Source organism: Tauraco erythrolophus, chromosome 2 (assembly GCF_009769465.1).
Source record: "Tauraco erythrolophus isolate bTauEry1 chromosome 2, bTauEry1.pri, whole genome shotgun sequence".
Taxonomy (NCBI): domain Eukaryota; kingdom Metazoa; phylum Chordata; class Aves; order Musophagiformes; family Musophagidae; genus Tauraco; species Tauraco erythrolophus.
The window spans coordinates 101,604,649-101,667,961 of record NC_141466.1 but is presented as its reverse complement, the minus strand read 5'-3'; the positions used below and the strand labels follow the sequence as shown (position 1 = coordinate 101,667,961).

General features: G+C 43.0%; 1 protein-coding gene across 2 annotated transcripts; it reads right to left on the bottom strand.

Moving 5' to 3' along the window:
- Positions 1-28,235: 28,235 nt before the first annotated feature.
- CALM2 (calmodulin 2) lies at positions 28,236-41,870 on the bottom strand. 2 transcript variants are annotated; one of them, XM_086631682.1, is made up of 6 exons: positions 41,738-41,870; positions 37,143-37,173; positions 31,773-31,916; positions 31,592-31,698; positions 30,585-30,720; positions 28,236-29,146 (listed from the first exon to the last, which is right to left on the bottom strand). In XM_086631682.1, exons 1-6 carry the CDS (start codon positions 41,738-41,740, stop codon positions 29,118-29,120), a joined length of 450 nt encoding a protein of 149 aa, XP_086487808.1. In that variant the 5' UTR covers positions 41,741-41,870; the 3' UTR covers positions 28,236-29,117. The 2 variants fall into 2 exon arrangements, with proteins under 2 accessions (XP_086487808.1, XP_009986082.2); XM_009987780.2 differs by lacking the exons at positions 37,143-37,173; positions 41,738-41,870.
- Positions 41,871-63,313: the final 21,443 nt, after the last annotated feature.

Sequence of the window (63,313 nt, the reverse complement as noted above, 5' to 3'; positions counted from 1 at the left end):
TGCAGATAAATATTTGAAAGCAACTATAAAGAAAACTCAGCCGTGCATCCCCAGCTACCGACCAGGAGCTACATCAGTACCATGGGAGCCACGTTCAGACAAACAGCAACACAAGGAGGTTGCAGGTACCGAGTTCACCAACACCGGTCTCTACCAATTTCTGCTGAGATTTTACACAGATGCCTGTTTATTTTAAACCCATCAGAGGATGTATTCTCACTACACAGTGGGAACACCAGTATCACAGAGCATGGGGTTTGTTTTTAAAGGGGAGACGAGGGAACAGCAGAACCACTTCACCTACTCGAAGGGGAGCCCCAGGGCTGCACCAGCAGAAACATAATTGGTGACAAAAAAACCCTACAGCTCAGGTTGCAGGTTTAAGTTATTCATCAGTCTTTTCCTTCCGTTTAGGGAAGGAGAGGACAGTGTAAGCGCTGCGCACAGAGACTCATTAAATCAGGCACCGCAGATCCGTTCACAGCAAAGGTAACGTGAGAGCAAAGGGCAGCCCTTCACCGGACACAAGTCAAGAGCTGACTTCGGTGGACCATAGCTGAAGTGCTGGTGGTAAGGCACAAGTACATGAGCTACTGACTTCTCTGCACGGGGGCAAGTTGAGGGGCGGGAGGACTTCATAACTGGGATCTTACTTCAGATCTTTCTTAGAAAACTAAAAGTCAAGCCCAAGGACACTTAGCAGGAAGGACAGCAGCTCACTGGGCTCTTGGATGTCCCACCAAGCAGCAGGCAGTGAGCGTGTGCTTGGGGCTCCTCTCCACTCCCACCAGCCCTGCAGTGGTGATGCTCTGCTGACCACAGCGAAGCCACATCTAATTAACACCACTGCAAGCAAGGAAAGGATCAGGCTGGCTACAGCATTCAAACTTAATTCCTTTTCCTGGACCAGCATTTCCCAAAGCTCTCACGAGTCTTCTATGTGTCAGAGGAACAAAGGGTTTCCTGGACAGACCTGTCCTACCAGCAACTTGGCTGACAGATCTGACATGGTGCAGTACGGCACATCAAGAAATCGTCGTGCTTCCCAACACTAAGGAGCAACATATAATTTGTCTGCCCAGAAGGCCACATAGGTATAATCAGGCTCTTCTACCTACACTTTGTCCCAGTCATTTAGGCGGAGCACAAAGCAATCTACTACTTACAGGATTTGACAAAAAAATCTGGTGTTGGGCAACCTGCATGTTACGAGCGCTCACCGCACAGAGGCTGATGGCTCCCTAAGCTCTTCCCTTCCTTCGGTGCAAGTTTCTCCCAGCCTTCACAGGAGCAGCGACCTTTAGAGTTATTCAAATGTCAAAGAAGTCCAAAGTCCGACCCAAGATCGGATTCCCTCCGAGCTTGGTTCTGTAAAGCTGCAGGGGCCTTTCTCCCAGCGTTTACAGCCTAAGCAGACAATGCCTGGGCTTGCTAACAGAGATTGGGAATGCCCTTTGTCCATGGATAAGCACCAGGGCACAGAGCCGGGGGGCTGCAGTACACATTGCGTTTTCTTCACACCTGCGCAGAATGGCAGACAAGCCAGGAAGGACGCCGGCGCCAGCAGCAAGGCTCTTCCCGAGCCCCTTTAGGAACACCGTGCTGCAAAAATGGCAAGCAGGGCACAGGCAGAATTGGCTGATACACACTGGCCTACGCTACTTCCAGTATCTAAAATGTGCTTAAGGGCAATAAACCACTCTGTTTTATCTCGTATCCTTAGCTAGTTACTGATTACCAGAGCCAATAACAGCACTACAAATAGTTCACAGGCTGCAAAGACATCGTTCATCCCGGGGACAGGAACATTTTCCAGTCCCACCTGATACAGGGGACAAGTCTCCTCTGGGTTGCCCCAACTCTTCTGAAGTCTTCCTGTAGCAAGAAATACCAGAAGGTATTACAGCTTTCTGCTTTGATGTGTCTCAATCAAAGAGATTTACGATGCCTGAGAAGGGTGGCTCTCCCATCCCTACATTTGTTTCTCCATTTGTCCTCACTCTCCTTTGAGGCTGCACCCATCTGCTCCACCCTGCATTTGCCAGTGTCTTTCCATAAGGAGCAGAAAAGACACACGACAACATTTGTTTCCTTTGGGTGTATCGGGGCGGAGAGGTGAGGGTGGAGGGTTAAGGACACACATGACACCTACCTCCACTCCTGACTGGGAGGAAAGTACCGCACTAGCCAAGCGGAGCTTCATAGGGAAGGAAATTTAGGAAAGATATGAGAAACAAATGAAATGGGGCCACAGGGCTTCTCTTGGTGAGGCAGCAAGCACTGGCCACTCTAACCTTTCTTCTCCCAGTGGCAGCTCACCACCCTCCAGACGGTGACCCAAGGACATGGCACTCCGCAGCCCCCAAGTTTCTTCTCTTTCCGTTTCACCTGAAGACCCTTTTCACCACTGCTAAGGAAACTGTACCGTCAGGGGAGGACGAGACAAGAAGGGATTTTCCCTCTCTCAGCGGCCTGACACCTTCCTGGCATAGTACATCGATGCAAGTACATCAGTACAGGCACGTGCATTGCTACCGCCCATCAGCAGATGAGACAGTCGCACACAGGACACCAAAGCCACCACACAAATTTGACCGCCAAATGAAAAGCAGATTTTTTCACTGCCTTTCAAAAGCAGTTCAGTGTTTCCCAAGTGAGTCTCAGCCACAGCACTCTAGGGAAAGCTTCTCCTGCCCGAGGATCACCAGGAACCACGTAAATAAAACACCTCCAGGAAGGTCTTGCTGTCTTATCCTCAGCAAAGGCATACCCTGTCCTACAAATCCCTCTCCATTAATGCAAGATTTTCCAAGACTTTGCTCAGCCTTGCAAAGGGAAGAATTACATAGATGTAACATTTTTCAATTTCAGCAAGAGCAACAGTGATGAATTTAATACAGTGAGTTTATCTATTCCATTTTAGGAAGCTTATTCTACGGTTTCCCTTGGCCGTGTCCCACTTTGCTTGCAGTATTAAAACCCAGTTATTTATTTCGCTCATCTAAGCAGAAACATAAAACTTCACCCACTCTGGGAACACAGCACACTGTATCATCTTATGAACAAGCCGCTAGGTATTTTTAGGACTACTTCAAGGAAATGACTAAAAGCGAAAAAGGTGAAACAAAAAAGGTAAACTTTACATCCCTATGAAGTCCAGCCTTAGAAGTTTCAGGAGAAAGAGAGTCCTTGCACCTTACAAGGCTGACCACTAATTGAAAACAACTGTATGGGTTAAAATTAATTTCTGAAATATTTAAAGCCAGCACATGGAAATAAAGGCCATTCCTGATTTAAAATGGCTGAACTGGTTTCCCTCAAGCCCACATGCATGAAACCAGTTTCAAAAGGAAACCATCTGGAAGAGTTCAGCTCAGTACGTGATGTTTCAGAAAGTTATAAGCAATTGTAAGCAGCAGAGAAGAAGCAAAAATAACATTAAAAGCATTTTAGCAACCTTAACCAGCACAGAGAGCACCATCCGGCCAGAGCCCCTGGCTCTGACAGATGTGTAACACACACACAGCTCTCAGAGCACAAGTATTCCCACAGAAGGCAATACTTCAAATTATACATTGACCTAAGCACAACCCTAAAATCGAGCCAGAAAATAAAACTTTCAGAGATTGCACCTTCTTTCATTATTATCAATAAGGACATTCCCTTATGTTTAGAGCCTTCTTTTCTGATTCCTATTTACCTAATCATGGTTTTATTGTCATTATGTTGATTTCTACTTGTCCTGCCAAAGGGTTTTTCAGGTTTTTTAGAAAAATTTTTCAATCATCTTCCCTCCCGGTCTCCTGAATATTGTTCCTTCCCTGGAGCCTCATGGCCTTGTTACTCCCTCTTCATTTGCAGTTACGCCAAACCACCCCCCAGGTTCTTCCAGGTGAGAAATCCTGTCTGGAGCGAGGGATGTTGCCTTTCCCCTTGTATTCCTGACACTAGTTTGCAAGTTGAAGCAGCAGCTGTGCTCCTGACCCAAGCCAGCCATGGTTCACGGATGCTTGGGAAACCACCTCGTGATTGTATAACTTCCAGGCCCTGGTATTGCCTGCAGAATTGGAAAACAAGAAATATCGGATAAAGGAGGGAGGAACGAGCAGTGAACTGCCAGGGCTGTTAGACAGGGACTTCCTTTAGGAATATTGTCTTGCGAAAGGGTATGAAAGCGACGAAATGACTTGCCCATACTCACCATACTTCTTCAGTCCTCCCTGACTGCACCACTGAGCCACGCTGCCCCCAGGAACAGAAAGCCCAAAAAAACATCCAGGAAGAGCCCTGGATTTTACTCATTTACATGCATATACAATCCAATTTTCAGTTCATTGACTCAAGCACTTAGAGGGAAGTACAGGCACCAGGCTCTGCAAAATCAAGGGCCAAGTGTGAGACACAGGACAAGAGTGTACTAATTTAAAAACTGAGCACCTGTTTGTTACCTCCTTTGCAGAGCTGGTGACCAGATGACGGCACGTCGTGCGCTGAGGGCACGCAGCAAGTCACTGGTGGTACGTCAGTCATGTGCCAGTTTGGGATGCACGAGCTCTTGGCTAACTCAGTAAGGCCAAACTCTTATTGTAGTTAGTTACTTACATTTTTAAACTTATTTTCTTTTACCCATTCCTCACTCCTGGCACTCAGTGGGTCTGGAATTTAATTCTTTGGCATCGCGAGGATCTCCAAGCCAGACCAGGGGTTTGCCAAGACCTCTATTACAGAACCACGGCTGACGTGTTAATGAGTCTGTGATAAAGCCCAAGATCGATCCGCAGGTAGCAGCAATTTAAACAAATTCAAAAAGAAATTCTATCTCCCAACAAAGAGTAAACTTTCTCCCCACAGGATTTGCGACCACTCAACCACTGAAGAGCTATACTGGTGCAGAAGGAGCCTGGAGTGAAATTCAACGTGAAACAATCATAAACCGTCTAATTGTTATTATCCAAGCTGAAAAGTAATGCAAGTAAAGCAAGCACAAAGAAATTACACTGGATTTCTTTTTAAACTGTTTGGCTTTAAAAGTGCAAAGTCTCACATATAACACTTCTACATCTATATAGGTATATAAGGATTTTTCATGTTATTTTGAATTTTATAGGATTGTAAACCAGAATGTAATTGGAATAGGACATTGAAATAAGATAATGATCTCCTGCAGCTTCAGAAATTAAGATGAAAACAGAGCTGGGTATATATTTCCTTCTCCAAGGAAGAAATAAATGTACTGTGATGATTCTTGTCTCCGGAGAAAGAATCACTGTGTTGCATTTTGTGGTTTTCTAAATAACATTCGTCAAACTAAGGGCTATTCAGAGGTGCTAATTGGCCCCAGGGCTAGCTGGAATATCCAGATACCTGTGAGAATTTAAATCATAGCTGATAAGGAAGTCTTCATTATGCTTATACTTAGGCAAACTGAAAACAGTCTCGTCCTTGTTCATGTTTCCTTCTCCCAAGTGGCTAAGTAGACCTAAGCCCACCGTCACCGAATTTTATCATCTCTGGATGTACATCCCTATGGTCGCCCCGTTAATCAAGTTGCTTGCTGTTCAGATACTTTGCGTAGAAGTTACACAGGCAAGTGATGATGAGTAGAAAGTAGAGAAGATCAAGATCTTTTTTCTCCACATCCAGGCAGATGGGAGTGACAGATTACAGGACTTGCAAGTGCCAACCGGGTCACATACTGCTCTGGAACTGAAATTCCATCATCCTAGTGGGGGATTCTTCATCCATCAAACGCACTAAATGCTTTCCTGGCAGACAGAAATTTCAAGGTACCATTTCAAGATGTTGCGATATTTATAAACCTAACCAGTGAGGATCTGCCCACAAGGAACAAAGGTTGATGCCCTCTTGGCCTTCTCAGCTTAGATGGGTGTCATTTGACATTTTGTCTCTCATGACAGCATGCCGTATGTTTGAATTTTATCACTTCTCCAGCACCCTCGCTGTGTGTCTTTCCCAATTTAGTGATAGACCTGGAAGATGAATGATTGTTTCTTCTGACTAATACATTGTCAGATTAAAACCAAACCAGATGGAAGAGTTCTCAGCTCCATTTTAGAGAGCTATTATTCCCGTTCAGGAGGTGACAAAACTGAAGCACATAGATGTTAAGCAATATGCTCACCTTTATGCTTTTTGCCAAGAGGAAGAACACAACCCATCACTCAAATTCATGAGCATATTTACTGCCCTCTGTATTCTGGTGTCAACTGACCTTGGCGATATGGAACAACATCTTCTCACACGTGATTTTGCTCTTCACTTTTTTCTTTTTTTTGCTTACTACCATAATCATTTACTTGAAGTGTTTGGTCTTAATTACAGTAAACATTTTTCCATTTCTGTACAGATGGGAAATGCACTGGGATAGAACTGGATGGTCTAAGTTCATCATCTGTTCATCTCTTGACAGAGATCAATATAGATTAGAGGTAAGTCTGTTTATCATGTTTATATTCATTTTCAAAAACCAAAATGATATGCAACAGATTTATAATTAAGCAGAAGTGATGATGTTTTTGTACAGCTTAGTTAAATGGATTTGCCACCATGCATTAGAGTAGAAGCTATAAAAACAGACCAGATGTTGCATTTTTCACCCTCCCTCTCTGCTGCAATTTGCATGAGCGTCCTACATCCTAAATAAAACTTCAGGTCAAAGTTTTCTAACCTGGGGATCTACTATTAGTCTTCTAAAACCATACTGGCTACCCAAATAAAGTGGCTTCATTTACAGAGGGGATGAACAACCCCAGCTAGGAGTAAAATCTGAGTTAAATTTACTCAGTGACATAGGTGCCCAAACACAGAGGCAGTTTCAGGTTCCTAAGCCTGCTGAACTCAAGGCTTCTCCTGTAGCTCCTGTCTTGTAGCCCAGACATTTACATTTCTGCCACAAATCAAACCGGCTGAGTCACAAAACGGCGAGGCCTATCTTACAAGTGAGCTGCAGCCAGAATCCTGCACCAGGTGTTGCTCTGCCAAGTTGATGTAAGCCCTCACAAGAGCCCCAAGCATATGCAGCCTCCCGTACTATACAGGGGAAAGTCAGCTGGGCAAAACTTGGCACTTCTGCACACCTCGGTGCAGCGGTTGCAAGATTTGCTTTCATAACCCCATCCTGCCGGATTTGAAGTGGGGATTGGAGCTCCCACTGATTTTGTGGAAATACTTAGTTGAAAGCAGGATTCAGTCTGAGGTATAAAAAAAAGACAGGTTGTGTAAGCCGACACAAAACACCTGAGACTCAAAGACATAGAGAAGTACGTCTGCCTTCAAGACTGGTAGCAGCTTGTCTGGCAAGTGTTCCGCCCTGTTCACTTAGTGAGGACATGAGAGGACACTGGCCCCATGATCCTCGTCTCTCAGTTGCCAGAGCTGGGCAGAGTGAGACCTTGCAGGTGAGATCTTGTCCTTGCCACACACAATGCGTGTTTTACCACTGTCTTTGGTGGAGCTGGGCTTTCACAATACCCCATGTTTCATTCACAATGAAATCACCAGGGTTATTCATGAGGCAGAGATACTAGGAGATAGCCCTCACATTGTGGAAAAGGGTAGGCTTGGGCAAGGACCTAATAAAATCAACATTACACAACAGCTTCCATGGGGAGCTCCTTTTCTCCAATTACTAGCCACAGTGATGAGGTGTGCTGGGTGACTCACGGACCTTACGTTGCTCATCAACAGCAAAAACCATTTGGAGTTAGATTCATGCCCTTAAAATGTATTCTTTAACATACATAACTCACGATATTTAAAGCATCATTAGCTGTGATGTGAATCATCTCGATGCACTCAAAGTTTGTTTGTCATTTCTTCATTTTTTTTAAACCAACAGCATGCCTAATGGCTCTTAGAAACTACAAGGTCGCCCGAATCAAGCCATAAAGAATGAGCACTGATGCTGATTAAGAGTTTTTGCTTCACATGTTCAGTTTCTAGCAGCCTGGCTTTACAGCGTGCTATACATCCGGCACGTCCTCAGCGCAGCTCGTAGAAATGAGCTCGTAACTGAGGAAAAGCATCCCGCAGTACATGTGCCAAATTATCATTTCCAGAAGAAAAGGAGAGAGTTATTTCTCAGTTCAGGGGTCTCTAATTTCCAACTAGCTCTTTAAAAGAATATCTTAATTTTTGAGCCCTCCATACTACTTATAGTTCTTTTATTGATGCAAGTGCTTTTAAAGAAACCAATGCACAAGGAAGAAACTACTTACCAGTGCTGGTTTCAGAATAAGCAGGTGTTTTGAAGAAATGTAGTTGCTTGCTGTATGCCAGGATTTTAAAACAATGCCTGAGAACATCATTGGCATCTCTAGGCAGCTAAATATTGTCTTATAAAACACCTGTCCCTTAGTGTCTTGGATTGATTAATGGAACATTTCTTGTTGTGAATAATTCAATGCCTTGGAACAGTATTCCAATCCCAGTTGATTATAAATTAACACTCATTTTAACTGATGCAGATAATCATGCCAATGTCATGCAAATACATTATCAAGCATTACATATGGATGCTGTAATGTAAACAAGAAGCTGAGAACTCCATTATCTACCAGTGCATCACTAGCAAGTAATTTTGCAATATTTCATCATTGTTTCAACTGTGTTCAGATTGCACAGAATAGCTTGCTACTAATAAACAGTAGATGCAATTGTTTTAAGTATAATTAGCAACAAAAAGAAGGAAGATTTCCTTTGTTATGAGTTGAAAGGCTTGCTCGGGATATGGGAAAAGAAAATATCTTCCCTCAACTCCCATGATAGGCCATACTTCCCTCCTAACAAGTAAAGAAGTTTGATCGAGGGGAAAGAGCTAACAAAAGACTGATAAATAAGCTCATGTTTTCATATAGGATCAAAGGAAAACATGGCTTCTCACAGCACCGCGGACAATAACCTTTTGCCTCAGTTTCCCTGGTGTTGTGAACGGCAGGGATATAGACCTTTTTATATTACTTCCTTGCTTTTCCCTCTCCAGGGAGTCATACTCACATTTTGTGAGTTAACACAGTCTCAGAGTAAGGAAACGCGCGCTGGCACGTTCTTTTCCAGTCCTAAGAGCAAAAGGCTGCCTGTCATCTTTTTTTACCATAATCATCCTGCCTTTGTTCCTTGGACAGCCAGAGCTGCTGCGGAGCTCAGAGAGGTTCTTCTGCTCCATTCGTTAGAGGTTTTTAACCCATGGGCTTCTAATGCACAAATGAGGTCTGTACTTCCCAGAGCAGAGCTACAAATGGATATTTCATTCCTGAAATGCTCTGATCCCTGCTCTTCATTCACAGAAATAAATGCAAGGTATAAAATAAATGTAGACTCATCCTGTTGAGCTAAAGTACTTTTGTATATATAACAGATTCTGGCCTCACTTTTTTTTTGGTCCGTGTCACATTAAAGGCTTATTTCTGGTTAAACTTCATAGACACTGGTATAGAACTCTGACTTCATTTCAGCATCTCCTGTTATTTTGGGGTGGGAGGAGAACTAACTAACAGAAGTATTTAGGAAAGTTCCTCCTGATACGAAACTGAAGTCCTATCTGTATCACTTGTTTGTAGACAAAGAAAATAAACTGCTCTGAAACTCAAGCTTTCCTCTACACATTCCCACATCATTTGAAGCTCAAACTTGGGATTTCTGCAATTGAAGCAATCAAAAGCAATCCAGAAAAGGCATTTCTAGTTATATTTGGAAGTTGATCTCAGCCATTATGAAAATATATAGCAACTCCGTGGAGAGGAAAAACACTGATGTTAAAATAGATCAAGCATATTATGTAATACATTTTCTTTGTATTTATATGTTTCTTTCTAATAGCCATGTTGTTTTTTACTGGGAAATGAGCTGGAGCCTACATTTTTGAACAGATTGTTCAATCCTCAATCCTGTCCCAAAACCAAATAATAATTTTATAGCCATAGCAGCTGTAGGTAATGTTAATCAATTATAACAGTTGTGCCTGCTTCTCCAGAAATTTCAGGTTATGAGTCCCATCTTGAATAAAAACAAACATTTTGCTGTACAGATTTTGGAATACTCAATTAAAAAAAAACCAACTTCTTCCGCTAGCCAATGTTGAGTTATAATCTTCCATAAAAGGCTTTCATATGTGTCTCTAGGAAAAAACACCCACCACAACAACTCAGTCTTTAACAGCTGTGGTCCAGCCTAAGCCTGTTCATCACCATTAGGTAGGGTAATGTATATTTATTAATTCTCCCCACTCCCCTCCCTTATTTTTGATTGTCAGGTTTAGTCAGGCATAAAAATGAAGCTTTTGTGCAGTCAGAACATCTCATGATTTTTCATGTAGCACTTCATTTTGTTTGTCTACGGAAAACGATTGTGAAGTTGGGGGTTTGTTCAGATAACAGGACATTTCACTCAGTCATCACATTTTGACATTTGATAAGCAATTAACTAAAGAAAAGAACAGCTGTTAAGAAAATGTTTAGTGACAGCATGTAGATTATTTAAGGCCAATTCATGAACCACATAAGCCCCATTGAAATTTAAAATGTCACGAGATGCACAGTAAAAAAAATTGCATGATGTCTTTCCTTCGCAGTCTAACAGTTAGCCTTCATCAGCTTGAATAACTGCATGTGGCATCAACTACTTTCATGATCTAGGATGGGAAGCTTAGACTCCCATATCCTAAAGACCAACCTTATGATAAATAGTAAATACAAAATACTATAAATAATTACAAAAGAAGGGAGCTTAGTGGATTTCTTTCTTAAACTTCAGCAGTATTTTCCCTAGCTTTGTGTCATAATTTTTCTCCCCTAGCATTTGTGTCATAATTTTTCTCATGTCCATCATTCAGAATAAAAGATCAGATAGCTCAAAGTTGGTATGTTTGAAATAAAAACGAGTAGTAAGCTAAGTACAATACTAAGGACAAGACAGAGAAGAGGAAAAAAGAATAAGCAATATGGGAAAAGCATGACAGAGGTGGCAAATAATGAAGAAAAGCAGGTTTATGCACGAAAAACGTTCTGAAAAGTCAGCTCTCCAAAGCAGATCAGAGTTTTGGCAGATCTCTCATACACGGTCATTGCTACTTGCAGAGCAGATAAACCACGCCGATACTGACTCTGACTGTTCAAGGCCTACCCATAAAAGCAGATTATTAGTTTTCATAATATAGATGGGAAAGAAGCAATTTTGCTTCCCTACAAATACCTTCTTGAGGCTCTCCTTACCTACATCTGAGCCACAGTACTTAGAATGATATTAATAGATTTCTCCTGGCTCTTGAAGCGTTTTGACCTCTAATGCCTGTGGTAGTAGGTAGAGTATGTGCCAACCTACAAGCTCGCCAGGCCAGCGTGTGCCGCACCCTGTCCTTACAAGTACTGTCGTTCTCATTCTACAACTGCTTCATTGACGGGCTGTTATTCCAGGACAATGATTCAATTGCTGCTGGTTAATAATAGCTATTATGTATACTTCCAAAGAGAAATAAGAAAGAAGGTACAAGCACCGTAATGCCATTCCCAATAGCCACCGATTGAAACAGGCTTGCAGCAGCCTCCTGGAGAAGTGGCAAGGCTTGGCACAGCTCTCCTATGCTTGTAGAGACATTCCTGTGTACATCTGGCAGATTTGAACATCCTGGTCAGAGGGAGATACGAACAAATCCATTTGGCTGGATGGTGTTATACCATGTGGGAATAGCTCTTAAATTATTTCTGTTTTCTTCCTCATCAAAGAAAAGACCAGTTGGTCACGCAAGGCTGGGGGGGAATGAAATTACTTTCTGCTTTTGTAGAAAATGAGGAAGAGTAGGAAGGTTTTCCTGCTAAACTTAAGTTTCTGGTGCACTGGGAAAAGCAAGCAGCAGAGCTGCTGAGGAAAGACAGCCGTGGACACAATCCAGAGCAAGCCAGCATACCTCCCAAGAGGTAAAAAGAACACTGCAGGGACGGAGCACCACAAAAACAAGCTTCAAAGCTTTACAGAAGTGGACTAGAGTGTTTGAGGCAGAAGCCTCACAAGCATGACAGCCATAACTGGACTAGGGAGAAAGGAAGAGGGTGCTGAACGCAGGAGATCAAGAGAGCTTTGGGGCAGCGCCAGTTCTGACCCTGACCAGCAACTGTCCTGAAAAGTGTAAGGCAGCTTCAGAGACCTGGTTAGGCTTTCAGCAATTAGCAGTAGGGAATGGGAAAAGCATAATCAATTTGGTTTTGGAGGCCTGTGATCCATCTCACTAAGCTAAACCAAAAAGTGCTGTGACTTCCTTGAGAAAACAGCTAACAAAGAATTGGGCCCTTAGTTTATAACCTCAGCAAATTCGACTTGGGGATGGTTAGTTAAGCAAAGGTGATTAATAGGAAAGGCATTTCCTGCCATGGTGAGGACCCCAGAAAAAAAACAAAACAAAACAAAAAACAACCAAACACAAAACAGGAGCCCTTAATCATGACAGTAACAGACTCTCTGGACCATGACTGTTAAAAGACTGAGGTTCTTTAAAATAAAATGAATGTTGGAAATATAAAATGTGGACATGACAAAAAAAATACTCGTATACGTGGAGAAGCTGACATTTAGTAATAGACATGAGGCTGTTAATAGCATAGAGCTTTCTCCCAACAGTTAATACTAGGATAAAAAAAAACATCCGGAAAGTAGGACTTGTATATATTCTGCTATGTTTATAATTCAGAATTGATATAGAACACAGAGACACTGCTTTTACAAAATCCTTTTCCTGTATTTTAAGCCATTCGCAGGATATTGCTACGCATTTATGAAATTGAAAAGCTAGCCCCCACAGATAGTGTCACTGCACTAGCGCATCAGTTTGCGTCCTTACATTACGATGGGATTTAGAAGGGGAGCAGTTGCTTGTGAGATTACTTAGGGTATATGATCAGAAACCTCAGCAAGGATGCCATTTATAACTACTTGCTAGCTCGAGGTCAAACGAGAAGGTTTCTGGCACAGAAGGACTGCACAGCAAAATAAACAGAAGGTGTAAAGCTGTTCTCCAAATCGGCAGCCGAGCAGATCTAGTCTGTCAACAAAGCAAACCAGGTTTGGGCTGGAATTCCGAGGCTGGAAGTGCAATTGTAAAGGGTGTTACAGATCATCTGTTGCACATTATTGTATAATAGCAGTATCTATAACTTACTTAAGAAGTTGCTGTTTACTCAGAACGGCTCTCCTGCCACAAGAGGCCACCTGGCACGGACCAGTTAACGAGATCCTAAAGGATTTTCAAATGAAAGGTTAGCATTTACTTAACTGAGAAAGTCTGTCCCATGATAATTTGTATTAATACAACCCTTTGCTAGACTTTCAAATAAACACTGAGAAACTGTACTGATGTTTATTTTATTTCTTAAAGATATTATTCTTTCCAGAACTAGAAATGTGACAGGGCATAGATAATGTGTTTTGCAGGATAAAAAAAAACCTCTTCTCATTTCCATCAAGTATCTAGAAATTACCGGTACCTTGAGATTGTTGATCAGCAAACAGATTCAGCCTCAAAAGGGAAAAAGGCCCATCTACTTTAAGAAACACAGCCAAGACCGTGGCTGAGTCAGGCGTGATTTCCTGAGAGGCAAAGGGCAAAACACGCACAAGCATTATCGCTGCTGATTCTGGTTTTAAAAAAGTGAATTAACAGCTGCAATAAATTGTCTTTTCCAGTAGAAGCTTCTGTACTTACACTTGCATATGTATTTTTCCAGTTATTCCCAAGTATACGTCAAAGGCTCTCAGGAGGCATGTGTTAATAACTATTCTGTGTATAAACGATGGGAGGGGCATCATCAGCTATAGCTGGAGTTCATCCCACCTCCAGCTACTGCAAACTTCTCCTCATCCAAGATGACAGATCCTTGGACCTCATGAAAAGCCTGAGAAGGAGCATGTTGTCCTTCAGATGCACCTGGTTATGCCAAGCTTGAGGGGGTCCCCAAAGTGCAGACGTGTTGAGGGAAGCAACACCCACATTTTCGTATTTCAGCTGACATCCAGCTGAGTGCTCTCAGCAGCGCTGTTTTCATTTGTGCTGGGGGAAGAGTGATCTGCCAGGGCTCAGCCTACTCACTGCCTTCTTTCTGCCAGGTCTGTTCCACAAGGAATACGTGGGCAGCAGCCCCTTGGCTCTCCAGAGAAGCAGAGCTGCAGTTCAGCCGTCCCTTCTGTGCCCCTGTCCTCAACAAGGGGCTGTATACAGGACACTGATACCGTAGTCAAATCATTAATAAATATCACTGATTAGTTCTCATCAGACCATACTGGTTTTTGAAGCACAGTAAGTCTTTGCAGTTGAAGAGCAAAGACTGCCAATTCGGGCTGCCCAATTATGAAGTTAATCACAAGACGACGTCCAGTAAGTTTTGGCGTTTCACCAGCTCTGTGAATTATCACCTTCCTTTATTTCAAGCAGCCAGCCGGAATCACTTGCTGTTAGACTGATGGTTTTCCTTTTATGGTTTACAGATTTTGTGGCTAATTGTGAAGAAAGCCATTTTTGGAGTGCCTGGGCAGTATACGCGTGAATCACAGCAGCGAGCCATTGCTTCTGTCTCCCAACATGTATCATGGAACTATTTTCTTCCATCCCTTTTGTAGTACAGTACATTCTACATTGTGAATCATTTTCATGCAAAAATAGAAACCAGCGATGACTCTATGCTCACTTCACAACAGAGAACCAAGAACTGGCATCCCATAATTACAGTGCCAGGTTTAGTGGCGTTGTAACAAATTGCTGCACAGATGGCCTTGAGTGTCAGCTGTAGAGAGATTAATAAACTCCTAAACACATGTTTCCTAATAAAATATGATTTTTTTTAAAAAAAAAAGATCAAATTCTAGTCCTCAGGGAAGATCCAAAATAACAACACATAGATATTTAGCGTTATGTCCAAAAAGGGGCTTGGATGTTGCAATGCTTAATAATGTCCTACCTAAAAGCAAAATGAAACACTGCCATTCACAATGCTGAGTTAGGTGCCTGTCATCCCTACGACATTAATGAGGGGAATTAAGCACCTGGAAATCAGATTTACAGTCTACAGCGTGCTGGGGTGCAGGAGGTGATATGCTTAGGTCAGGCAATATTTTGGCCATCTCTTCCGTGGATCCTACCCGTATCATACACGCTCTGCTGAGCAGTGTCTCCTGAACATAAGGCACTCTGAGCCAGGAGCGAAGTCCTCATCAGCAGAGTGCCAAACCTGATCTGGTAATCCTGCTGGGAGGCTAGGAATATTATTAACTCACTTATTGCCACCCTAATATGGATGCTCAGCTTCTCTTCAGCCTGGAGTCTGCACCTGCTTGGGATGTGGGCAGAGAAAGCCTAAGCCTTCCTGCAGAAGATCATGCAGAGATTCCCTTAGCTGCCTAACTCGGTCCACAACAGATATTCATTTTGTGAAGCGTGGCACTGATTGGAGACTTCACCCTTTTCCAGCTGCTCAGCATGGCCCATCCTTTAGTTCTGCTGGAAGAAAAAACTGCAGTAACACTTCCACTTCCAATTTAGCAAATTAAGTCAGGTAAACTTAAGCCACCAGCTTTTTAATCTCGGTGACTCTGAAGCAATTGCTCCTTCTGTGATACTCCAGTGGTAGCGTAACTTGAACATTCTCCAGTGAGAATACACCAAGATAGTTTTTTTTCTTTTTTAAGTGGAAGTTCTGTGGCAAGAGGGCTATTCAGTGGGGTACAGAATCCACAGATTGGAAGCCCAGCTAGCTCAGTGTGACACAGGTTGGTACTGCCTGTGCCCGGATAGATGGCAATTTAATAAACAGCATGCAGGATATTTTGAGTGAAGTAGTGAAATGAAGCTGCAGTAGCCTCGAGTTTCATCTCTTGCAGTAAATCAGGAATTGTATTACAGAGGCCAGAGAAGTCATGTTACTGCTGAAGCGATTCGGATCAGCCTCAACACTGAAAGGGCCGAGGGCATTTTAAATTTTATGGAATTGTAATTTAAGCAAGAAAGCAATTTTACAAACCATTTTTCTGCCATATAGGCATGATATGCATCCAATCTACTCACTCCTGTTTTCATCTGCAGAAACATTAATACTTTAGCTCATCTACAATCTGAACTCGTCTTAGGCACACTGCCAAAATACACCTGCTTCTGAATCTGGCAGATGCTTTTAGTTCTTTCAAATCCTTACAAGGGAAGAAAAAAAAATATTGTTTATCTCATCTATTTTTTAGAGGATGGTTAACGATAGCAATAACATATATTACTTTTCACTGTGCACACCGTAAAGAGCCTTCAAGATTGAATAGTCACAAAGAGAAATCTGCAGCATTTTAGTAGCCTTCTGAAGGCATTTTGGCCAAAATCCTGTAACCATGAGCTGATGCGTCAACTTTCTTCCAGCAGCAGTCTCATTGCTGAGACAATTCCTGCAATAAAGTTCTTCACGAGCTGTGCTTAAAAGATCGATGCCCTAGTGTGCCACAAAGGCTACAGGCACAGGACTAAATGGTCATGAGGGTAACGGGATCCATTGCACCAGCTGAGATGAAGATGCTGTTGATGGTTAGGATGTTAATAGATGAGCTTATGCTTTTCTGCAATGATTTAAGGAGTTACTATACCCATATTTGTAGTTGTCATGCCCATGGTGAAGTCAAAAGAAGAGAAGACAGTGCTTCAACAGCTTCAGAGTGAAGCCTGTTGATTCAGCTTAAACTTCCCTTCACCTGCAGCTTAAGGAGCAGACTGCAGCGATAAAGCAGCGGAGGCGCAGGCACACGTTCTGTTCTGCGAGTTTTGCTGTGGAAAGGGGCAGCCCCCAAGACAGGACTACAGTCGATAACTGGGGAGGAAACTTCTTAGGCCACCACAGAGAGATTCACTGGAGCTGATCTATCAGTATCTCTAGTCTCTGGCAAGTGTGAGTTTATTCAAATACAGCAGCCCCCCATAGCACTAGGTGGGCTGATCTGAATTGCTTCACCTGCGCCCAGGCCACACAGAGCTCCTACACTTCAGCCGACACATGGCAGTTTATGTACGTGTTTTGCATTTCAGATGTCCATGCGTATTTTCTTAGTGGAAATATGAATTTGCATCACACTTACTGAAGTGAAGTAAATTTTTGAGGACCTCTGGACAGCAGAATGAAACATAAACTGCCTGGATTTTGAAAAGGAAGCAATTATGGGGAGTAGAGGCACTGTTGTCACTGTTTCTTTATGTAACTGGTTTTCATTAGGAATGCCCTCAGGCAGAGTAACTGAATTTACTATAAAATCATAGAATGGTTTGGGTTGGAAGGGACCTCAAAGATCATCTAGTATCCAACCCCCCTGCCATGGGCAGGGACACCCTCCACTACACCAGGTTGCCCAAAGCCTCATTCAACCTGGCCTTCAACACTTCCAGGGATGGGGCATCCACAACATCTCTGGGCAACCTGTGCCAGTGCCTCACCACCCTCAGAAGGAAAAATTTCTTCCTTATATCTAATCTAAAACTGCCCTTTTTCAGTTTAAATCCATTGCCCCTTGTCCTGTCACTACATGCCCTTGGAAAAACTCCCTCTCCATCTTTCCTATAGGCCCCCTTTAAGTACTGGAAGGCTGCAATAAGATCACCCCAGAGCCTTCTCTTCTCCATGCTGAACAGCCCCAACTCTCTCAGCCTGTCTTCATAGCAGAGGTGCTCCAGCCCTCGAATCATCTTCGTGGCCCTCCTCTGGACTCACTCCAGCAGCTACATGTCCTTCTTGTGTTGCAGACTCCAGAGCTGAATGCAGCTGAGACCAGGTGAGGTCTCATAAGAGCAGAGGGGCAGAATCACCTCCCTTGACCTGCTGGCCACACTTCTTTTGATGCAGCCCAGGATATGGCTGGCTTTCTGGGCTGCCAGTGCACATTGCCGGCTCATGTTGAGCTTCTCATCCACCAGCACTCCCAAGTCCTTTTCCTCAGGGCTGCTCTTAATCCATTCTCTGCCCAGCCTGTACTTATGCTTGGGATTGCCATGACTCACATGCAGGACCTTGCGTTTGGCCTTGTTGAACTTCATTAGGTTCTTACAGGCCCACCTCTCCAGCCTGTCAAGGTCCCTCTGGATGGCATCACTTCCCTCTAGTGTGTCCACAACACCACACAACTTGGTGTCATCTGCAAACTTGCTGAGGGTGCACTCAATCCCACTGTCCATGTCACCAAGATGTTAAACAGCACCGGCTCCAGTACTGACCCCTGAGGAACACCACTCGTCACTGGCCTCCACTTGGACATTGAACCATTGACCACAACTCTTTGAGTGCGACCATCCAGCCAATTCCTTATCCACCAAGTGGTCCATCCATCAAAACCATGTGTCTCCAGTTTAGAGACAAGACTGTCATGTGGGGCAGTATCAAATGCTTTGGACAAGCCCAGGTAGACGATGTCAGTTGCTCTTCCCCTATCCATCAATGCTGATGGATCATAGAAGGCTGCCAAATTAGTCAGGCAGGATTTGCCCTTAGTGAAGCCATGTTGACTGTCACCAATCACCTCCTTATTTTCCATGTGCCTTAGCAGTCACCAGGATCTGCTCCATGACCTTGCCAGGCACAGAGGGGAGACTGACAAGCCTGTAGTTCCCTGGGTATTCTTTTTTCCCCTTTTTTAAGGATGGAGGCTATGTTTCCCCTTTTCCAGTCGGTGGGAACTTCACCAGACTGCCATGACTTCTCAAATATGATGGATAGTGGCTTAGCAACTTCATCTGCCAGTTTCCTCAGGACCCATGGATGCACCTCATTAGGTCCCACCTTCAGGTTCTTTAGATGGTCTCAAATCTGATCTTCTCCTACAGAGGGCAGTTCTTCATTCTCCAAGTTCCTGCCTTTGCCTTCTGTGACTTGGGCTGTGCAGCTGGAGCTCTTGCCAGTGAAGACTGAGGCAAAGAAGTCATTGAGAACCTCAGCCTTCTCCATATCCCAGGTAGCCATGTCCCCCGTTTCCTTCTGGAGAGAGCCTATGTTTTCCCTAGATATTTTTATAACTGACATATCTATAGAAGTTTTGTCTTGTTACCCTTGATGTCCCTGGCCAGATTTAACTCTATCAGGGTTTTAGCTTTCCTAACCTGATCCCTGGTTGCTTGGACAATTTCTTTGTATTCTTCCCAGGCTACCTGTCCTTGCTTCCACCCTCTGTAAGCCGCATTCTGTTCAGCCTACTGAAACTTTGAATAAGGACCTGTGTGCATGACCAGGCACAAACAAGACAGAGTGGTGGGGTTTTTTTTGATTCAAAATGGTTGGATTTTTAGACAGGTCTGGTCTGAAAGATCTGTAACCACAGAGATATCTACCAGGGCTGTGTGTCTGCAGAAGCCCTATTTTTCAGATAGCCTCTAATGTAAATTACTATTGAAGTCTCAGTTCAGCAAAGTTCATGCTTGACTTTCAGCACAGGCTTCAACCTCTTACTCAAGTTAACCACACACTTAACTGCTTTATTAAATGGAGATTGAACTGAGCATATCCCCAAAACTATGCTGTATCAGGACCTACCCCAGAGATGGTCAAGGTACCAATGAAGGTCTTGATCCAGATACCACTGAAATTAACAGGAGACTTCAGTGGCCTTTGGTTGAAGCATATAAATGGGAATCAGAGGTGTGCTTCAATGTAGGAATACATAAATCAGTTTTCCTATCAGTAATTTTAATCTAATTTACTTACTTGCATGCAAACCTAGGGGCTGGAGGAAAGCTAAGGGCTTAATGTCCTGGTGTTGTGTTAATATCCTGGAAGAAAAAGTCAGCACAGATGACAGGACTTTCACACTACCGATTCTTCTCAGAATTCCATACAACAGAGAATATGGTGGAGCTGAAGGTAGAACCTGACTCCCAAGCATGGCCCATTGTTTTGCATAGGTATCTTTTAAGGTTCTGATCTTGCTTAAGCACAGCTCCCCATAAAGCTGAGGCTCCAACACTTTTCTGAAGTGTTAGTCAATTGAATAATCTTAAAAACTGCTCTGAATAGCAGGAAAATATTTGTTTTACAATCATCCTTTATTGGATGTTTGGGGGAAAAAGCTTTGGATAAAAATTAAGTGCTTCTGTCTTCAAACAAAAATGGAAAAATTATAAACAGCAAAATCCAAAAACCTCTTCAGTAGGTTGATTTGAGCTGAGACTATGTCAGACTCATTGCTGCAGGTTAGCTTGACCCAATGGCTCAAAATTCATTGCCACTTTTGTTTTCATCCCCACGTTATTAAGATTGCTGTGCTGCACCAAAGAACAATTAAGTCTGGAAAAGGATTTCCTGGCCAGGATCTGCCTAGGGGCTGCAAGTTAGCAGGGAAGACAGGCCCTCCACATGACGAGTGAATTAGAAGATGGTGTGTCATGAGTAGTATTAAGAATCTGAACTGAGGCTGTTTCCTGCCTGGCAACAGGTTTACTTAGGCTGTATTCAACCGTCCTCTGTAAGTGTCCTGAACAGCCTTCTAAGCTTCACTGAAGAGGCAAGAACTCTGTTCAAGAGGTGGAGAGCTTCGTTGCTGGGTACTTATCATATGACACAGCATGGGGAACAAGAAACTTCTCTCAAGCAGAGAGATGCAGGACAAAAGTACTGCCCAAGAGGATAGAGGGAATTTCGAGCAGTGGAGTTGAGAGCAGCTCTGTTTGTTGGCAAGATGAAGTTCTCATAAGAACTGTGGACCAGAGAAGTTCAGAATGGCTGGAGTTCAAATAATTAAACCCACCTGCTCTATATTTTGAACAGAAAAATATGAGTACAGATGAGGAAGGAGCAGCAGCTGCGCTTTTCACAGAAAGAAACTCAGAAGCTGAATACATAGATTTATTTTGGGATTGCTTGCATCCACAAACAGGAGACTGGTGGTAAGAACTGAGGAAATAGGACAAGTACGCAAAAATGTGGACCTGTGGTTACACCACTCAAATCTCTACCTTTGGGAAATAAAAAATACTTCTTGCACATGAAAATTTTGAAAACATGAAAGCAAAATATTCTGAGGAACATATTAGCTCAGGTGAAGCAGATAATACAGGTCATATATTATCTACAGTATTGTGATCCCCAGAGCCTTCACCCACTTACACTCTGAAAGTGAGCCACAGCTATCATCTCTCTCTCTCTCATATGCATGTATCTACGCAAACGCTTACCTTGTCTTTAAAACACAAGGTGCTGGGATTTCTTCGTGGTGTTTTAAAGTGAGTATGTTGCTAACATTTTCCTCGTCAAATCTACAAAAGTAGGAAGAAAGTACTCAGTAGCACTTGGCAGACAGTAGCTTTTGTTTTACATAGATAAATACTCTGCCTTCTCCTTTAAAACTGCATGTGGGCTTCACTCAGTCGAGCTGGGGTTCTTGAAAATCTCATACTGTGTGACTACCTGGTATTGGCATGGGCTGATTAAGCAGCTAAGTTGAGTTTCTTGTGCAGCTTATTCTCTGAAGGCATGTTGAAAATATAAACTCTTATTTCAGTTTGTCTTTTTTAAATTAAAAGTTAGTCAAAGACTGATGAAAGCACAAACCAATATTGGATCCTAATTGTTTCATCAGTAAATTAAAAATGGAGGCGAGTGGATTCTTATGAAAATTATTGAAATCAGTCTAGAGCTATGGACGTCTTTACAGGCTAGGAGAAGCCTCTTGTCTGGAAAGGCTCAAGAATGCTCCCCAGAATTACGCTAGGTCAGCAGTGACATTTTGCCCTTCAGCATGATTGGCAAGCTTAGGGTTTGCCTCTCCCCTTCAAGGAAAGAAAGGGCAACCCAAGTGGGAGACACCATTTACATGGCTCCTTTCATCCTACTATGCCAATAGTGAATTGACATAACTATCAGCATTTTCGGTGAAAACATCCTACTTCAGCTAGGTGCAGGAGAGAAGGTGGATGAGGGCTGAAGAAACAAACACACATGCATTTGAATATTGGATGCATTTTCCCCACGCTTCTGAAGTAACATGTAATTGCGTCAGATGTTCCCTGAAAACCGCCAGTTTGCTGAAGATGATTCAGCAAATGACTTCAATAGCTGCTTGCCTACACTTCAGAGATTGCAAGGAGGTACTTTTCTCTCAGATGCAGATGAGGAATAGTCTTGGAATTAACGATGCTTCCTATCTGCTTCACTAGCAAATGACTGATTTTTAACTAACATGGCAGGTAGAATCATCTTTAGAGGCAGCCAAGAAAGTAAGGACCATGGATATATCACCTTTCCCACCACCATTTCTCCCAATTTCACTGCTTTTATAATAACAGCAAAACATTTATACCTCTCTTCAGTAGCCAAAGAGAATTTATCAGAAACTTGCCAATAAAACTCATCCTCAAGTGTAATTTATGCCAGATAAATGATGATCTACAGCATGGCAATCTGGGCCATTCTGTGAGGGACCTCCAGCTTAGATCACATGGAGATTTCTTCAGGGTATGCAGAGATATGTCTCCTTAGCTAATGCTTCCTTAAGGAAGGATAGAACATGGGAAAATTCAAGGGAAAGAAAAAGCTGCCAGAAGTAAAGGAGATTTTTTTTGGTAGCATTTCTTCCAAAGCCCAGTAAAGAACCACAAGAGGATTTTGAAAGGTTTTAGGAGAAGCCACTGCCTGCAGAAATCCCCACAGCATCAATCCTGTTAGGATGCTACAGCATGAGGGTGGAAGAGGATGGAAAAGCTGAGAAGCATAAATTCCCTGAGTGTTTAGCCTGGGCATCACAGCTCAGTTCAAAAACAAAGAAAACTTGTCCTACAGGTAGAATAATGAATGATTAAAACAACAGGAAGAATTGCTGAAAGTGCTCAGCTGCTCCTGCTTTCAGATGATCTTGCAAACTCACCTGTAATTTGGCTGGTAGAGATGGCATCCTCACAGTGAAAGTCAACAGAAGACAATCCTCCAATACTTTTTATCTTGGCAGCCTTTTTAAGCGTATCATGTATAAATAAATGCCAATATTAATTCTGTGGAAATACACCTACTTCTCAGAGTTGAAAGTGCAAATAAATTATGCAGTCTGTTTTAATTCTACCATCTTAAAAAAAGGAAAAATGCTGATGACATATTGCACTGCTTCATGAACCAATTCCAAATTACTGGAAGTTTTCACACATCCTAATCCATTGAGCAGCTTTATTTTTAAGCATATTCAAGACCTCTTGAATCAATGTGAAGATTAGACTGACCACAGAGCTTTACAGTAGACCTTGAATTATGATTTTTCCGATCGTGTGAATGATTCAGCAGCAACAGAAGACTGCATTTCCACCTCAGACACAGGGAGGTCTCTTTCAAAGGCTTAAATAGAAAAATAGTGACTATTTAAAAGAAAAAAATACTTACAGTAGTCAGGACTTAGACACCTTAGAAATAGAGGGAACTGAGACTTCCACAGCCTTCCTGTGATTCCTTCACAATTAATAACAGATTGGGAGGGGGGGGGAAGATCTGAACCTTTTTTCCCCCATTTCAATAGCAGTGTACTGTAGCTGTGTAGAAAAACCCCTCTCCTTTAAGTTAAAAAAAATAGCTTTCACTTCAGAAACAGAGAACTCTTATTCAATCCTGCCGACACAAAGCCAGCAGAAATTCTTTCCCTCAAGCGCCATTAGTTGCATTTTTCTGGCTGCCAAAAAGCATGTGCCTATTAAGAAGGTGCCTCAGGACCAGGCACATATTGCTGTAATGCATCTGAACTGGGAGCTTGTCAGACCTGGAAGGTAGGGGAACACCTGTCTGACCTGACCTCTGCGAGGTTGCCTTCTCACAAAAGGAACTAGCCAGCAGCACAAGACAGCTACACAACTAAAGGAGGGATGCTGAACAAACAGCTGGTATCATTTTCTGATCAAGGTGTCCATTACTACTGATAAAAGTACTGGTTTACTAACAGGGAGCAGGTACACGCTTACCCCCAAAGGTCTTATCTGTAATATGAGGATTATGCAATTGGAACAATCTAAACACTGTTCCAGCTGTGGGGGGCCACTAAAAAACCTCCACATTTATCAATAAACTCTACTACCCTTGCCATTTGAGAACAACTTGCAGGAGCAAGCCAGGGGCTCCAGCCTCAGGGTCAGGGTATTATTCAGAGAACAGTGCTGGACTTGGTCTCACACCAATTATTAGATGCTTGCATCACACTTATTTTCTTTTCCTCCCACATCATTCTAATATTATATTCTTTCATCCTCTCTCTTTTCCCTGTACTTTTCTTTCACTCTTATTTCCAGTTCAGCTCCTCCTGAAAAAATAAAAATGAGGCCAACCTGCAGTGTGCCATCATTACACAACACTGCACGATACCCTGTTTGCATGGCAAGAGCTCAGAGCAGGAACCATCTGCGACTCCACATACATAAAACATTCAGTAAAATGGAGACCCATTCTTCAACAGCCTACTGAAACTTTGAATAATGTTATTAAGAATTACTGTATCATGTCATCCAACCAGAGTTTCACAGAGAATATGCCTCATCTTTAGGCTATTACTCTTCTAAGTCACCTTTACCAAATCTTCTGAAAATCTCATCTTAAGGTATTCCAGTTGGACTAGATTTTTGTGCAATTTCTTGAACCTGTCTGGACTCTGAAGTTTAAGACACTGAAATAAATATCCTCTTCTCCACAGTTTGTATTAAAAAGCCATAGGAGGTATTTTTCTAATGAGCAGCTAGAAGAGTCATCAATTTGAAACAAAAACTGCCGTTTACACAATCTGAAGATGACACTGACATCAGACTTGCACTTATGTGAAATTGGAAAGTTAAGGATCCCCACTTCAATATTTTCTTCTTTTTCTTTGTAAACGTAGTCTTTGAAAATACGTTTGTGTTTTTTTTTGTGTATACACAGCTATCAGAGTCAGCTCTAAGAACAGAGTAAATAGACAACCTGACAAACTTTGACTCTTCTTGTAGGCAAGTAAGAACTTTTCAAAACCAGAAATCAGAGTAGATGCAGTTTGGTTATTCTCACTCCAGTCATAAATCTGTACTAATGATAAAGGTACACATAAGTCAAAAAAGAGACAGCTGAGGAGATACTATGATATAAAAACACTTACTCTAGCAAACTATCATCTCTCTGTCCCAAATATGATTCTATCTCCTTTTTGAAGTTCTGTTAAGCACAGATTTACTATGCAGTGACTTTGGTTCTTTCAGCATTCATTGTCCCTTTTGGCTGAACATGACAGGTTTTGTACTTATATCACACACCCCAGTGTGTTCATGCACATTGTCATTTCAAACACCTACTCTTCTCACTGTGGGGAAAAAGATTACTTTTCAAGATTCATTTTTAAAAACGTTCAGTTTAGCAAAGAACTAATGTATCTGAAGAGTCTATCGTTTGACAGGCTAACTCTGAATTAGAATGAAACTTCCTTAAGCATCCAACATGAAGACATCAATAGAAAAGCCATTTTTAAATACGCATTATTTCAAGGAGAATTTTTGAAGTTTCTCTAGTATTTCCCACCCACTCCCACTTGAAATGGCCAGCAATGATGACTGATCCTGAACTATGGAAACTTTCCTTTCTTCAACAACAGTTTGTAAACTTATTAGCTGTATCTTAACAGGCTACAAGCCTACCAGCTACTACTCCTCCTCCTCCAGTGATATATTCCCCCACCAAAATTCCACAGCTGCAAGTGATTAGGGAAGTATTTATTTTCATGACAGCTCACCACCTTGAAGTACATAGTAGTGTCTTCTGTAATCCTGCTTGGTGACTTCAACACCACTAGAATGAGCTAGAGATACTCTAGAGTTTCAGGCTGTAGCAAGCAATTACACATCTTCCTTCACGGGGAAAGACCACCATATGAAGATAGGTAGCACACCATGGTAAGCCTAGGAAGCTAGCAGGGCACCTTCACTTCACAGCATCATTTAGATTGGTAGAGACCTGTTGAGATCATCTAGTCCAACTCCCTGCTCAAGCAGGGTCAGCTAGAGCCACTTGCCCAGCACCTTGTCAGCTAGGTTTTGAATCTGCAGACTCCACAACCTGTCTGACCACTCTCATTGTAAAAAAAAAAAAAGCATTTTCTCCTGTTCAGAGAGAACTTAAATCTTTTTAAATTTGTGCCCATTGCCTCTTGTTCTGCCAGTGGACACTACCAAGATAAATCTGGCTCTGTCTTCATTCACTCCCATCAGGTTTTTAGTACACATTGATAGGATCTCCCTCTAAGCCTATACATTAAGGGAACAGCAGTCTTTAGGCATAAGATCTCTCGCCTCACTCCTCAGTTTAGAATAAAACAGCACCACCAGGTGTTTTACTGCAGTGTTGTACCATCAAAGTTTTTGTTCTTGCTGTTGTAAAATATGGTGGAGGTTCTTAATGTTCAACAGATGAGATGAAGGATTGCATCTTGGCAAGCTACCAGAAGCTGAACTTGAAGTTTCAGAGTATTCCTACATACGTACACATCTGGAATCTGTCTAGAGTGACCCAAGGACCATCTGTTTCAAAATAGCAGCAGCACCTGCAAATACAGCTCAGCCACAAGGTTCAAGTTGTAGTGATCAATGCCATTGGCTTCCACCACACTTTACATTTTTTCCACCAGCAGAAAATACTTCAAAGTATTACCCCCATTCTGCAGTTAAAATATGTAAACAAGGCTACAAGACTTCAATATTGACCTAGAAAGCAAACACTTCATTCAGAAAATAGCAACAGACACTTGCACTGAACAAAAAGAGGGGAGCAGCTAAAATGACAGTAAATAAAGGTGGCCTTGTCACACAGAATGGAGAGGATCCTCTCCTTTTTACCTTAGTCAGATGCTTCCAAATGCATGCTGAGTTGTAGCACAAGACTGTGGGTCAAAGTGTGATTCCCAGCCTACTGAAAGTCAAGACACCAGATTGGCAAATACAAATTCATGTCAGATGCTTGTTTGCATTATTTATCTCTAAAAATGACACTTCCAACAACTCCTACAAGTCAGAATCTCAAGTGGTTGTTCTGATGGCTCTGTCAAATTCTCCTCATCCCGTGCCAGTTTAAGCACCTATGTCTTTTCCCAAGGCTCCTAGGCCACAGGATGAAGACTGGATAGCAGGTGTTTGTTCAGTCATTCATTTTGTAGAAGGCAAACACTAACTGCTAGAATATTTAGACTGCATAAGCTTTCTGAATCAGACTGCCAGTGCACAAGCAACAATTCTAAGGAATTCTGATACTGGCAATTTATAAGCACTTTTGACAAGCCTCCTTTGGAAAATCAATAGAGCTGCTCATAGTCCTTAGAGAGCAGGGCTTTAAGATCAGTGACCATAAACACTTTATCAAGTGTTTCTGAAATCAGCTTGATCAGCTGTTCTCATTTTACATTTTCACTGTAATTACAAATACCTCAAAAATTATTAAAACAGCTTTACAACATTAGGCAGCTGCTTTGCTGGGACCAGTGAGGGTAACCAGACCCAGGGGCCAATGCTTTGTTTAAAGGCAATCAGAATCCCCAAACAAGATAACCATATAGCATATGTACAATCAGTCAGTTCTTGCCAGGAGAGTACAGAGGCAAGGGGCACCAATGGCCTCTGACATTCTTTTGAGGTCTTGGATTTGTCCTTGGTCAAAACCAGGTTTGTTTTCTGCTTTAAAAAAAAATTAAACCTTGACAAAGAACTAGTGCAAAAGCACCATCATCCTCATTAGCAGATCAGTAAGAGAATGTCGTCTCCTCTGTACTTTGAGCTGACTGCATCCTGAATGGCACCTCAGACACAGCAGTTTCAGAAAAGTCCAGGTGTGAGACTAAGTTATCCCAATGTAGTACCTGACAGGGAATAAACTCCAAAATAATTAAAAGAAAGCAAACAGGTTTAGTTGTCCGAACAAGGAATTTTAATTTTAGGTCAACTATTGAACTAGGTCAACATCCAGTTCACAATGTCTACAGATAGTGGGCATAGCCAGTCACTACGGTAAGTTTATTGAAGCACCAAGCTCCACACAAGACTGTAAAATACATTTTAAACTACTAGTAAGAAAGCTTCTTCAAGTCAACAATACTATTAAGGGCCAGAGTTTAAGGACTAAGTTTTCACCTTCCAAGCTATTTTAAGACAGCCAATCCATTGCATAAGCAAACCAAACTGCTACATACTGAAACACAGAGCAGCAACTGCATTGAACAATTCCTGTAAATAATTCAAGGATACATTGAAACAGTATGGGTAAATTGTAATTTTTTATTGGAAAACAAATATACAACTTGGAATGGATTTGAGGCAAATCGTGCCATAAGCAGATTTTTTTGAAAATAAGTGGCTAAACAAAGTTTAAAAAGCATAGTAACAAGAGGAGAAAATGTTTTCTGGTACAGGACCAGCAGTACAAAAAAAACCTTGTGTACGAGTACCTGGATAAATCACCCGTTTTGCATTAGTGCAACTTAAGTTTCATATTGTTGACTGTCAATCGTCCACAACGTTAAGACTCCACATTTCAACAACATGTTACAGGTATGGCCACAAACAAGTTACTGTGAAGTAAGCTAGGAGAATGATTTTTTTTTTTTTTTACAGTGCATTAGCCACATGTATATATACTATTCACATGGTTTTTATCCTGCAGTTAGCTGCAAGAGTCCTTATCCTCCACCACAGAAAGCAGAAAAGGCTCCTTTTAACATACTGGACAACTACAGCCAGCATGTCACTTCATGGAATTGCTAATGCATGGCAAACCCTAGCTTACTTTATGTAACTTGTTACACTAGTCATACCCAAGTCTCCTAAAGAAAGCTACTTTTTTTTAAAAAACAGACAACCCAGATGTTCCCTCAGTTAACCAACTCCATCTAACTTTAGATGTGCAGAAGGGCTTAAATATCCAGAGTAAGCCACATGCAACATTTGTTACTTAGATCAATTTTCCAAAAATCAGAACAATGACAGTAAGATAAAGGAGAAAAACATGGAGGAATGGCCTTCTAATTACTATACATGCATATTCTTTTGACAGTAAGGGAAAAACCTTTTACAGATAAGTTACAAACAGAGAAAAGGCAAATAAACAATTTTGTACAAGAAATTTAACACATTCTGTACAACGTCTTCACTTCGCTGTCATCATTTGTACAAACTCTGCAAAAGGAAAGAGTTGCATAAGAGTTACTCAGAGAAAAATCTGAATTGCAAGATCTGAGAAGTGACCTGCCTTACTAGTGCTAAACGCTGGTTTAAAACCATGTTTTCAGTTACATTCAAAAAGGCATGTTCAAGATAGTCCCCTTTTCCACCAATCACACCTAAAAACCTCTTTTTAATGGCAAAAGGCCTCTGCTTTTATCAAAAAAGTTTGTACCTCAGTTAACTGGAGAACAGCCTTACTTCCAAAATAAAACATTACAGGGTCCTCATGCCCACTGACTTACAGATAGGGACAAGACATCTGACTAAGGGATCAGTAGAAATCGTGTTGAAGTGGCAATCAAGTAGGTGTACAATCAAGACATTGTGTTGGTTTGAACTTTTTCAAAGCAGAATAGCTCAAGTCTTACTTGACTGTCTGGGCAGCTTTAAGCAACTGAATCATTGCTTATTCACAGCACATTAGAAGTTGGATTCCAAAACTAGGATCCTTCACATATCTTGCTGAACCATAGTTTCAGGTACAATAACAAAAAGAAACTAGGAACCTAGAAGGAGTTAACTGGTTGCTCAAGTTTCAGAAGAGCAACTGGAAACAAGAGGGATGCCTACCCTCTCTCTAGTGCCAGCCTCTGAACAGTCTTATTCATAAGTACAGTTATGGAGCAGCAGCCTGGTCCACAAAACGTGTCTTTTCACTCAGATGAGTGCTCAACCTGAGGCCACAACCAAAAAGGCTTTAAAGGGAAAATCACATCTGCACCTCAGAAACAGTAAGGGTATTATCTAAAAATACTATAGCTCTTTTCTATAAGATGTTCAGAAAGTTAAAAAGAAAACAAGCTTAGTGCTTCTGAGCTGCAAGCAATTGTCAAACAGAACTCCTCCTGCTTGTTTGGCTTCATTTAAGTTTCAATGCCAGGAAGCAAGAAGGAAATAAAAATACGCTATTGCTGCAGCTTGTGTGAAATTACTTAAGAGGTCCTCTAAAGGTCTTAATTTCTGCGTATTTTAGAGGCTTTCCCCTTTAATTAGTAATTTTAAAAGCATTAATGAAAAATGAGTTACTTGCTACAGTCAGATGAACACTCATTAGTGAACAGAACAGTATGAACAGTATGTTAACATCTCAGCTAGCTTACTTATTCTAATGGTCATTAGACATCATTAGATTTAGAAAGTTATTTCTTACACCGCACAGTTGAATAGGCTTTTGCCTTTGGCACAAACATAGCAATAAACCACTCAAACTTAAACCTATTTAGAGGTACACAAAGTACATACTGAAAGACATTAGCTTAAAGGAACACTTCACTGTTGAGAAGATCTCATCTGAACATAGCCTCACCAAATTTAAATAGGGCTATCAACATCTACACAATCACCAGTGTGAAGACTGCTACACCAAAACAATCAGTTAACAACTCCTTACCTTCATAGTTTACTTGACCATCACCATCAATGTCTGCTTCCCTAATCATTTCATCAACTTCTTCATCTGTTAGCTTCTCTCCAAGATTTGTCATCACATGGCGGAGTTCTGCAGCACTAATGTAACCATTACCATCCTGGGAGGGGAAAAAAGAAGACTGGAATAGACTTGTCTAAGGCTGAGTGACTTAACTGTAACTTAATGTTCAACTCACTCTGCAATTTTCTTAAGACATTAGCATAACTTTAACCACTAGCATTCACGCAAGGCAAACGAGAGTTGTAAGCACATCTTCAGTACTGCCCAGGATCTTAGTCTTAAAAGGACATTTTAAAAACAACTTACCCAATACAGTCTAATTCGGCTGCCCTATCCCAAGACATTTTTTAGTTACCAACAAAGCAATTGGCACCTTTTGAACCTTTTTAGGTGACAGATGCCTATTCGGACATGTGACTGGCTGGTTCAAGTGTCTATTTCTTAGAACAGAAGCTACTCATCTCATTCACCTGTTTCACAGGAGTCCAGCACAAAGCCACAAGGCCTTCAGAGACCACTTTTAGACACTGGATATTGAAGTATAGTGTACACGAACTCTGGACTTCCTTTCCACACCCCAAGGTACTCAGCTTCCTGTGTTTTCTGTTTAAAAGCACATCTTGCTTAAGAAGCTCAGTAACTTTAGACTCATTTAACAATTTACTTAGTAACAACTAAGTGGAAGATTTAAAGCGATGACCATTTTAAATATTTAAGCAATATCCCTGCCAGCCTTGTACGTGTATTTTAGTATCATAGCAAGTGGTAGCTTAATAGTATCACCTACTACTATCACAATGACTCGTTTGTCTTTCAGGTACAGTAAACTGAACTTTAGGATGACTCGTTAATTTAGACCTTCTAGATGACGGGACTGCAGATACCCCCCCCCCAATTCAATGAGGAAGCTCATTAGAAGTCAGACTGAGTTTTCGCAACAGAAATATTTAAGGTAAGGATTTCAGTACCTTGTCAAACACACGGAACGCTTCTCTAATTTCTTCTTCACTATCTGTATCTTTCATTTTTCTTGCCATCATTGTCAGAAACTCTGGAAAGTCAATTGTGCCATTGCCTGCAAGATAGTTACTTTGTTAGAAAAAACACTTTTTAGGCACTTTATTAAATTACTTATTAGTAAAATCTTACCATCAGCATCTACTTCATTGATCATATCCTGTAGCTCTGCTTCTGTGGGGTTTTGACCAAGCGATCTCATCACTGTCCCCAACTCCTTTGTAGTTATAGTACCATCACCATCCTTGTCAAATAGTGAAAAAGCTTCTTTGAATTCTGTACAACAACATAAAATTAGTTAAACTCTTCAACTTTGAAATGTTAAGTTTACTTAACAATGTAAGAATCCATGGCTACTTATTGTTGTAAATTACAAAACTCCATTTCATTCTCTCAAGAAAATGTTGGTATACCGCTCAGCCTGCTGTAACTGTAATGCCAATATGGAAGCACCAGCATCTGGAAAACAACCCACCAGTCTATCAATCAACCACATTTTGACCTAAATAAGATGGAAGGTCATCCATTTCAGAAGTACTCAGATGTTTGTTACTACCTTGAACAAGAATGCCTAATACAGAGCTAAAAGGAATAGCTGTCTGCAACTAGAATGATCCATATCCTTGGTAGAAACTGTCTGTCTTATGAGAAAATAATACAAAATTACTTTGAGAAAGCTGAAAAACGGTACTCAAAATACAAATGCTACACCTTAAGAGCACTACTTTTACTGATAGAGGAGACAAGTCAACAGAAAAAGGTATAATTAGACCAAACTAAAAATAGTTTCTCATTATAACTCACTTCCGCTGGACATGTAGGTCTGAACAGTATATGTTATGCTAAACTGCAGCACCTAGCACCACCGGTCTTAACATTGGGCCACACCTAGCTAAAAAGCAACTTCTGCCAACTCTCTCCCACTGGACTTGGGCAGTTCTGAAGTCTATGTATATACGCAGCTCCAAGCCAGTTGTTACAAGAGGAAAGTCACCGGAGTCCTACTGTCTGAAAAGCTGCTTAGAAAATTGCTTCAGTCCTATTGTACCCTGAAACAGCCTTCACAAAACTAGTCAAAAACAGATGTAAGACTGCTTAACTGGGTTTCAGTGCTACCTCTTAACCCCCTACAACGGCTGTATTGTAGCCAGCAATATTAATACAAGCATAACATGTTTAATTGTCCAGTCCAAAAATGGAGTTGGTTTTAATCCATGCCATCTGTTTGTCTTTGGCCACAGACCTTAAACCAGCTCACTGGACTGTAGCAGCTCACACACAAATTACAGTTAAACATGAAAAACCTATCTATTCCCTTGTATAGTTCAGATCCTTTCACATCTTTCAAGGCACCCGAGGTCATGCCTTTGGCAAACTCATTAGCTCAAGGGTACTCCTGCATCAGAAATACTTCCAAGGATTAATTTTTCAACATTTCCAAGCAGCCAGCTTTCCAGATGGTGGGTTTCCCAGACCAAAACTAGTCACAGTAAAAGTTGTGTTTTCACATGAACTGCACAAAGTCTTACTTCATCCATACCATACTCCAAAACTCGAGGTGAGTACAAGCTGGCAAATGTTAAAAATGCAACTACAAAACCAGGCTTTTTATAGTTCATGAACACAGCTATAATACCAGAGCCACAGCTGAGTCCCATCCAGGAAAAAAAACACTCTTCTACATCTAACATTTCAGAGTGCTCCAAAAGCCAACTCCCACTGTTTAGCATGTAAGAATCAGAGCAAGGCTACCACAGGACCAGCCTGTTTCAAGCCAGCATTAATATAATCACAAAGCAGAAACAGGCTTACCCAAACAGGCAGCTATAACCTCTACCTACAGTAACTTCCAAACAGTCTTTGGGGCTAGTTTCAGTTAGCTTGGAGGCAACAAATAGGTTTATTAGGAGTAAAGTTTTACACCAGGGGAGAAAAGGCTTTTGGATCGAGAAAAGTTCATAGTCTATCACAGAAAGGCCTCAGAAGAACACTGAGTCTTCATCAAAAGTCAGGTATTCAAGTGTTACTCAAATGTTTAGCTGTTAACCACTTCATCCTTAGCTTGAAGGTCAACTATCACTAACTCAAAACACAAAGCAGACTTCACAGTACTGCAATGACCCTGCTTGGAAAGAGTAATTTTTTTTTTTTTTTTTTTTTTACACACAAAATTCAAAGACTTGCATTCTACAACATGGACCATTCAGTCATCTATTCTGAACACTTGAAACGAACCACTCAAAGGACAACTCTTCTTTTACTAAAGATGCTGCAGGCTAAGAAACAACCAGCTATAAACCATAACCATAAAGAAAGTAAAGTGATTCAAAGATCAGCAGCATATTCCCATTTGAAATGTTGAATCAAGTTAGGAATACGAATAAAATACCTCTTTAACCACTTCCAGTAATTAGAACAAAGTAGTAACAACCTATGGAGATACCTTTTAGACTAGAATAAGAACAACCTAGCACAGCTCTGGAGGATTTGCAGCAACAGCCAGCAAAGGCAGCTATGAAATACTGAAGTTTAGTGAGCAATTCAATTCTGGCCTCCTGCAACATAAGATTATAAAAGTCATCTCCCACAGTTAAACACCTTATGACTCCACATAGCACGTAAAGCAAATCCTCCCTCTATTCAATGCTCCTCCATACCAAAATGCAAATGAAAGTTCTCTTCTATCCTAGATAAGGCTAATCTGTCAGAAACCTAAGGACAGTGTTGGCAGAACCACTCATCTTCAGGCCAGCCTACAAGGTTTCAGCCTTTCCTTTCTTCTGAAAAGCACACTGCATCAAGAGAAAAGACTACTTCCAGGCCCCTCAAAAGAAAGGCTAGTCCAACAGAACATGAACTCTAACACCCTAGCTCAAAATGTTCTGTTTAACAATAGCTTCTGAGGCATCTCTGCCCCATAACACCTTTCCAGATGAAGTGGCAGTCTTCAGTGACCCAATATGTTCAGTGAACCAGAACTACCATTCCCACACAGTTTAGCCAGCTATGTCTGGAACTTTTATAGGAGAATGTCAATTGTTCTTTTCACAGCCACCAGGAGCTCGACACTTAAACATGGCTATTCCTACTATGGAAAAGATTCAAAATAACTCTTGTGGTCAGATCCCCAACAGAGAACTACAGCACAATAAAGGAACAAGGCATAACAAACACCGACATAGGCCTACTTGTTTAAACAGTCCACTTAGACCTCTTTGAGGTCTAATGGAAGGAAGTATAGCTCTCTAGACCAGCTGCTTTGGGACAAAAGATGTTTAGACACCCCTCCCTGACCACCCCCATCAAACAGTCCTGACCTATACACCTTTAATACAACACAACCAAAGGGATACCCATTTGACTCTAACTTCAATTCTTAACTGAATGAAGTTGCAACTAGCATTCATATTCTGTACCTACTTGGTTTTCAAAATCAGTCTTTCATACAAAAAAAGCCTAGAAGCCTTTCACCCCTGCCTATAATGACAAGAAGCTTCAGTCCTATATGACCAATGAGTTCCATAGGAAATAAGAACACCTGGAATCTTTAACAACTGTATTCTGGTGCTTCACAGTAGAAGTGGAAGATTTGTTTTAAGCCCAGAAGCAGCAGCTGCTTTAACTACTTCAGCCTCTTATTTAAGAAAGGGAATGTGGTCTCTACCTTGTAGTACTATTTTCTTAATTCCATCTTCAACTCAAAAACTAGGTATCTTCAGATAAGCTGACATAGAATGGTAGGGGGCTCAAGCCTTTAAAGCCACACAGTCTCAGTAAAACATGCAAACTGTACCTTAACAGTTTTCCCATGCAAGACACCAGCCTTCAACAGCAAAACTAAGCAGGCTGCTTCATCAGGTGCAACCCTTCCTAAACAGTACTTGAGATGGCTGCCTACAGGCCAGCAGTGGCCTTACATCTTCACATCAGATATTTATGGTTTACTTGCAAATACATTTGCTTCATGAAATACCATAGCTGAACTGAAAGCGGCAGGCCATTTTACACTGGATACTAAGTTATACTTTTATTCTTTCCACACAGATGAAAACCCTCTATTCCAGTATGACAAGCTTATTAATACTCACTTTTGGCTCTAAGACCTATACTATCTTTACTGAATAGCTAACATTTGCACTAATCCTGAGGTAATGTTAATAAGCTTCCTGTTCATACTCCATAATCAGCAACATCAACTAATAAAGCTTCTACAGTTAACAGGAACAATGAACCATTATTGAAAAGACTGCAGTGACAATTGATAAAGCCTGCTCCAACTAAACTGATCGCAAAACCCTTAAGATATGTAGGCCACTTTCAGAAAAAATCTCCAGTTGAACTACATTTGGCTTGTGCTTACTCATAAGACAGTACCATGGCAACAAGTAAATAGACGAAGGACTTTCCACAAAACCATAATTAGTATCCTATGAGTTAAAGCAAGCTCCTGAAGTCTAAAAGCTACAAAAGAATGTTCTTACACTTCAAATTTGGCAATTATGGTAAAAACAAACTAGCTTATTATTATCACTTTTGTTTAATACAATGTCTTCAAGAGCTAGACCATAGTTAAATAGCAATACATCTTACAGGCTCTTATTTGTACGCTCGACCTAGTACTATGAGATTAGCAGAACCCTAACACCCTCTAAAATCATTTCACATGACAGTTATGCACACTGAAGACTTTGATATTAACAGTATATACCCATCAGATAAAAAAACTGAAGTTTTTGAATGTCCATGGCAAGGCCGAATTCTGCATTACCAGCTTTAAGTCATATCAATTACTGAAGTTGAAGTAAGCCTTCAGAGAGCACTGAGATTACTGGTTTGTGCAGCCTGCACTCATAGGAGACACGATAACCAGAAGTTTCAGCCACTAGTAGACAGTTGTCAGTGCACAGAAACCATTGTCAAGGGACCAATACTAAGAAGTAAGAGATGCAGACTTATTAAAGCATTTCAGAGCAAGCGCCAGACCATCAGAACAGCGCACAGAGCACTTGTGTCCAAGTACACAATGCAGTTCCAAATATAGGAATATCGAGAGTTGACAGCAGAGACTGGCTTCATGATGACATCAAAAACAGCCACTCTGAAAACGTCTCTGTTGACAGGAGACTGCAAAATAAATTATTTTTGCCTTCTGTTAGAAGAGCACTCCAGATTCCAAGTCTTCAGAGATTTGCCCTCCTACTGCCTTTTAGTTTGCACTTGGGACAATTCTGTAATAACAAGAGAAAAAAAAATAGAGTCCCAAGTCTAGCTAGCTAGTAAAGCTTTAAGGATTGTCTAACTATTCTAGAGGACAAAACTTCAGATTTATTGTATTCATGGTGCATTTACAGTAGATAAGCCTTTAAAACTTGGGTGACAAAACATTCCACAATACTACTTTAGTATTTAAGAAAGCTAAATATCTTGTGTAACACAGACTGTCACTGGATTAAGAGATGTGTCAGGTCAAGTAGGAGTAGCAACAGAGCATGAAAACCTCACCTGCAATCTGCTCTTCTGTCAGTTGATCAGCCTGCAATAAAAGAGAGTATCATTATAGTCATAGCAAAGTTCAAGGCAAAATAAGACAGACTTGTTAGAGGCTTTTGAATATGGCAGCTGCTCTTCAGGACTTATCTGTAACATTCTGAAACAGTTCTAACTAAACACAGCTCAAAAGCCGTCAGAATTGCTTGCTAAGTAAAAACTAGCAGCCTGCCTCCATTTCCTGACCCAGCAATATCTGGCATATTCAAATAATGGATTACCATGTGTATCAGTCAATTACCCAAGCAACAGTAGCAAACTCCACGCACACAGGTCCCTCTAGACATGTTTTAAAAACCCACTAACACAGCAGACTACTGGTAGTAATTCATTGATAAACTAACCTGAGCTTTAACACTAAATACTAAGTAATACAGCAGTAACCCCCAAATCCCAAATTTAAGACAGACTAGTCTCTTCTGCTAAGTTACAATGCTATAATTAGAAAAATAAACTCTTCTCCAGAATTAAATCATCCCTCGACTAACATGAAGCTTCATGTCTTAGACCTGGCTGTAAAAAAAAAAAATCCATATAACTAGTACTAGTAGCTTCAGACCAAACTGGTAATGGCCCAATATGGCTGTCTAGACTTTTTTCAGATCGTTGTCTACAGACTCAAGTAGCATGAGATAGTTTACAGGGTCACTAGGGAAAGGTTCAGTAGCATAAGACATAATTTCTGTATCAGTTGGGTAAACCCCAGTTTATGCCTCATTTTGCTCTATCACTTAACAATTCTGAATCAACCAGATTTGAGAGCAATAAACACCCCCTCAGTCTTCACAGGCCAACCCAAAGTGGACTTCACTCTTGAAAGAACACAAAGGTGTTTGAGGGCTGTAGAAATACTTTTGCTAGGTTTTCAAGCCAGTTGATTCTTCAAACATATTCTGGATAGCCCCAGTTGAGTTGCAGTACCAATCCCATACATTTCCTTCAAGGAAGCTCAAGCTCTTTACTTCACAGTACTCCACCGAAGAGTCAAAAAACAACTTTAAAACACAGAAAAGATGAAAGATGCACTCACTGCCTAAGTTCAACTCTGCTTTTTTAGTTTTGTTCCTATTGTGACCATTTCAGCAACAACCTGTTTATAATTACCACAATATTGACAGTTAGGAACATATTCAGCCTTTAGCTGTACCCACAACAGGGTGTCTACACATTAGCTACCTGCCAGTGAAATACTCAGAAAAAGGTATATAAACCATCTGTCAATTTTTACTAGTTTCTATTTGAATCACATTTCTATATTGCATACAAACTTAGAAGTTACCAGCTTTTGGTTATTCTTCCTGTAACAGAAGTGAAGTTAGCTGCTCAAGCAACCATACAAGAGCTAAATTGCTTACGAAAAATACACATACAATACAGCAACAGTCCAAGGTAAAAGCCACAGTCAGTGATTTCTCAGACTGCCTTTAGCTCACCTAGTCCAAGAATCAAGACCACACTACTTAAGCAACTTCTAAAAGAGCAGCCAACAGGTATTTGCAGCTATAGACTCCACTTGCTCCAATTTCAGAAGCTCTAGAAAGTACTCCTATGCAGGTTCAACTTTTTGTTTTTAAAAAATTAGATAGTCTAGGGCAGCACAACACTGCTAAGAACATCACCAATTCAACATTAGGCTTTGAGATGGAAGCATTCTGCTGGTCACTTAACAGAAGCCTAACAGATTTTCATCTGTCTGGAGTGTATCATTAACACAGACTCACTCATGCCTTTGCAAGCTATTTACATTTTTATTGCTCGAGTGAAGAGAATGATGTGCTACATTTCTGTAGGATATTTATATCCACAGAAAGCTGTAGATCAGATTTAAGTAGCAAGAACCTAGTTTATTTAGGTCAATACTTATGGGTTACCAAGTTGAGTCACATACTGTTTTATATAAACAGTTTTATATAAAGACATGACATTAAGCAGTGTTTAAGCTGTTAAGTGTTCCCAAACTCTTCCTAACTCTTCCAGCGACTTAAACCATCCTATAGCCACTAATCATAAATTTGGATAAGCTTTGCCCAGTACCTGCAAGAGGTACAGTGCTTGAGAAGAGCACGACGCTTTTTAGGAGCCACAGGTACACTGCAGTTGAAAGATAAGCTCGGAGGTGGGGCAAGGTTGAACAAACACCCGCCAGACTCCGCAGTGCTAGGCTCTGCAGGGACTGCTGCGCAACAGCAGTAAAGGCGGAGCCAGCAAGTCGGCCAGATCCCTCCCTCCCGTGCCGCTCAGGTGGAGGGCTATCAGCCCAGATCCAGAGGCGCGAGTTACAGGCCACTGCGGTCTTCCTAGAGCGGCCTCTTGGGAGTTCTTTGTCCTGAATTTATGCTAGATACTCACGGACTATACCTATCACAGCAGGTACACCTTCGGCAATACAAGGCAACTTCAGAAACAGTTAAATTACAACTGTAACATTCCTATGCTGAAGTTTCGACATGCCCCTTACTGTGGCCAAGATCCACCTGAAAACCTCCTTTGATGAAGCCAGGGAACGCACCACAGCTTTGACACGGCATTCTCTGATTCATGTTGCAGCACTTTCATTTTCACCGCAACAGCTCCCATCCCCCCACCCCCAGATTATGCTGAGGGCCTCACGCAGAACGTAAGCCTCCCAGGAAAGAAGGAAGGGGAGCTGCGGTGTGCGCAAGCAGTTCCAGTGGCACACGCAGCCTCTAGAGGTAGTGTTTCATTACAGCCGTGGCTGCTATGCAGTCATCAGTTTGGAAGAACCTCAACAGAGCTGACTAACACTGCCTGATACAGATCAGCAAATCACAGAGCAGATGACACTGCTCCCCTCCGAAACTTGGCATTTTGGTATACTTCACAGGTGTTAGATCTGAATGGACAGTTCTGTTCTGTCAAGATTAACTGAAGAACACAAACCAGACAGACTAGCATGTAAGGGCTAAAATTACACTCATAGTAGGCTAGCTTATTTTAGGAGCAAATCATTCTGCTTTACCTAGCATGTGCAGATTGGACAACAAATATTCACATGCTTAGCCAGTCTGGTCTGTCAGGATGAACTATAACCACATTCAAAGTGCCACTGTGCCTCCTGGACACACCCATTTTCATATAGACCTTGCTTGAAGATAATCCATTTTTGGTTCTGTACAGATGATGACTAAAAGCAGTAAGAATCTTTTGCTGCTAGATTCCTTGTTTTCCATTATAGACGGTTTGTTGTATAGGTTCACAATTCAAGGAAAAGAACAAACTCAGGCTTCTGTTCAGCTAATTTCTTTGCCCAGAGAAAGCACTTCAAAAAACCCTTAATTTTAAGTACCCATCGTTTACATTAGACACAGTGAGTTGATAATGATCCGATTCCTTAAAAGCATGTAATGAATGAAAAGGCAATTCCACTATACTGCATCTTCTCTTAATGCAGAGATAGTACTAAACGGTCACTGGTGTTGCTTTCGCAAAAGATTTTTTTCCTTTTTGTACGTGTTTCAGTATCCACTTGTTTTTTAATTAAAAAAGCTAAACTCATATCCTTTAGATCGAATTTGACACAATTCTCCAATTCCACAAAACGTGTTCTATTTCGACAGTTGATTACAATCCTAGGCAAACGTATATGCTAGGAAAAATAAATTGTGCTTGATCAAGAAAACGCAGGACTGTCCACCGCAATGACCAAAACGGGAAGCCGAAACCGTTAAAAAAAAAATATTCCCTTGCTCAATAGAGCCACGGACAGCAAGGCGTTATCATGAAATCGGCAGGGAAGAGCGGCTCCAACGTGAGCTGACAACAGGTCTAGCAAGGAGGGAGATGGTGCAGTGAGGCAGCCTGCCCCTCATCATCATGCTGCTCAGAAGCTGCAGGGCTCCGCATTGCATTATTACCAGGCGCAACACACCTCGCTAGCGAGCCAGACATCTTAGGCGCTCGCAGCAGCCGTTGCCGCGCCGCTGGCTCCCCGGCCCCATTCAGCCGCGCACGCCGGCTTGCCGGGGGGAGGAACGGGGGGGGGAAGGAAGCGATAAGAAAGTGGAACTGGTGCCATCGTGGCAGGCTCCTTCCCCCCCTCCCGGCACCCCCCGGCGCGGGTCTCCTCCCAGAAGGAACCGTTATCTGCCGCTCTCCCCCCACCCGACACACACTCCGACAAAGCGTCATGGCGCTAGAACCGAGTGGCAGTTTGAATTTTGAATGTGCACCAACGCCCCAGGGCGGGAAAGGGACCCGGGCGGGATGAGTCCACCATCACTTCCTCCTACGCACACGGCGCCTCCGAGCGGGACCCTCCGCCCCAGCCCGCCCGCGCTGCCGGGCTGAGCCCACCGACCACAGCAAGGGACGTCTTCGCCCCTACCCCCACCATTCTGCAGACGACCTCGACCCACACGAACCGAATCACCTGCCCCTCTCCCCCCCCCACAACAACCACAGGCGCGCATCCGTCCGCCCGCCCACCCCCCCAGTCACCCCCCCCCCCCCCAACCCACCCCACCCAACACACCGAGTACCAGACCAGCACCCCACAAAGCCCCGTCGCTACCCCATGCCCAGGGACTCACCATGGTGGCTCGGCCTGGCTGTGGGGTGTGGTGGAAGCTAACGGCTGCACAGGGCACACGAGCAACCTGCCCGCTCAACGGCTCGCCTCACACTGAGCCCTGCCCGGCCGCCAGCAGTGCCTCATAAACCTCCTCACAGCCCGCCCGGATCGCTCCGCGCCGCTCCCTCCCCCCTCCGCTTTCGCCGTCAGGGAACGGAGCTGCGAAAGAAGTCCCGGCTCTTCGCGCTCTTCTCGGCAGGCCCCCCCGCACCCCGAGGGCGTCCCCTTTCTGCCCTCAGGCCGCCAAGCCCCGGAGCGGGAAGGGGTGAGGTGCGGGAAAGAGCGGGGCTGAGCTTGTGAAACGGCGGGAAGGGGCGCCGGAGGGGGCAGGCTGGGGGACTATTTCTCTAGGCGGAAGAGGATTTTAGAAAAAAAATGCCGAGGAGTGCGGCGACTCCAGAAGGAGGGCGCTGATTGGCGCATTCGTACCTGCAATGCGTCACTTGGACATGCACAGTCTGGGCTGGGAAGCGGTTACCCCTCCCCCCGCCCGCAGTGCGCGCGGCGCGGCCTGGCCCGGCCCTGCTCGGCTTGGCGGGCGCCGCGGGCTGCCCCGCTCCCTGCTCCCGCTCCCAGTGCCTGCTCCCGCGGAGGGAGGGCGGCGTGGGGGGAGTGCGAGAGCTGCGGCAGGGTGTGCCGGGCGGGCAGAGCCCCGGCGCCCCTGCTGCCGCTGCGGGCACGCGCGTGAGGAGCGGGAGCGGCGGCGGCGGCGGCCGCGGCCGCCGCAGAGGGCCCGGGGGGGGAGCGGGGGGGTGGGGCGGGCCCCGGAGCGATCCTCCCGCGGGCAGCGCGGCGTCCTGCCAGCCGCGAACCGTGCAGGCCGCTGCGGGGGCGGGGAGGGAGGCCCGGCTGGCGCAGACCCTGGGCCGCGGGCCTCGAAGAAGGGCCGTGGGCCTCGAAGAAGGGCCGTGGCCCAGCCGTGGGTGCGGGCTGCGCTGGTGCATTACCCCGAGACTTCAGCAAAGCGCACCTGAGAGACGCATCCCTGGCAGCACGGTGCCGGAACAGTTCAAGCCTTATCTAGCTGTGCTCCGGAAAGCCTCACCCACAGAGCTGCTAAATGAGCTCCGCATCCAGCACAGTCCAGAAAAATACCCACCTCGCTCTGCAAGCCAGAGATGCTTCATCACTGGTAGCATTGGGTAAAAGAACAGATTCCCCTGGTAGAAACCACGTACACCCTAGTCGGTCCTGTGCCGGAGACGGACAGGTGGCCAGCGATTCTGAGCTACAGCCTGGAGTCTTACCAGGGTTTTCTCCTAAGATACGTTTGGGCAAATGACTTCAGACAAGATTTTCACATTTGCAAATATATTTTCAAAGGTGTATGATGTACTTAGAATCAACAGATAATTTAACAAATAGCTGCAGTGTTGGCTGAGTTCAGTGAAAGGCCTACTGGTCATCTCTGAAAACAAGGGTTGTTTTGGGACGATAATCCGTTACTGAACTTTGAGGGCCCGAGTCTGAGTTTTCTGACCTAAGCTTGAAAACAAATCGGCGGTCAAATTACAATCAAAATTATCTACTTCCCTATCACAAGAATTATTTAGTTGATATTTACACAGTACTTAAAAACGAATAGTATTTTATACCTACCTGCTCATTACTGTTATTACACAAACCAGAGCAAAGATACTTCACTCATCTCTGCCCTTCGCAGTGGTTTTGTTTTATAGGCCATATAAATAGGATGTGCTTGGGAGGGGACTGGCATGAACAAACTCTTAACAAAAATTCTGGGACTTTTCCCTCAGAATATTAATTTAAATTATCAGGCTGGATCTCTTTTTTGTCTCGTCCTCTCATTCTCACTCTGTGATTACAGGGAATACAGAAAACACCACCGTGTACTTAAATTTGGCCTTCAGCCTTAAAATGTGAAGTTAATATTTTGTGGTATGTCAGCTTCTTAGGCCTCCTTTCTGCTTAGATGTATCTCTAGCCTACAGATCAAGCACATCTAAACTATTGGCTTTTCAAACTCTGATAACATTTTAAAAATGTGTAATATATATGAAGATGAATAAAATACTTCTCTGAGAAAGCAATAAATGCCGAGGTTACCGTTGTGCACGCCTCCTCATACCTGCGCCGTACGAAATAGGAGCAAATCCCCACCTGTGGTCAGGCTATGCTCGGTGCAGACAAATGAGGCATCAAGATGGCTTCAAGCAAGTTTTACTCCTCCCCATGCCCCCTTTGGTTCAGTTTTAAGGATTGCTCTGATGACGTTCCCAACTTCTTTACAGTCCCAGAGGTGTGAATCACTGCAGACAAGTTCTTGACCAAAAAATTCGTCACCCGCTCTAGATTTGGGATAAAAGTGGCATAGCACCACTCCGGGTGCATGTTATGTCGCACCCTCAGATCTGGAGCGGAGCAGAGTGCTGGTGCATCCGTGTGGAGCAAAACCATCTTCTGTGGAGACGCTAGGTTGGGTGCTGGCAACAAAACGCCCACATGTGCATGGCGCTGGGCCTGATTTACCAAGCCCTTTCCCTGGCGTCCATCCTTTATCCTCACAGTGCCTCCGAGAAGCAAAACATCACGACACGCAGTTTCATGGGTGGGTTACTCAGGTGCCAAGGCTCCAGGAATCGAGTGAGACAAGATAAATAAACTTTTCTGTGAAGCAGGTCCTGAGAGATTAGATGAAAAGTATATGGAAGGACTGTACCAAGACAGCATGTTCTGCCTGAGTCCTGTTCCTGGATTTTGCTTCTGGCCACCTCGGGAGCACGGAGGCTGTAGGAAACATGAGGCTCACGATGTAAATAACATATAGGCTCTTTAATTATGGCCTGAGGGTCTGCCATGGAGCAAGAATTTGAATGCAAGGATTTCAGGTCCTAGAGAACCTGACCACCATACCGTTTATTTCTATATATGTCCCTTAAAGTATTTGATATCTGTAATGTACTAAATTCTCCATTCTCTTTTTGGTTACGTTCAGTTTCCTGTAAATGTAGAAGAGGTGGTCATTCAGAGCATCCTCTCTCTGCGGTATGTTTCTTATGCCCCCAGGTTCCTTGATCTCTTTCTCTCCCCTTTCTCTGTTCTTATGTGTCTCCTTTTTTCCATCTGCATTTTCCTACAGCAGCACCCATTTCCTGTGGGTTTCATCACCACCCCCACCCCGCTTCCATCTGTTGAAGAGATCAGCCACGAAGTTAACTTGCAATTACACTACCAGTGAAGAAATTACACCATCACTTACAGCAGTATTACTAGGCATTAAAGTGAACACCCCAGTGAAATTAATTGGGGGAGGGGGGAATTCACCCCTCTAACAGACAGGTTGTCAGCAATCTCAGGTGGATAAACCCACAGCTTCTCAGGTATGTTGAGGCCAGAGTCCTCTCTCCATAGCCTAGAGAGCCAGAAATGCTTTCCAGCAGCCTAGATGACACTCTGCAGCTTGCATGTGCCATGAGAGCCAGGGAAATATATCAAATGACCGGCTGCAGCTGCGGGCTACGACTCTGACACCTCTGACAGAGCAATAATGGGAATTGACTGTAATTTCTCTGTTGCAATGGTCCAGTATAGCTCTACCGACTCGGACTTTTTAACGTGATAGTGTCTCTCTCTGGTATGTAATTTAATAGATTTGTCAATGTTTGTGCGCTGGGCTTTCCCCACCCCCCCGCAGAAATATAGTCTTATAAAAGTCCAGTTTCAGGATTGGGGCAACAAATTAGAAAAGCAATTTGAGTTACAAGGTTAGATGAGCTGTATATGCCAGCAATTTTCACAGTTACTTCATGTGGTATATTTATTATTGTGTAAATTCAATTTATTCTATTGTTTTAATAATACTTTAATGGATCGTGTGGACCGATGCATACAGAGCACTGTGCAATAGTATAAAACGCTATAGCTGCCTCCTCAAGTTCTGCTATGTCATTTCTGTGTAGATTATAGTAGTAATTTGAACAACCTAATTAGAAATTAATTGCGAATTTTGTAAGTGAATTTCTTAGGTAAGAAGAAAAAAGTTCTCTACTTACAGAGAGTACTAAAACTTAGCATTTAACTACGGCTACATAGAGAAAGAAAATAGCTCATGGCTGATTTTGCATAATGGGTCTAATTTTTTCCATCTCTGTCTGTGATAGAGAACTTGCCACCCTGAAGAAGGCCTTTATCTCCAGTTCCGACTTTAAATCATGCAGCCAATGCTGTGGGGATGAAACTAAGATGTAAATCAGTATTTCGCCACCCAGATGTACTTGGAAGGCCCATTCAGCCCTCAGCAAGGAAAAACTTTGCTGTGTGCAAAATTCTAAGCTGCTGAACGAGTCATCCCTGTTTCTGATATCCTGAGAGCATCTATTGATCAAACAACCCAGAATGCTGAGAACCGGGGCGACCACTTATCCAGCTACCCTCACCTCACCTGGATGGCAGCAGTGGTTAGGAAAAAAATAGAGGTTTATTGACTGCACTGGATGGAAGACACCGCCTCTGATATAAACACAGTTGGGGGAATAGGTGCGCTTTTTCTTTATGTGTTTGGAAAGTCTTGCCCTGTCCTTAGTGCCCGATCCCTGAAGCAGTCACTCCTGGGGTGCACAGTGCCTGCGAGCCCCTGGGATGGCACTCCTTCCTGTAGGACAGGGCATCCCCCCACCACTTGGGTTTCGCTGTGTCAGCGCTGAAGGCGATGCAGGCGTATCCAAGTTAGCATTTCAGTAACTCTGGTGTGGCTTGCAAGGCAGCTCTAGCAGTGTGGTGCTTAACATGAACCCAAATGAACCCGAACCGTCAGGCCCACTCAAGAATCCGTTCAGGTTTGCAGTTAGCAGATATAGAGCTCTATTGTGGGAATCACGTGGCTCCCCTACTTGAGGCTAGATGTTGTAAAACTGATTCAAGTGACCTAAAGCTGAGTTTTTAATTAAATTGTGACCAGTCGCTAAAATGAAACGAGATGGGAGAGTCCAAAAGAGCGCATAGGTGCACTCACATAAAACTGAGAGGCTGGAGGAAAATGCAAGATCTAATCATAGGGTGTAGACTCGGATTAAGAGTAGAAAGCCCGTGGGACTCACAGTTTTTTCTTTGGCTTTTTTTTTTCTAAGACAACTTTTCTAAACAACTGCTTCCATTTTATGAGGACTTCTGATGGAACATTGTCCATAAACCTGTAGTATTTTCTGAACTCCTAGGAGGAAAACACAGCTCTAGGTCTTTGTCTCACCAGCGTTATCATTCTGGAAGATGAGAAAGCTGCCTGGGCAGAGGCAGTAGGAGATACCCTTTCTCAACCATGTTCTTGAAGTACAAGAATAGATGGCCCTCAACAGTAATTATGAGCAAGATCTTGCTTTTTCCGTGTTTCATTTTCTAAAATACCTTAATAGGAGGGAAAGCATAAAACCCAGATTTGCTGCAAAATAACAGAAATCCCGCAGTCATCATCTATAGTACAGTCCTGTTTTCCACGGACCGGAAATAATAACAGAACACTTACAAGAGTTAGCATAAAGTCCAGGAAATTGCAGAATGTATTCCAATGTCTTCAGATTCTGCAGAGGCTTCTTTTTCTTTCCTTTCATGAGCTGTAAGAGAAAGAGAAAGTCTTCAGGAGTCACCTGCACTTCCACACATGGGCCAGAAGCCTTCATCTGTGAGAACCACCACACACTTACTGTTGTCACAGCGCTTACAGCTGCACTGCATGAGTCGTTTGAATTGTGTGTCTGTGGACACAGTAACGAACCTCAGTCTTGAAAGGAAGCTCTCTCTGGTTTGATGGATACGACTGAGAAAGTGCTTGTGAATGTGCAGTGGCTAGGATTCTGCCATTTTCCATGGGAAAACACATATACAATATATTTACTCACCAATCAGACTATGCCATTGTTACAGGTTGGTTTCAGTTTGCCTGAAGCCGAGCCCACAAAATATGGAGTGAAGAAGGAGCATAACGGAATTAATAAACTTGACAAAGTGCATCCGAGCAACAGTTTAAACTTCCCCTCGTGTGGAGATCTGGGAAGATAGTGGTCAAGGAAGAACTTCGTAATTCTCCATTTTGATGGGAAGAGATGGCTAGAGGAAAAATGTGCTTTTCCAGGTCCGAAGACAGTTAGTTTTGGTGGCTTTCTACATGGGAGCCTTTCATCCTAGCATATTTTTCTTTATTAGCAAACAAAAATAACAGAATAATAGCTGACTCCCATTAAAAAATTACCGGGGGAGGCAAAGCAGTGCTTATAATAGAGTTATTGCTGCAACCTTAATTAGGGCATAGTGCCAAATACCTCTATGATGAATAACAAATCAATGTAATCATGCTTTCCCATTACATTATTTTGGGGGGGATGAAATGTCACAAAATATTTTGCACACATCCTACCGGGGACTGGGGCGTATGAGACTGATTTACAACAGAAGGCTAAAGGATTTTATTTAAAATTGGTGCAGGTAGACAGACAGCTGCTGGAACTGAAGGTGAAAATATGTTTTAATTTTCTAATGACAACAAAGGATGAAGCATCTATCGACTATGAAATTTCAAATATAATATAGAATCTTACTAGACTAAACATAGTATATCTACTTCCCTTTTTCACCCAAATAGATATTGTTTCACCTAAACTGAAACCGCTCTGGAAATTATGTCATTTAGTCTTGTGCTCTAAGGTCTTCTTGCACATTTCAAGTGATTTTTGTCCACATACTGGCAGTTGAAGAACCTCACCTCTGTTGAAGTCGGTAGGCATTTCACAGACTTGCTTTCAGCAGGTCACATCCTGAGCATCTTATTCACTTTTTCCTCTCTCTGTACTCAGGCATGCTTTCAGAGGAGTTTATCCACATAAGGGCCGACTAAATACTAAGCAAACAGTTCACAATTTGGCTGTCTTTTATAAATAATGATTCAAAAGTTTGATTTAGCTACAGATGAGCCTGAGCCACAAAAACTGCATCTGGCTCCTAACTGTGTCAACTCCCATGGCAGAGATTTTTTTTTCCCCAGCCAAAGCTTGGCCTGAAAGTTCATGCAGAAAGACGAACTGTGAATCAGAAGTCCGTCTCCATGCTCCGGGTGAAGAGCGTACCGAGATAGCCCGCAGCCACATGCCAGCTTGCCATTGACCTTTTATCTGCATAAATAGTCGTGACCTTTGGGCTGCTCAAATTAGTGCGAGCTGCTCGAGCAGTCAAGTGGCACAACCCTGTTCTGCTCAGGCCTCATCTCTTTGCATCTAACCGCTCGTGCCATCGCCTTCGCGGGGTGATGGAGGTAGGCAGGGGCACCGGCGGCTTTCTTACCTCTGTGGACATCCTCTGCCTCGGAGGAAATCCACCACTGGCTGGATAAGACCATATGAAAGCCTCACCACATCACCTGAGCGACACAGGGAAGACTGAGTGAAGGAGCTGACAATCTGCCTTTAGACTGACGCTTTTCTACGGGGCGCGATAAACCTTCACCTTTGCTCTTGCTTTAATTTATCATCCCCTCTCATTATCTTTCATTACGTTTAAAATAAGTCCTAAACCAGTTTGAAAATCAAAAGAAATAAATCATTACTAAATTAGTTATTCTTTTGCTAAGCCTCAAAGTGAGTTGTTTTGCTTAAAAAACTGTAGTAGATCACTAAACCACAGATCTCTTGAAGATATAATCAACTCTTTATTCAGTGGACTGTATGCTGTACAGGGTTTAATGCCCATTATTTTCTCAGTAGACCGGAGCTAGCATGCTCTCTCATGTAAATAAACATTTATTGCATCATTTGTGTCCCTGAAACCACAGCAGTTTTAGTTGTTTTTGGAAATAGGTATTTGCACAGTTTTACAAGCACATTTCTTCCAATTGTTTAGAAGAGATCCTTTGGTTGCTTAAATGACAATACTGACTAGGCCTGGGGCGGGGGGGGGGAGGGGAAAGAGTGGAATACTGTTAAGGATATAAAGCAGGAAAAAAATACACACATTTGCAAGTTTCTCCAAGATGATGACTGCACAGAGTCATTTCAAAGGGAGGTTACTATCCCTGAAATTCATTCCAAACCTCTTTTTTTCTGTTTTCCTTTAACGAGAGCTTTTTTCTCTTTGACTGTTTCGGTCATGGGATAGCAGATACCAAGTATATTTTTCAACCTGATGTACATTGTCTGTATGCTGCTTTAAAAATTCAGTTGACTCCTATTATACATTCTGGAGACATTTTTAATTGCACCGAGGAAAACTGTCAGGCAAGTAGTTAGATAGCTAGTCACTAATCCCCGTGTTTTTAAAACTAAATTTGAGGGAGCCATCCTGCCCATAAGAGCACGAGCTGCACGCTGAAGCACACACCTGCCACCTTGGGCAGACGTGTTGGAAGGGAACTAATTGTTCTGCTGCATCAAGTCCTTCACCTCCACACCAATGTCTAGCCCACAGTGGTTGAGGTGAGCTGAATTTCACCCCGTGTTTCAGGAATATCTTCTCGCTGGAAGGGCTGCAATGCCACCCGTATGGTCCTTGGCCAGCCACCCAAAAAGCGAGTGTCTTGCCTCTCTCCCAGGAGGATGATTTGGACAAGGGCCACGAGCTCTGAGGAGGAGTCGGGAGGGTGCAAGACCTCTGCAGACGTGTCTCTATGCTGCGCGGCTAGAGCGGGTGCAAGAGAGGATAAGGGCTTCTTGCTCCTATTTCTGTGAGCAGTTGCACAGAAACAAGACCCTATGACTCTCAAAGTCCATTTGCCAAATTACGGCATCTCCCTCTTTAGTTGTACCTAGGAAAGGGTGTTTATGTTTCACCAGAGAAGCAAACAAAGGGAGAGCAGGTCCATAGCCTTCTCCTCTGCTGCCACTGAGCCCCTGGTGCACAAGGCTGCATTACAGCTGCAGGGAGGAAAAAATGTGGGCTACCCTTGCTGAAACATTGGCAGCACATCACTGTTTACAACTGGAATTCTTGCTGCCTGCTTTTACCAATGACAACTTAGGACAGGAATAGGAAACTTCACATGATGATGAGGTCAACTTTTTTTCACTTGTCCAGTGCCCCTAGACGAGCACAAAGCTGCTGAGGTTAAGATTTATGGTTGCTTGCAAAAAATTGAGCTTGAGTCACAATTTTTAGCTGGCTCTTTTGTGTTATCTTTTATAGCACTTCCAACAGCACACTCGTTTGAATCTTTTAAAAGCAATTTGGTTTGCTTTCATTTGTTCCTCGTTTCAGCTCTCCCGTCTTGATTATCTGTGGCTGTACCAGGAGCAATTTTAACTTGACCCGTTCTCCAGTAAATGAGAAGGCAACGCACGTGTTTGCAAAGCATGTTTAACTTGTGTCTTTCATCTGTGATTAATATTAAATCTATTGAGCTACATAAATAAGTAATTCACTTACAAGCCTGTCAAACTGATAGTAATTTCTTCCCCTCGGAGTTTACAGCTCTGAGGTATCTTTTCTCATGGTTTCATTTCCTTTTGTGTACTTGGAGATAAAAAACCCGTCAGCTGGACAACTCTCACCTGTGAAAGAGGGAGGACTGCTCAGCTGTTGTTCTCCTCTGCCCCCATCCCACTACATACAACGTACATAAATGTGCATAAAAAGGTGGAGTGGGAATAAAATAACCACTTTGCATGTGACTCCTGCTGTGGTGACTTGTGCATGTGAAGTAGACTCCTGCTTGGCCTTTTGGTTTGGTTAACAGCCCTGTAAAATAATTTCTACCAACAGAACTGCTTCTGTTCTCATGCAAAGGAAATTAGTGGAATTGTATAAGCATAAAATCAGGGGGAAATGAGAGGAAACTCTTGTTTGCTCTTTTGTGCTTTTATGGAGTTGGGCTCCTTAAACACAAATAAGGCGATTGTCCTGGTTTCAGGTGGGACAGAGTTCATTTTTCTTTTTAGCAGCTAGAAGAGCTCTGTGTTTTGGATTTAGTCTGGGATTTGTTATGAGAAGAATGTTGACAGCGCACTGATGTTTATAGTCGGTGCTGAGACATCAAGCACTTTTCAGCTCCCCGTGTTTTTCCAGTGCGCAGGAGCATGGCAGGCTGGGGGGACCATGGCCAGGACAAAGGACCCACAACTCCAAACCTATGATTTGAACTTAGACTTAGGATTGAGGTCCAAATTGGCTAATGGAATATTCCATATCCTACAGCATTATGCCTGGTATACAGATGAGGGTTGACCAGGAAGTTGGGATTTCTCTTTGGTGGGACTCTCTCGGAGTTCTCTTGCTTTCACTCCCTTTTCGTGTCTCTCACTCATCCAGGATTGTGGTTTTGGGACTTAACTGTTTCAGGATCGCTTGCCAGACAGGACAGGTGTTGGTCACTGGGTGGTCAGCAATTACGCTGTGCATCACTTGTTTGTATATATATTATCACTATATATATATTAATATATTATTATTAATATTATTATTTTATCACTATTACTTTTAACTTTATCTTATCATTATTATTAAATTGTTCTTATCTCAACCCACAAGTCTCCTTCCCTTTTCCTCTTTAATTCTCTTCCCCATTCCCCGGGGGTTGGGGAAGGTGAGTGAGCAGCTTCATGGTGCTCAGTTGCCAGCTGGGTCAAACCACGACAGCGATTCTCTTGTAAGAGACGGGAAGCATGTCATCAGGTACCTGGCCTCAGGAGGACTAGCCACGGCACTTAGGACTTGCAAGCAGTGCGGTGCACAGACAGCTGGGTGTCAAAGGGTGGTTTGAAACAAAACAAACTCCCCAAACTGGGACACCCTTTAGAGCGAAGCAAAAGGAAACACTAAGCACAGAGGGTCTAGATGAAATCCCACCCCCTCTCTGCCTTGGCCAGGTGCCTATATCAAAGCTGTAGGGAAGGATCTCCTTATAGCCAGGGATGCTTTCCTAAAACTGATATTGCGTAGGACCTCTCTTTGGAAGCAATGATGGGAGTGGTTTCCCTCAAAACCCACCCCAGCACCATTTCAGGCTGTGTGCTGTGCTGGTACTGGGCTAAAGCTCTTTATCCGTGGGAATTCTCCTCCCTCCACCGTTAGCTGCATATGTAAAACCCTGCATAAGCCATTGTAGTCTCTGGGATCTGGGGGTGGAGAGAGGAATGGAAGAAATCTTGTAGCAGAATATATTTAGCTTCCATCCCTTCCAGGATGCTCCCTCACACCTCTCAGTTAAGTGCATCCAGCCCTGTACTGAGCCGTGGAAATGCAGCAGAACCAGCAGAGCTTTCTGCCTTGAGAAGGGGCCTGGATTTATACTTCAATAAAGCAGCCTCAGTACTGAAAACATAAAAGGGATCCCCCAAGTTATTTGACAAAGGACATTTTAAACACAGTCCATGGGAGAGAAGCTAAGTTAGTTCCTAATACTATTCAGCTATACTGAAAGGAAAGTAAAATTTTATGGCTGTGCAGAAATTAAAAATGGGATCAAGATTATTGGCTAAAAGGGCAGAAATCACATATACTATGCTGCCTTTTGTCTGTGATGTTTGCTCTTTACTGTTTTTCGCTTAAGGAAACTGCAGAACTTATTACTTGTCCTTAAGGAGTGCTACTGTACGCAGGGAGTGACCAGCTCGTGGTTATCTGCTGTGACCAAAATGCTGACATTTTGAAATGGACGTTATTCATTGCAACAGCTTTGACTGAGGCTGTTTCATATGGAAACAATTAAGAGGCAGAAAGCATATCATAACAAAGGAATGAGAAGAAAAATCAGGAAATACAAGCAGATTGGATCATTCTCTAAAAATGGATACAGTATTTACTGTTAGTGATTATAAGTCTCAAACTCGAATTACCACAGGAGAGCTGACATGCCTCTGAGTTGTAGATTTTCTTATGCAATCTAAGAGGAAACAGTTCAGATTAACGATGAATGTAAAATTTAGGTCCAGGATAGAACAAAATGTAACTTATTTCACATGTGTGCAGAACAGAGGGAGTCTGAAAATAAGGCATTTAAAAAGTGGTCACAATGGGAAATTACAGTGAAATAAAAAGCAAATAGGAAATAAAAAAAATATAGTCTGCGTGCATTTCCTTACAAGCAAGGGGAAAATGTAAATGCACATTGAAGAGCATTCAGACATTTGCACATCTTCTTGAGACCAATCTAAATGCAACTGGAAACCAAAAAAGGCTAAAGAACAAAATCCATTTCTGAGAGGTGTGTACTCTTACAGGCACAAAATACCCAAGGGGGGAGGTTTTTTTTCTTCTGCTACTATCAGAGAATGAGTGAGGTAATTACTGGAAAGCATAAAGAATTCTGAAACACCATTTAATACTTCTGTCTGGTTGAGTAATTAAATGAACAGAATATCAGCACTAAGTGATATGAGATAGATGAGACGCTGTCAGTCACATACAGCTGGGACTCAGGATGCCTATGACCCTCAGTTCCTAAAATAGTCATCTCTATTTGCAGGAAAGTTTGGAAATCACTTCCAGTAGCTACCAACTCTAGGTCTCCTAGTACCATAACTACCAAGCCTCAGTGCTGGATGCACGCTTGCACACAGAATTTCAGTATGTCCCAAAACTTGAGTGAATTTAGCTTAAACTTACACTGTTAGGCGATAGCAAAGGCCGTCTCACTCCTCCCTCTTGACCACTGTCTGGGAGACTAATTTCTATTACCGCTGAAATCAATCTGAGTTTTATGACTGACCTCACTGGAGCCAGGATTTGGCTTAATGTCCTGATGTCAGCAGCTAATGGTTCTGCTGACAACAGCTCGGAGCTGGCGTAGCCAAAGTAAAAATATGTGATGCCTTGCGACTGGGTGAAGGTCCCATTCATGCTGTCGGCTTACGTGGCTGTCGAGGGCTGGGCTCCTCTGTCTCTGTCTTGAATAGGGCATTCGCAGATGCACCGCTTGGCACAGCCCTGGTCTGAGGGGATGAGGAGTCCGACCTGGCCAGAGGCCAGTCCGACTGGCTTTGGAGCCAGGGAGGCCTTTTGCAGCTACTTGCAAGGGCAATCTCCACAGCCCTTCCTGTGCTACCAAAACCCCATCACGTAAACCCAGCACACTGGTAAAGGGAACATCAGGTGTTGATGCCTTCATTCCTGTTCAACCATCCTGCTTTCCCCCTTAAACAACAGTAATGGACATGTTGGAGTGGGTCCGGAGGAGGGCCACAAAAACGATCCCAGGGCTGGAGCATCTGTCCTATGAAGACAGGCTGAGAGAGTTGGAGCTGTTCAGCCTGGAGAAGAGAAGGCTCCGGGGAGACCTTCTAGCAGCCTTCCAGTACCTAAAGGGGGCCTACAAGAAAGCTGGAGAGGGACTTTTTACAAGGGTGTGTAGTGATAGGACAAGGGGAAATGGCTGAGAGAGGATAGATTTCAATTAGATATAAGGAAGAAATTCTTCATTCTGAGAGTGGTGAGGCACTGGAACAGGTTGCCTAGAGAAGTTGTGGCTGCCCTGTCCCTGGAAGTGTTCAAGGCCGGGTTGGATGAGGCTTTGGGCAACCTGGTGTAGTGGAGGGTTTCCCTGCCCATGGCAGGGGGGTTGGAACTAGATGATCTTTGAGGTCCGCTCCAACCCAAACCATTCTATCATTTTATGATAATGCCTAAGTGGAAGGCATCTCACTTCTTCAGGAAACTGAGAACTATCTAAATGCCCACTAAAGCTGGCCAACATACATTGAGCAGAAGAACAGTTGAGGGTGCACCTGAACGTCTGAACAGGGCACTACAGACCCAGTATAGTGCCTGTGCTGTCATCCTCCATCATCCTACCCTCCCTCTGCTCCCCTTACAACTCCACAACCCTCACAACAGCTGATACTTTGCAACCGCACTTGTGTGAAGCTAGCAGAGCTTCAGGAAGCTGTGCTACCTGGGTGGGTGGTGTTTGCCAGCAGCGCTCTCCTTCTGGCTGCCTGTCCCTTTCTGGAGCATCGCTGGGAGGCAGAAAGCACGCCTCGCGCTGCTCATCCTCAGGCCACTGGCTTCAATCACTCAGGGCAACCACTAAGGTTGCCAGCTGGAAACCTGTGTGATTTCCAGTCCTTTCCCATCACAATAGCGAAGCGGAGCATGGCAGGAGGCGGGCGGTTGGCAAAAGGGGTAGCCTCACACGGAGCGTGAGCTTCATCCCGCTACCGGCTGGCTGCGGAAAGCAGCGGTAGCAGAACGAGTAATCCTGGGTGTGGCTGGCGTTTTAGAAAGAGCTACATATTTGACATAGTTTCTCCAGAAGATCCCTTTAAATAGTAAAAGTTTCGCACATTTGTATTCAGAGCTCTGAGGATTTTATTTTTAAAGGGAATGTAGGTGTTCACGAACAGTGGGTGTGAGACTGACAGCACTAGACCAGAACTCTCCCTTTGCAGAATAACTGCTGCATTGTCTACTATACTGCAAACTCCTGCAATGAAAACACCAAGGACTGAGGGTCTTCCCATCCCTGTGCTTGCTTTGCCTTTGTCCTCGCAGCTGAAGCTGACCCAGAGGGAACCAGCAGCTAAGATGGCCCGTGCACGTGCATGTGCACGAATGTGTGTGTGTGTGTGTGTTCAAACACTTGCTAGAACAGACACAAGATTATCAAGCCTTCCAGATAGTGATTACTCTTAAGCTTTAGCAATGCATTTGGATTTTGCGCTCCATAGCTTTTTGCATGACGTCATGACTTCTCTGACATATCCTTAAGCAACATGTTAGGGTCTATTTTTTCATTTGCTGACTTTTTGTTCTTAAAACTGAAGAGCTTAGACTGAGATACCGATACCCAACTTCGGAAATATCAAAGGTTCTCACCAAGTTTCCAAGGACTGGGGGGACACCAGAAGCATGCATGCTGATCTGTTAAAAGAAAAAACCCTGAAGTACACTATTTTCCGCAGCTGAGGTAGCTTAGGCCTCTAAGCATCATTTAATAGGTGACTCTGCAGACAAGAATGATCATGCTGAGCTTCTGACCCTTTCTCCCACTTCAGCCCACTCAGAGACACCTTCTGAAAAAAAACTCCATGGCAGAATCCCTCTGAGCATTTAAAAAGCCTCTTTTTATTCCTTACCTGTTCCTTAATCCATTTATTCTGTGCATGACAAGGTCAGGAGTGGTGCCAATTCAGCGTAGAAACTTTCCCTTTCTTGAGGCATGCCAGGTATATTACTAAAATAAGTGAGTTCCTACGTTTTCCTCCGAGACTATAGGCATGCAGTTTCCTTCCAGCTATTTCTCTGAATCTTCCAGTCCTCATATGTTAATGTGCCTTGGCTTTTGGTTCAAGCTATTAGGAAGAATTCTTCTTTAGCCTATATTTTATTTCTTTGCTTCCTTTGAATAATTCAGGGTCAAGTTATAATTTTCTCCCACTGGCTCTAGACTTGTGCAGAGAAGAGCAAAATTCTTCTAATTTTTGTCATTTTTTCCCCCTCAGCTAATCGGAGTGGTTTTGTTAATGTGCTATGCTTGTGTGCTCAGCCCTCTGCTAACCGTCTTGAGAATTGGTTTTTCCTTGCACATTCAATAGGCAAAATCAGGGGTGGATCGAAGCATCATGCCGGTTCTGGATGCTAGAGAAAACGTAGGCAGGAGCTGCCTGACACAGAGTCCCTCTGAAGGTGGCAGCTGCCTGCCAGATTACAGGGGTCTGTGGTCAGGCAACAACAGCTGGAAGAGACTGGTGCCTTGGACCTGCCTTTCGACGCTTTTCACCTGAGAAATCTGACTTCCAAAGTTCGTCTGCTTTCATAGTGCTAGAAATTTCTGTTATACAGACAGAAATTCTGCTATAAAAGGAATATAAATGCTGTTATGCAAACAGATCAGGCCCGAGGCTCTGAACTAACGACGAGCCCAAAGACTAGATTCAGGATGATCCGAGGTCTGCCCCTGCAGAGACACCATACGCAAAGCAGCAACACAGCTTCTTGCTGCGAGGTCATCTGAGGCTCCTTGTGCATTCTCCTGATTTTATGGTGGGATCTTTTGAGATCAGTTTCAGCCCTGCTTTCTTTCTGTTCATTTTTTTAAAGTACTTTTGCAGTAGTCAGTTCTCTGAAGCACCGTTTTCTTTCCTTTGAATTGACCGAGAATCTGGGTTAAAGTGACTGACTGATGTGACAACAAAGGAGCGATTGTCATCAGGTCCAAAGGATTTGATATGCTGTTGGTTATAAAATGTACTTGGACAGCCCAAGTTCTGTGCCAGATTAATATTTGATGTCATTGGACTTGACTGGCTGTAACCGAAAGAGCTGGGGCCATTGCTGGGAAAATGGCCATCTCCCTTTCAGGGGGAAGTTAGGGCTCATAGAAGCTGACAGCCTGACAGCCCCGTCTTCCATTTACCCATAAGCACCAGTCAGCGTGAGCAATGACAAGGCAAGTTTCCCCGTATTTAATTACCGATAGGTTAAATTCTTTTTGCAACCCCTAGGTATTGTGCGTACTTTCTATTATCAGCAACAACTTTGCTACTTCCAAGAGATTAGAGGGTTGCATGGCTCCTCTCAACAGTAGCTACTCCCTCTCTCTCTCTCCTCCCTCCCCAGCCATCCCCACCTCTCCCAGTGCCTCTGGTAAGAGCAATAACTCACTTTCTCTAAGTGAGACAACGGCTTCTGTACTGATCTACTTCAGACTCCTCCACTCGTTCAGTAGTGGCAGGCACTAGTTAATCGTGGTCACAGACCGTGACCCATACACCAGGTAAAGGGAAACTGGAAGGGTGTGCATCCAGTTGGTGAAACAGTCCAAAACCAGGCTCTATGGAGAGGACCCCAGTCCTCTCCCATATGCTCCCAGCATCAGCCTTTCAATACCAGGAGGATCTGGCTTGATGCCTTGCAGAACTGTGCTGGGCACCACACAATGCTAGGGGAGCTAGGTCAAGGGAAGTGATTCTGCCCCTCTACTCTGCTCTTGTGAGATCCCTCCTGGAGTACTGTGTTCAGCTCTGAGGTCCCCAACATCAGAAGGATATGGAGCTGTTGAAGCAGCTCCAGTGGAGGGCCACAAAAATGATCCAAGGGCTGGAGCACTTCTCCAATGAAGACAGGCTGAGAGAGTTGGGGTTGTTCAGCCTGGAGAAGAGAAGGCTCTGGGGAGATCCCCTGAAGGGGACCTACAAGAAAGCTGGAGAGGGGCTTTTTACAAGAGTGTATAGTGATAGGACAAGGGGCAATGGCTTAAAATTGGAAGAGGATAGAGATCAATTAGATTGAAGGAAGAAATTCTTCCCTCTGAGGGTGGTGAGGCACTAGAACAGCTTGCCCAGAGAAGTTGTGGCTGCTCTATCCCTGGAAGTGTTCAAGGCCAGGCTGGATGAGGCTTTGAGCAACCTGATCTAGTGGAAGGTGTCTCTGCCCATGGCAGAGGGGTTGGAACTAGACGATCTTCAAGATCGCTTCCAACCCAAACCATTCTATGATTCTATGACACAATTTTTCCCAAGTAACATTCATGCATTTGCTACTATTATTTATTAAGAGACACTAAACAACACCTGGTATCCCTACATTTAATTCTGGCCCTAACTATGTATGTGTGAGACTCCCCTACGTAGTCCATGCAGCTATATAGTAGTCCAATATGCTCAGAAATCCTAAACTCTCTCGCATAAGTAGAAAACAATTTTGGGCTGCATCATCAACACTGTCCCAAGTGGCTCTGTTTTGTTTGCCTGCTGATCCTTTGTCTTAACTTATCCAAAATATCTCTAGGCTAATGAAAACCACGTGCCAGGGATACTTCATTTAAAAAGGCAAAGAAAGGAAGTTGGTGTTGTGGCATGTAGATATTAAAAAAATAAATCAAATAAAACTTGGCATTGTAAATGGAAATCAATGGACTGCAAAATTGTATTTGTTCTAGCTGGCTAGAGTACTTGCCGAGTTCCAAGCTGTTTGTCCCTTTCTGAGGAGAGATGGGGTCTGCTCCATTTTTACTGTAATTGCAAGAGTGTTGTGAAATAAGACTTGGACCTTTCTGTCTTCAAAACAGTTTATGCATACAAGAAAAAATCAGTCTTGTGACATCTCACAAGACACAAATCCTGGCCCCCGTTTATGGAGAGAATGAAGGGAGAGTGGATAATCTTTTGTCTGAAGCCATTGTCCTGGTTTCGGCTGGGACAGCGTTAATTTTCTTTCACTAGCTAGAATAGGGCTGTGTTTTGGATTGAGTATGGGATTTGTTATGGGAAGAATGTTGAGAACACACTGATGTTTATAGTTGGTGCTGAGACATGAAGGACCTTTCAGTTTCCCATGTTTTGCCAGCATGCAGGAGCACAGCAGGCTGGGGGAAGCATGGCCAGGACAGAGGGCCCACAACTCCTCTTATGATTTGAACTTAGACTGAAGATTGAGGGCCAGATTGGCCAATGGAATATTTCATGTCATGCAACATCATGCCTGGTATAAAGATGAGGGTTGACCAGGAAGTTTGGATTCTCTACTTCTCTCTCTCTCTTGCTCTCTTTGCAGGCTTCTCACTCTTCTGGGATTGCCGTGTCAGAACTTACCTGTTTTGGGATCACTTGGCAGAACGGGACAGGCCTTGGTCATTGAGTGGTCAGCAATTACACTGTACATCATTTGTTTGTATACTTTATTATCTTTTATATATCATCATATATTATCATAATTATTATTTTAGTTTTATCTTAATTTTAATTATTAACTTGTTCTTCTCTCAACCCACGAATCTCCTTCCCTTTTCCCCTTTACTTCTCTTCCCCATCCCCAGGGGTTGGGGGAGGGTGAGTGAGCGGCTGCCTGGTGTTTAGTTGCTGGCCAGGTTAAACCACAACAGCCACGAAGCAAGTCTGTTAGAGGTGAAATGTTTGGCTCCTGGTCTTACACTGAGAAATTCTGACTATGTCCCTCTTAAAATTCTTTCAGTATCTACAGACTGCAGCCACCACAGTATCTGAATAGTAAAAATTAGTGATAAAGCACTGTAGTGGGTAGCAAGTGTACGGTTGCCTTGTAATTCCATGTGACACCTGGCTAGCTGTAACTTTCAGCTCAGGATGCCTGAAGATGTCACAGGGAACAGTGTTGCTTCTCATCTGCACTAGACTCAACACTGCTGCTTTTCTGCAAATCTGATTCTTGATCTTTTTGTAAGTCTTAAGAAAACTATATATGACCTAAAACCGCTCAACTGAAATATTTACATAATACTATGTGGAATACATAAATATATTCCTATTGTGAACAGTTCATTATCACCAACATATCTACAATGTCTATTTTTTGTCTTCTTCCCTATTCTGTAATGTTGATAAAGATGATTACATATTCCACGTAGAAACAAATAGGATTTTTCTTATATGCACTGAAAGTCAATGAGAACATGTAAGTACCATACAAAAGCCAAATTGTTCTAAGGTTTTTCATCATGCTGAATTGCATTAGTCAAAAGCCCTCCAAAACTCTTTCCCCAGGATTTTCACACGTACAGTCCTGAGAACTGAAGTTTTCATTTCATTTTCCAAAGACTGTGGGGTTTTAAACTCATCACCTTGAGGATGGGAAGCCAATCAAATGTATCTTGCAAGGCTGAAGAAGGTTGTTTTCAGGCTGGAGAAGGTACAACTGGACAGGAAGACTGGGAACCAGAATTAGACCTGCCAGCTCTGACAAGAGGATAAGGTGAAGGCTAAAAAGAGGAGACACGTAAAATGAGCACATCTTATACTTTGAAGTCTAAACAGGTAATGCTTGAGGTTAGAACAATAGAGGAAAAGATTATTAGGACAAAATACAAAGAACCTGAAATTTGTGACTTTTAGCAATGTGGTCTTCCAGCACTCTGTCTGGAGGAGGCGGTTTCAGCCACCAAGACTGTCCTAAAGGCTGTCTTCTAAAACCGTTCTCCAAAAATTTTAACCATATGGAGCATGCTATGCAAAGCAGTTATCAAAAAATAGATATCAGCTCTGTCCTTGATGTTAAATAGGATCATTTGGATTACTGCAATCAAATACTAAAAAAAAAAAAGCATTCATTATGAATGTGAATTTACATCCCCTCAATTGTAGAAATGATCAGAATAACATATCATGTAAAATTAGCATTCTTTAAGTAAAGCTTAAAAATTGAATTGATTGGAGAATAATAGCCTATCCAACTTTTCGCTGCCTTCAAGTCTTGAGTGTGTTTATTACCAAAGTCTTTAAAATAAGAAGAACTTTTTCTTAAGAAATACATAGACCATTATTTTTTTCAGCCCATACCAGTTACACAGCCCCACTCAATTTGGGGTGAGAGTTATTTTGGGTTGGCTCCATAGGGATGAGAATGCTGATGGAGTCAGATAATTCCTTACCTTAGTGCTCTTGATTAACACCAAATGCATGAAGCCCTTTGTCCTTGAACTTTTAGAACAAAGGCAAAACAAAAAGCGAGAAATTTCGTTTGCAATTTCAAGTGTCTTTTGCTTTGAAAGCACTGTTCCCAAAATCCCTCCCTTGGCTTTTGTTTGGGGTCATGGTGCTGAGGGCTCCTCCAGCTACACCTGAGCCTTCTTGGCTCTCTGTCCTGTTTCTGTCTCTCTTCTACCCCCCAAGGAAATTACTGGCTTCAAGTTGATCTCTACCTCAATGGGTAGACTAGTCCCTAGCCAACTCACTCTGCTGCTTGGTTCAGATTCCTGAAGAGCCTTATGGGGAGCCTGCCCAGCTCCAATTGTTTCAGTTATCTGTAAGTGAACGCATGATTAATTCTTCTGTTCTCAGCTGGATGGCTGGCATCCATCAGGAACATCAGCCCGAGCCCATAGGTTATACTGAATCCTTTCTGAAACACCCTAAATTCAATTATCCATGTTGTAAATGCTGTCCCACCACTACTGTTGCTTCCTGAGACTGTAGCTGCTGGAGAGCTGAGGCTCCAACATCATCCAGCCCAGCACCAGGGGCTCCCCACGCTTTGTACACCCCACTGTCATTTCCAGGCACTGCTTTTCAGAACAAGAGGTATTAGGCCATGAGGAACTATTTGGGGCTTGACTTTGCTGCTCCTGCTATTATCTTGACTTTGAACTAGTATTATCCGTGATGGCTTTTTGTCTGCCTACATCTTCCTGAAATGCATAGCTAGACACTGCAGTGGAAATGTTATTAGATAGAAACCTATCTAAGACTCCTGAGTTCCATCATGCCCAGACGCCATCTGCCATGAACTTGGGCATTTCTCAGCACTGCCACCCTTGCACTGTGCTGTCCAGGCTGGAGACAAAGATTTCAACTGCCCTATGGCCAAAAAGGGAATTTCTTTTCTTCTTCACAGGCTACGTAGAAGGAAATACATGTTATTATGGTAAAGGAAAAGGCTATCTGCAACAAATGGACAAGCTCTGGTCATCAGCATAAAATGTTCATAGAGCGTATACGGAAGGAAAGGCAGATTATTTCTTGGAGATTATGGTCCTTTTTGTCCTGCTTGGTTCAGTGGTTTCTTATGCCATTTCTTGTCTTTTGGCAAACTAATTTCCCTTGTATTTCAGAGGATATGTGCTGAATGGCAGATCACAGGCCAGTCACTCAGGTGATGCCAACTGACTTCTGCACATTAAGCTAAACCAAGTGAT

Excerpts from the sequence above, each read along its gene's own strand:
- CALM2 (XM_086631682.1), bottom strand. Across the intron at positions 31,917-37,142 it reads GACAGAAGAGCAGATTGCAG|AATTCAAAGAAGCTTTTTCA; the intron begins GTGAGGTTTTCA and ends GTTGTTGTACAG. Across the intron at positions 30,721-31,591 it reads CGTTCCGTGTGTTTGACAAG|GATGGTAATGGTTACATTAG; the intron begins GTACTGAAATCC and ends TTCCCCTCCCAG.